The 61,907-nt window shown below is 42.2% G+C and overlaps 1 protein-coding gene across 1 annotated transcript; it reads right to left on the minus strand.

The window, feature by feature from the left end:
• Positions 1 to 36,865: 36,865 nt before the first annotated feature.
• Positions 36,866 to 60,009, minus strand: TNFSF11 (TNF superfamily member 11; the record flags this gene model as incomplete). Its single annotated transcript, XM_082305167.1, has 5 exons — positions 36,866 to 37,451; positions 45,081 to 45,179; positions 45,263 to 45,308; positions 52,000 to 52,167; positions 59,788 to 60,009. 5 exons carry the CDS (start codon positions 60,007 to 60,009, stop codon positions 37,030 to 37,032), a joined length of 957 nt encoding a protein of 318 aa, XP_082161293.1. The 3' UTR covers positions 36,866 to 37,029.
• Between the last annotated feature and the right edge of the window lie 1,898 nt (positions 60,010 to 61,907).

Here is a 61,907-nt window from a genome sequence, read left to right on the forward strand (position 1 = left end):
GAAGATTCCCTGATCGGCAGAGGGGTTTAAGTTCTCCACCCATGGGTACTTACAATGCATGCAAATGCTCCATTCACTGATAGCCTGATGTTTCCAGACTTTACTCATTCTGCCTGCCTCGGCTTTGTGCATTACCCTTTTGACTTTCTGAACAGCATTTGAATAGAATGAAACAACCTTATTCCCAGCGTGATCACAGTTCTTCTGATGAACACACCATTTCATCTGGTGGTAAGCTTCGGGCATCTTTTAAAAGACACACACCAAAAAACAAACAAACAAACAAAAACCCCAAACAACAACAAAAAGAGAACAATGGCTTAAAACATGGGAATAGGAAATTTTATTGTTTCCCTCTCTGCCATGATTCAGCAAATGACTTCATAGCTCTTACTCTAACCTCTTCTGTATCTTAATCGAAGCTAGATGACAATTAAGACTGGAACAACACATCCAGTGGTTCATTCAGGATTTGCATATGCCAAAAAAAAAAATATTTATAGAAAAATTGCTAAATATTTGCAATCTGCTTTCTGTCTGTATTGCTGAAAGTATTTTCAAAAATTGCTTCCTAAAAATACATATTTAACTACAGTTTTATTGACTGGGAAGGAGTATGCTTTGGTTTCTGAAAGTTTGTTTTCCAGTTGTTCATAGTTTCTCTATCTTATCTCAGTCACTTCCAAGGATCTGAACATTTTTCTGTGCCAACCTTCCACTGAAAGGCTCTGAGTGGAATGACAGAAAGAGAAGGAACATGATGAAGTATTCTTGAAATGCTTACAAGCATTGCCCCTGCAAGCGATTTCCCAGGTGACTTCAGCAAATTATATGTTATAAACAATTACTTTTATTACAGTAACATACAAAGGCACTAAGCAAAGTTGAGAGTCTGATGGCATAAAATACTGGTAAAAATAACAGAGCAAAATCCTTTTTTGACCCCAAGAGCTATAGTCTTGCTGGGAAAGGGAGTGAACTCTCTAATTCAAGGAAACAGTTGGCTTTTAACCGTTCTGCATAAAAAGCGGGCGGGAATTGCTTTCTAGAGAAGAAAAGATTTCGGTTATGGTCCAAATCCTGAAGTAAGAAGAACAGAGCAGCCTCTTTAGGAGAAAAGATTTATCCAAATCTTGCTACATTATTGTAAATTCATTAATAAAACAAATGCCTCATACTCACTCTTACCAAGGCTTGACTTTCTTTCTCTGAGTCTGATAGTCTCCAAGCCATTTGTATTACTTTATCTCAGCTGTCATTATTGAGGACAGCACTCCTTGTATTTAATCTTCTAAATAACAGCCTTGTGTTTGATGCTGTTGATTATATTATATTGTAATGCTCTGTTTGGGCCTTTGATTGTAGAATCACATCTGTGTCTTCTTATTGTGTTTAGAACGGAGAAAAACTGTTGTAAAAGTAAGTGCAGGAATTGAAACGTGCAGTTCAATGAACAAACAAATTAATGAAAGCACCTTTATGGAAAAAAAGAATAACTTTGTTAGTTCCCATAAATAAGTATCAGGCATCATTAGGAACATTAATGCAAAAACATAGGCAACCTGAAAATATGTGTAAATTTTGGGATGGATCAAAACTGTGGATAAGTAGAACAGTCCTATCCACTGAGATTTAAACCTCTTCCTCTCCCATTTACTCAATAGTTAAAGATTTATTTAGTATGTAAGACTGGGTTTGGATTGCTCCAGAGTCCTTGGATCTTGCTAAGTGAATGCTCTGCTCTCTTGTATTCCAGTTGAGCTTTTTCCTACTTTCTCCTATGAAAATTGCTGAGTCTTGGCTCAAGTACTTTATTCACCAGGTTGAAGGGAAAAAAAAAAAAAAAAAAAGAAAAAAAACTCTGTACATGCATGAATGAACCTATAACCTGCTGCACAAACTGCCAAAGAAATAAATAGAGTTTCAAGCCTGGTCTCCAAGAAAGCGTTCTTGCTTATGCAAACAATACCTGCCCCAATGTGTCTGTCATGTAATGTTTAAGGCACTGTTCTTGGAGATGGGATGCTCCGATTTAAACCTCTCAGACAGCAAAAGTATTTCTATTCAGGCATCCCACAGCCTGGGTGAGCGCCCTGACCATTGACCAAGGAGCGTAGTGATAGCTACCTCTGTGCTGCTTTTGTAGATTACGCTTTGAATTGCTTTGCCTTTATTAAAAACGAAACGAAACCATTTTGTCTGTACCAAACAAAGCTTTCCTTTTCCCTTTTTTCTTTTTTTTTTTTCTTTTCATTCTGTTTAACAACAAAAACTGACTGTTTTCTTTTTAACATTATCTAAATCAGCTAGCTCTCTTGATTTGGGTTCTGAAACAAAACCCAATTATCCACTCAGACTTCATTCATACTGGATCAAACCTCCCGCCTGCAGTGGAGCTTGTGCACAATGCCACCCCTGTGGAACAGGGATCTGCTCTGGGAATTCTGGAATAGAGACAGACTTCCTCCCCCCATCCTACCCATCTATTTACATATTCTGTCATTGTTTGCTATTTATAAATAAGCATCTTTCCATTGCATGATAAAGACCCAAATGAAAAACACTTCACAATGCTGATGGAAAACTATTTGAAGCAGGAGCCATGTGGGCTCTCAACACCGGAACAAAGGAGGATTTGAAGTGTTTGCTAATCCTTGTGGACCTTTTTATAGGACCAACTTCGTTCACTGACTAGGACAAAATACAACAGATGAAGATTGTTAATATATGTTAAATTCTCAGGCAGCATTTTGCAGTACAGTTTGGTGAAATCTTGCCATTCTGCCCAATAGACATGAAGTTCTTCAAAAACGGGACAGGAAAAGCTGACCTCACTATAGTAAGCAGAATAAACCAGTTATACTTAGTCTCGTTGGTGTTTATAAGAGGTTTTAGCTGGCTTCCTTCCTGACTGGCTATAATTGGCACAAACAATTTCCTTCTTTGAGAGCAGCTGTCACTGGTGTAGTTTCGCTTAGGGCCAGGAATGGAATAAAGAATTTCTCCTCTCGAAACATCCTCCTTCGTGTGGAGGCCTATAAACAAAGGGTAATGATAACCAGACATTCATCAAATTGTGGGAAGGCGATTAGTGGGCTGCCACAAGAATTAGTGTTAAGCCTAGGTATAATTAACATCTTTAGTCTCTTCCACAATCTAATAAAATCTAGCTGCTGGAAAAACTTTTTTAATATTCATGCAATTTTCTCATTTCCTTGACTTACTTGCATAGTGTCAAGGTAAAGATTGTTAGACTACCTTTAGCAATTCTTTTTTACTGTGGATTTTTCCATGGTTGTAAATGACTAATTTCATAGACATATCTGTCCGTACTAGAAAGCAAAATAAAGTAGTTTAGAAGTAACATGACAGTGAAAGAAGATGTTGCTATTTAGCATAATTTATAACCTGTAAGTCCAGAGGGGCCACTGTGTGTGAGCCTCACTTTTACAGAACTGAACCAAATGGATTTTTCTGAATTAGGAACAGAGAATGTAGAACCAGGTGAGATATGTTGAGCTGAAGAGTCTGTCTTGGTTTTGTGGACAACAACCTTGTCTCTCCTCACCATTTCTTCTGGAAATCTGTTCCAGAACCCCATAGCTCTGTCATTAAGAAAATGTCCAACTCAAATTTATTCGTGTCCAATTTATGACCATACATTTGGAGACTGACTGTAAGTTTCTGAATTAGGAAAGAGGGCTTATTGTGAGAGCTTCCTTAGAGGTCAGGCTCTACTTGCAGTTCAGACGCTCAAAAGCTTGGGGCCAAGCCACAAAAACTTACATTGCATCTTTCACAGGTCTGATTTCGCTAACTTTGCTATATTCCCATATTCCCATAGCTGAAAGTGGGAAAAGCTATGTCCCTTATTAAAGTATTCCAAAATTTTGTATAGGAAACCTTAAAATATGTGTTTGGTCAATGAAAACAACATAGTATTGGTTTGTGCAATTTCATGCAGAACTAAACCTGCAATTAAAAGTTAACATTAGGACGTAAATGTTTTAGACCATCTAAATGAAAGAGCACACAAAAGCAGGGGTGCAACTTGTGTTGATGACAAATTAAGATTTCATAGTTTAATTATGTATTAAATAGTCCATCATCTTAATGAAATATAAATTCAGGTTAATGAATTAATAAGGATAACAATTAGCAAATACATATATATATATCCATAAAAAGAGAGTGATAATTAAACACATACCATTATAACAAAAACATTTTGAAGAACATTTTGGGTTTTGGGAACTCTAATACCCCGTCCCAACAATGACTGTTGTTGTTTGAACTAAAAAGCCCTATATGCGTCATCCATGATGTCTTTACCAATGTTTGGCCCGAATACAGGTATTTTTACGTAACTGGCAACTGTCTATTTAGTGGTCTCGCTAAAAACAGAACCTACATAAAATGTGTACAAGTGCAGTGCCACCTTTAATGTATCATGAAGATGTAAACATCTTAAGTCCAACACATGATTTGCAAGACTTAACTTGGACCTCAAATGTTTGTAGATATGGACATAATTTACAATTGAGGAACAGTATTTACCAACGGTTAAGAGCAAGGAAATGACCAGAGAAACAAATGGGAAGAATTTTGGTTAATTATCCATGATGAATGAGAAGAACAGCCAAAAAGAACATTCCAGTGCAGAGCAAAACCAACATAGGAATAACCAGGAAGCTGTGGTTATTAATTGTAAAAAAACACGAAAGTGCCTAGATTGGAAGAATGCTACAGCTACCACATTTTACTTTATTTTTTTGTCACAGAAGATGCCATTTATTTTTTTTTTATTCATAATAAAGGGTTAAAAAAATTATTCCTGAAATGCATTAATTCTTTGTACTTGAATGACTTTAGAAGCTGAGGAGGTAGGTTGATGGTAAGTTTCTATTAAGGTATTTATGAGATTGGAAATAATAGCACAAAGGATTTTTTTAAGATACCAGTAAGGTCACTATCCTCTAACTATGCTGAAAAGATGGAAATTATTTTTGACGGACAAGAGGATATCCAAATATAATCTGATATGTATGTAATTAATATCAGTTGGGGCATTAAGTGATCTACCTAAAAACACTTTGGAGCTTTTCTCAGAATGATACCTTTGAAATCTGTTGATTTTCTTGCTTTGCCAGGCCCAGAAACATGTGAGTATAAGAACATTAGCAAATTACAGCCAAGATTTTGTTTTCTAAGGGTGTCTTTTTTATATTAGTGGTAAAGAATTTTAACTCTTCATCTCTGCTTACATAAGCAGAGTTTGTAATGATTTTTGTGAGCCTGGGCAGGGTTGACTCTAGCGAAAATATTGAGTGATAATTAAGTTTTATGTAATCCCAAACAAATCTGATGGTTAAATCATTTCATGTCAGCACTGTTCCCTTGATGTTCATCATGGTTTTAACTCCTGAAGTATTTAGAGAGAGACACTACATTCCTCATTTTGCTATAATAAACAAGTCAAACGGAGCCTCAAATCCTTACAGACAGTAAGATTTTTGTGAGATTCCACTGATTATTTCAGTAGCCCTTATCTCTTCTTCCATTTATCTTGAATATGGTTAACTGCAATTAAAACAGAAATGGACACAAGATCTTGTAAATTAACACTAGCACTTTACCTCTACAAAGAACATTTTGTGCAACTTACTCAAGCGTGCATTCGTCTTTTTCATAGCCATATCATAATTCTGACTGGTAGGATGCAGCTCCAGAACTGGACTCCAAAATTTAGGTGTCTGTATGTGTGTGCGTCTATATTATAGTCAATAGCACCTAGACAGCTATTCATCTTGTCCTTAAACGAGCCTCTGCAGGCTCCATTTTCTGTAACAACTTGATCTTTGTTGACTATATTGGGACCTCAGGAATCCAGCTCACGTTAAGGCACATATATTGTAGATGCTTAGATTTGGGTGTTTGAATCCACACCCCCATTTTACACCACATAACTGGCTAATAAATTAAAGTCTTTTCTTTCATAGAATCATAGAATTGTACAAATTAGAGAATAATTCAGGCTGGAAGGGACCTTGGGAGATACTTTGTCCAGCCTTCTGTTCAAAGTAGGGTCTACTTCGTACTATTTGCACTATTACAACAGTCCAGGCTGTCCAGGGATTTATCCAGCCAGATTTTTTTCATTTCTAACCTATATGAGCTTTATTTTACACCAGAAATTCTTGCTAATAGTACTGAAGCAGTGACCTTCATTTTTGTACTGTCAAAACCCATTCCATTTCTATTTCTCCATTCCTATCTCCTTGTATTCATTTTGGAAGGCATCCCAGTCTTTCCCTCTGTTGTGCATGCCCAGCTTCCATTTCTCTTTGAACTAAAATATAATTTTTAAAATAAAAATACTATCATCTTCAACTCTGAAAAATCCAATGATGAATTCACCACATGCCTTGGTAAGTTGCTCGTTACTTTCTTAAGTTTGCTGAGTTTAACTTCCAACCCTGTATCTTACCATTTCTTCAACTGATTGACAGAGGAGCCTTCAAGAAGCAACTTCCCATTCCCTTTTTGAAAACATATGTGAATATAGTATACTATGTTATGTTTTGCAAACAGAAATTCAGTTCACCATTATATCGCCACTCACTGGGAAGCAACTTCATTGGGTAGGAGTGGAGGGCAAGGCACATCCATCAGGCTATAGCTGAAGAGTGGTCACTCAGCACAGCATTTCTGGAGCTCTCATTAACACTTAATGAACTTCTCTAGTGAAGACAAATTCCCTGGAACACAAATGTCATTGCTGTGTGTATCACTGACAAGAATGTCAACAACAGGTAAGCATCCAGGCAAAAAGTACCACAATGATCAATGGTCTGAAGAGAAAGATTCGTAGGAGAAGTCAGAAGGACTAAATGCAGATATATAGTTTAGTTAAGTGACATCTAGGAGAGGCTGATCGACAGCTTCATCTGGCTTCTTCCAGTTGTATGGATTGAACAGCCTTTCTGTGTCAGGCTTGGACCAAAATAGCCTTTAATATAATGACATTTCTGCTTCTCTGGCAAATGTTTGCATACATGAGAGTAAAGTATGTATGTGGGTAGTGACTGGGAGAAGTACAAGAATAACTACATTTTCCTATTACTGCTGTTTCTTCCAGCCTGCTTTAAATCTGGGCCTGTCTGTCCCTGCCCACACCCCCGGGGCTCTCCCCACCCTGCCCACAGCCCAGGACCCCATCTCAGACCCCCAGGGCCGTCAGCCCCTGCCCCAGCGATGCGACAGCAGGGACAGTCTACAGCTCCCCACAGCCCTGCCCAGCCCAGCCATGAGTCCCACTGAGCCAGGCCCACCCATGGGCACACATCCCAGACTTTGGCCTGTCCCTGTCCCCAGGGAGGTACCCGATGCCCAGGGCGGAGCTGCCCCAGTGCCCCCCCAGCTGCCCTGCTCCCGGCTGGGGCAGTGGGACAGGACAGGCTTCCAGGCCCTGCCCTGATGGGGAAGCCCGCATGGTGCTCAGCCCCAGGGAGCCACCAGCCTCCACTGCACCTGGCAATTATACTTCTATAACAGCCAAAATAGCCTCATGGAATAAGATAAGGACCTTGTTATTCCATATACTCATTTGAATTTTATTTATCAAACTAATTGTTATCAACAATAGTTATGCTATATTTTGCTGGTATAATCATCCTGGTTCAGCTGTTTCAACTTTCAGGGTGTCACAATAATTTAACAGAGCAATACCTTGCTTAGTTGTTCTTAACTGACCTGTGATTCCCTTCAAAACCTTTCTCATGCACTTTTCTTACTTTTTTTTTTTTTTTTTAACTAATTCTGCTGGAATCTGCTCTCCCAGGTTGGGTGAGGGGGCACTAAACCATACCCAGATGACAATACTACACAGCAGTGGTGCGGTCACTAGTCCCAAATGACATGTGGACATGATGTGTTCTTCTTACATGGTGTTGCATATTCACCCCAGGGGATTCACTCCACAGCAGAGTCATTGCAAGGCATACGCTCCAAGGACATCCTATGTAGGTCCCATCAGTTTGAAGACTTTGTCTCACACAGTCCTTGAAACGGTTCTTTCATGACAAGGAAAATCTTGTCTCTTTGGAATAAACTGTGATCAACTGCACAGCAGGGCTTAACCACCCAGTCACTGATCTGTATTTTGACGCTTCAGATAAATATGACAAGGCGTTTTGCCTTCCATCTGAAGCATCTCGTTTCTCATCTAATAAGCAATTTGCTGCCAAATTTTTAACTAGGGCTCCATCAGAAAACATTCTCCTTTGTCAGCAAATCATGCAACATCTGCCTGGTAATATACTTTCCCCTGCTCCCTGATCCAGATCAACAAATGAAACAATTTTTTAAAAAATCATCAATTTCCTGCCTACTCAGAAAAAAATACGACCCTTCTTCAGTCCTGTACAGTCTGACTCCCAGATGCATCAATCTGCTGGCGGGTGAGCCAGCCCCATACAGCACAGGGAGTGCAGAGGGCAGCATTGCTCCGTGAGGGCACCCACTATTCCCAGTGGACAGGATCCTATCCAACTGCACTGCTCTCCCCTGTGACCCCAAGAGGCAGACATGACTCCATTTGTATGATCGGTATGGGTCCCATCATGGGGAAAGAAGACGCCAAAACCGCAGTTGCCCTCTTGTATGCGCTTGAAGCAGCTGGACTAGCAGGGGGATTCAAGGATTCTGCAATAGTCTCATTTTCTCTCCCTAAAAACATGCTGTTGGGAACATAACTACGGAAATTCCCGCACATGAGTTCTTGTTGGTATGTATGGAGATCACAGTGTATCCACAGACGGATTTATACACATTAAGAAGACTTGTAGCAGCTTCTAAACATGTAATCCTTTCCTGTCTATGACTGTGAAACCTCAGAGAGGAACAGACCGCCTGGGCTATCAGGCCACCCTGCTGTAAGAGGCAGCTCTACCTTTACACTGCGCTATGCACAAAGCTGGCCAACGATTCATGTGAGGGAGAAGTTTTACCCAGAGGATTCATCAGGAGCCTCACATCCTAAGCTCTTCTGATTTATCCTGCATGAGAAGCGTGGGTGTTTGGAGGAATCCTTTGGTCCTTTCTTGTCTCTGCCTGCAGAAACAGAGCGCAGCTGTGCATCCATCTTAATTACAGCATTTGCCTTGCAGTGGTTTGTATTTCCAAAGCTGTCTTCCCAAGACAAAGGTGATAGTCTTCTCTATTTTCTTCTAATCAAGAGCTGAGTCACTCCATTGCAAAGCCCATAGGCCAGATATGTTCCTAACACTGTTGCCGAAGTCCCTACAGGTTCACCAGCTCCAGTTCTGAGAAACAGCTGTGCCTGTTGCATGCCTCTATTTAAATTAACTTGAAAATCTTGACGATAACACTGAAAGAAGCTGAATTGTTTTCTTTCTTCTTTGCTTTCCTTGTTGTTGCTTTAATATCCAATATTACCTCCCTGTGACTTCAATGAGTTTTTATTGATCCTAGGAATTGGGCTGCTGGAGTCATATTCAGATAGTTTCCTTATACCTGCCTACTTTAGATATTGCAACCTCTTTTCTCCCCTTGGGATGGCCCTTGACAACAGGCAGATATTGCTCCCTTGGTTCAGATGCCACAATATTTGTGATGCATCATTTACATGTGCAGATAAGTACGTCCAGTCCAGATCCTCAGAAATATGCAGGTGATTAGGGAGAATTACATTCCCACACACCTTAAAAAACCTGAATTTCCATCCCTGAAAAGAGGTATGTGCAAGCGAATTCAACATTGCAAAAGTGTTACCATTAAGACAATGATGTTCAGTAAAAGCAAAGGCATTGACTTCAGTGGAAACCGGTAGAGCCAGAAAATGTCCATTTGAAAACTGAACCCCAAATACACAAACAGTTAATGTTCACTCGCCCAGAGAATCCTGCCTTCTAACTTTGCCTGGAAAATAGGCTGAGACAGAGAATAATATCTGAATTTCTTTTTATTGCATCAATAATTTTCATTTGGGTATTTCTTTTCCCTAGCACCAATCCCAAACACTACTTAAAAGCAATCTATTCCTTGTCCTGATTTCAGAAAAAGCCAGTTTACTACTGTTTATATAGCAGTGAAATCAAGTTTATATCCCAATGCTATCAGTGTTTCTTTTATATCACACACGTATGTAGAACAAACTTTCTGGTGAACTACCATTTCTAAAAGGTTCATTACTGAAATTTCAGTCTTGAGTATTACTTCTCCTCACAATCACCGAGTCCATTCCACTTGGGTAGCATTAATCTGCTACATAGACGGAGGCAAGATGTTTCCATTATTCACTAAGATAACTAGTTCCTCAATTTCTGCTGACAAGGTTGTTTTCCAGCTACTCCAACCCAAAAAGATGGCAAGAGTTTATTAGGAACATAAAGACACAACCCTCAGGATTAGTCACTGCATCTATGCAAAATGTGAAGTCTTTTTATTTCTGTTCTTATAGACCTGGAAGTATGGTAGATGGTGAAACTGCAGCTTCTGTATTTTATACTTGATATAACAAAGCAGTATGTTCTTAAGTTGTGTAAGTTCAGTTTTCTCCTGCAGGTTGCATGTTCACAAACTGAGAAAGCTCAACCAGTTTTTTGCCCAGGGGATACGTGCTTTGTACCAAATTTTCAGGCAGTTTTAAGATAGTCTCTATAATTAGTGGTCTAATTTTGTCATGCACAAATGACTTTACCCACCCAAGTAGGAACACAAAACTCATATTTGTGAACTCAAATTGGCTGAATGTGTGTCCTCAAACAAATGTACTGTGAGTCTGCTGCATACATAATATTAAGTATGGCAGGCTCTGAAACTACAGTCAACAAACTAATATGAAACACTTCAGAATTATTTTGGTGCAAAATAGGTGAGGCTAGGAAACAGGCCAGAATGAAAACTTTGACTTTCCTAAACTGGCTCCTGTCCAGATCCCCCAAACACGAGCAAGTTCTCCCAAGAGACTTGGGAGCACTCAGAAAATTTTGCAATGTCGATGTGTTGCCCTATAAGGGTGTTAACATTTGGTATCATGATCTCATCGTTGCCTCAGCCTAGCAGGACCTCGGACTCTGTTGCTGGACCTCTTCCCTCAGGAGCACCTTGAGGCTATGCATGAAGGAGGTCTATAAACCCCTGCGAACCAGGGACTCTATCAAACACCAGGCAGAATAGGCTACTGACAATTCCATTCACAATCCCAAAATATACTTACACTACACGTGTTCTGCACTGGCATTTATAGTCTTGGTTTTCATACCATGTCTGCTTCTGTGTTTTAGAAGCTGCCTACCAGTACAGCTCAAATGCTGCACTCTTAGCCTGATCATTCTTTAACAATTGTCCATTCCTGTTTCAAAGCTTCTCTGTTCTGTTGGATTATCCAAATACAACTAAAGGAATGAATAGTGGCAAAAGCACCAGTTAGTGCAGACAGTGGTCCCAATCTCCAGGAAAAACTATGAGAAAACGTTCTGGCAAATAATGTGTGAACTACCAGGGCTTGATTCTATATATGTTTCTTGCAATATTCCATAGGGAAGCATAGTGCAGTAGGAACAATTAATCTTATTCACCTACCAAATGTGGGGGGGTTATACACCCTTCTGTGTAAATAGCTTGATTTTATTCTTGTCTGCACCCTTTAGTGCTATCTTCTCTATATAAGTAGAAATTGTAATAGCAATTATTATTATTATTATAACTAATAGCATATTTCTTAAATTGAGGCTATTTTGAGTTATAAGAACACAAAAAGCTTCAAACAGGTGGAATGGCTTTCTTTAAAAATCACAAAATACAAACCAAATGAATCTTTTTTTTAAGTTTTCTTTTGAGCTAAAAACATTGTCGAGTTTCACCCCAGAGCAAATTTCTATGGATGAGTTATAAATCTCTAAATAATGAGGTTTTTAATGAAAACAAGACTAACTACTCAGTGTGAACTGTAGCAGAGCAAATCATGTCACTATAACTGTAACTTAATGGAAAACTACAGAATATTGAAAATGTTTTCTGATTATTGCTTAATTTATCAAAATCATATAATCTACAGCACACTCTAAATGAGGCAAAAGCATATTCAAGGATGTGACAGAGAGAGTTATAAAAAGCACCAAGCAGCCAAGTAATGAGTAGGTAGAAAAGTAAGTCACATGACAGGAGAAAGTATTATTAGGCTCAATGTAAATCTGGGATTTCAATGGTTATATCAGTTATATATTTGGGAGATGGTGGGAAGAATTGAGGACAGGGGGTGGCTAAGTGGAGGGAGGGATACAGAACACAAGTGGAAATGGATTTGTGACCGATGAGTTAGTAACAACATCTGTAATGTTTTCTTCCTGGGGTATGGTATAACTGCTGTATATGTAGGCGTTTTTAACTGGAAGGTTGAGATGCAATTAAGCAAATGAACAGCTAAATCCAAAGGGTCCCAAAAATAAAGGAAACGTTAGCAAATTAGCTCTGAAGTAAATAGAACTCATCATTTGGGCAGCATTTTACATTTTCAAGGCATTGTACAAACATTGACTAATGAAGGGCCTTTTTTTGTTGTTGTCCCTAGAGTTCACAGGAATTAAGGCATCTACAAATGAGCAGGAACAGGCCCAAAATGAAGTAGTGCATCAACCAAAGATAACAGAGGAGGGGATACCAAGCAATGGCTGACTACTAGGTAGACACATGGAAGATACAAACCTAAAACAGCCATTAATGGTGTACTGCAGAGCTGCTACAGAGCTAGCTGGTCCATTACCTGCTGCATTAACTTTGTGCACCTGAGCCGAGAAGTCCTCCCTCTCAGCCAGGCACAGCACTGTGCTGGGACCAGCTATTGCTCCATCAGCCCTGCCTCTGTGCCTCTGCACCTCTGAGCCTCTGTGCTTCTGTGCCGCACTTCATCGCACATGAAAGATGTGCCTGAAGCATCACATAGTGCACCAAGAGAATTACAGGCCAAGGAATTGCATCCAACAGGAGCTCAAACAGACGGCAGGGAGAGCCCATAACCGCCATGCTGACAGCGTTGCTCTTTCCTCTCTTGAAACTCGCCCACCATCCAAGCATGAATGGCAGATCCATGGAATGGAAAACACTCTAAAGCTTATGGAGTTCGCTTCCTAAGAGAACAGCCAGGTTCCTGGGCATTAATTTTATGTTGCAAACTCTTACAATAAAAATACATAAACTATTGTGGGAACAGAAGAAACACTTGCCAGTGAATGCCCTTATCATAAAACGATTTTGCAAGGGCTCCCTCCAGTCTCACAAATCTTTCAGTTTCAGCTGTAAAATGATCCAGTTTTCATCCTTCTCCTCTTTTCCTCCCAACCAGAAACCTCCCAGAGTGCCCTGGATTGTGGAAGAAGAAATTACAATCCCTTTTCAGCTGAGGACACCAGAAACTTGGTTTTACCACCTCAGCCAATATTCCAGCCACCGACTATTTTACAGAAGGTGAGTGTCTCCTTCTCTTTCTTCTGAACAAAACCAGCTTTGATGGCTCACCATCCTGTGAGTTCAATGAACGAAAATGTAGCAGTGGTTTCTCTGCTTCAAACTGATACCAATCCACCAGTGTGAATTAGGTGTGCTGAGAACAAACCAACTGAACCTGACTGCTCAGGGGTTTAGGCCTAGGCAGGCTTTGTGGATCCTACAGGGACTTCAGACTAATCCCACACTCAGCTGAGAAGATAGCAGCTCTGAAAATGGACACTAGCAGGGCTGTCAAGGCCAGGCAAAAGTGCAAGCACTTGAGTATTCACTTCTACTGAGGGGCTAGGCACGTTACTTGTGCCTCATTTCCACCTATGTAGCATCTGAAGTGCCCAAGTGTCTTTTTGGATGTGGGCATGAGTGTTAGAGATGACATTAAATGCACATAAGTGGAGCCCTACATGTCCTGGATGGTCAAACTTTTGAGTCCTTAGTAGCAAATCTCTTCTGAGCCTTGAAGGCTGGATCACAGAAAGAGATGTTGAGAGCGTACAAGTCATTTCATGACTTGTAATGGCTGCTGGTGCAAAGCATACATTTTCAAGTGTTTCCAGGACTACAGAAGCTTTGCAGCTGGTTCTGAGTCATTCTGAGCACCAGCAAAGGTGATGAACATTATAGGAAATGATCTCCAGTTACTTGAAAATATTTTTCTGGAATGGAAACTTCTGTGAGCTATTTGCTCCGGGAGGTATTTTGTGGTTATTAGGCTCATTTCTGTTCTGTTTTTACAGAAATGCACTGCCTACTCCTGCCCAGGACTTTGCAATGATAGGCACAGCTGCATCCCATGAAGACTATCCAAAGCATCATTTAAAGAAAGCTAGTAAACAAAACAACAAATTATAGCTCACCCAGCAGATGTTGAAGATAGTGTCTCATGCTGGCACACAGTGGGGTTCTTACTCCTTACGCCACTAGAGTGAGTATTCACCAAAGCTCTCACAAATCAGAGACTGCATCACCTAAGAGGACCAGCCCCAATTATTATGAACCGAGCCAGCAGATGCATTTAGCAGCATCACCACCATTCTGCTGGCTGCTGTCAGTTTTCCTCTCTGTCTCCATGCTTCCAGGACGATGGTCTGTTCCTTCCTGATGTAATTTGTCATCTCGGCTCTTCAGCCAAGGGACGATATAACACTGACGCATGAGGTCTTACTGGAGATGAGGATTGCTCGCAGGTCTAGGATCTGAGGCACACAGGCCAGTAGCTGGGACTACCTGCTAATAGTAAATGCAGTGAAGATACAAAACACCAGCCTTGCAAATGTTCAGAGAAAATTTTCCTGACACTGACTTCTATTCTATTGTGGTCTAATATCTCAAAGGAAATGGTAGAAGCTTCCTGACTTTAGGCATTTAAGCCTCAACTGCTGAATAAAACTTAACAAAATAGACTGTGGTGAGAAGCTTTTCTTTGGCAAGAAGACAGCCTCATCATAAGGGCTTGCCCTCTCGCGCATCTATGATTTCTGACAGATTAGTTAGCCAAGTAATTAAGGTAAAGAGCGTAGCTTAAATGGGAATGTAAAACTGTGAGAAAGGAGAATGATTATAAACAGTGCAGACTATATTAAGGGATTATAGTAAAAAGAAAAAAAAATGCCTCAGGATGTTTCAAGTGTTAAATAGTAGTTAAATAGCAAAGAGAGAGAGAGAACACAGTCTAATGCCTCTTTTTTTTCTTTTTTTTTTTTTCTTTTTCTTTGTAATCCAGATTTAGCAGCAATTTTTGGATGCATGATGCCTTGGTGTGTGAAAATTGGATGCATTTTCATGAGATTTATTTCCTCAACAGGAATGGAGTCAGGCAAGGGAGTTTTGTAACTTCTTACTGCCAGGCAGCCGCTGGGACATTGGTGGAGGTCTTTATGCAGGTCTTACACCTTGCTCTTCCCTTCGCTGAGAGGGAATGCTTGCAGGAGGGAATGCTTGTGCTATCTGGCTCAAGCTGAGCAGCACTGTGAGTACCGCTGTTTACTTGGAGGGGTAGATGTGGCATGAAACAATCTTTTTAGTATCTGGTATCAACAGAGAAAGATAGTCTTAAAAGAAAGAAATGGAGAAGACTTGTCTGAAAGTGAAGCATAGATTTAACAGAGGGCACCTTATATGCCCCTATGGCGTGGTAACCCAAAAAAAGATGCATTTCATCGGAAAGCAGTTTATGACCACAGCTGATTTACAAGGTGAGTCACTGAAGCACATACTCTAAAAGAAGGCAGTGCCCAGTAAAAATTGACTACATGTGGCAAACCACACGCCAGCCCTGCCTCAAATTCATCCATGCTGGCCATGCTCCTGTGTCCAGCCTATGTACCAAACCTATCCCGGAGCAAGCCAATGCTCCTCTCAGGCTTGGCAATGCCTTCGACAAGATTTTAGCTTAGATTCAGCTAATATATATCAAGCTATTTGCACTCTGTGCCTTTGTCAGTTGAGTGAGGAAAAGAGACCAGCTGAGAATCTGTGTTTAAATATAATTTAGCCTGTCAAGCAAGAGTGCTTCTCAGTTGGGGGTGTTTAAACGGGAATCGAGGTGCTTGTCATGAAACAGCAAGGTCAAAGACACCCCGCCGCTGCTCTTTGAGCCCTGCTTCCAGCTCCAGGCCCTGGGGCGACAAGAAAGCAGCCTCAGAGAGGAGAAGGCAGCAGCTGGGAGAGCCGAGGAAGCCCTGCTGCAGGGGCGGGAGCAGGCAGATGCCAGCTCCTGGGGCTTGCATTTCCTGAGGCCAACATCCCTTCTTGTTTTTCCTCTGCTGCTACCCACCACCAGCGAGCTGATCTGCCCATGCATGTATGTGGCTCCAAAATCATCCGCCTCCAGAGGTTTTCCTCATACGGAGCTCCCAGGTCTGCCTTGGGGAGGCTGCCACTGAGAAGGGAGACTTATCCCCTTGCAGGCATGGGGATGGGAGCAGTGCCAGAGCACTCACCACCTTTGTACATCCTGCTCTGTACGCAGCCAGCTCACAGCAACTGAGCTACGCTAACCCCTAAAAAAATCATTCCAAGCAAAACACCTCCTTAAATAGCAGTGATTTGGGTGATTTTAAAATGCCATCATACTTCTGCACAGATCTGCTCTCTGTGGCTGAAGTTTTCAGTACTGTCATTCACTTCCCGTTAGTACTGAATCTTGAGGCTCCTGCTCCGTGTATTACTTCGAAAATTTGCCCGTATGTATCTTCCAAGATCTATCAGCTCAGTTTACTGACACAATCAAATGTTTACTGCCTTCAGCACTGCAGACTCAATATAGCTGAACAGCAAGCTATATCTACTTCTTGCAGCATCATCAAAATTGCCAGCTAAATTTTGATTTCTGATGCCTTATTATTGCAATGGAGAGGTATGGAGGGGAAAAAAAAAAAAAAAGAGTTCTCATTTCCAGATACTCATCTGATTCTTGAAACTGTCATTGAAATAAAAAATATCCACCCCCTAGCACCCCCAAAAAAGGAACAGATTTTTCCTGAACAGTAAATGAACATCTATACGCAAGAATAAATTAAATAAGGAAGAACCAATGGGTCATTTTTTACTTTAACTCTACATGGAACTAAATTCTCAAAAACAGCTGTCAGCATTGTGAGCACAAATTTTGGCACCCATGATCATAGGCATTAATAACTGAGTGTCCTGATGTAACCCATACTTCATCTCTTTAGGCATCTTCTATGTATTTAATTGAAAGCACAAATAAACATGACCACAACTGTTCTTTGCAAAAGCCAGGCACTTCCACAATGAATGTAAGCAATGTGGGACAGCCTAGAGAATATGTGGTTAAAAAAGACCTGGTTAAAACAAACAAACAAAACAAAACAAAACAGTTTTTCAAAACCAAATGCATGCAATACCAGGACCCTAGGAACTAAGAGCCTGATTTGTATGTCCCGGTTCCTGACATGGCATCTAGGACCCAGAGTTTGGTGTTCTGGAACTCACTGAGCTATGAGCTGCCAAAGTGAGTTCACAGTTCCCAGGGGATGACAGCTAAAAGCCTGGGACTTGAGTGTATCATCTATCTTCTTTTTTTAAAGCCTTTTCGGCAAGGTGGTTCTCTCCAACCCCTTGCCTGGTGGTTAGGACTCTTCCTGAGGAAGGACAGCCTTGAACTTCTTCATGCTGAGGATGGACCCAGAAGCCAGTGTCCCTCAGGCAGTCAAACTGATTCCCCATTTCCCTCGTCTCAGAGCTGCTAACCAGTACCCACAGTCAGAAGGAAGTTGGGGTTTGAGTCACCCGTCTCTGTTGCCTGCCTGCTTGGTTGGCTTCTCTATCCTCTTCTCCTTCACACACAGCCTCATGGGCACCTCGTGTTGAAAAGCAAGACCCATCCCAATGAAGCAATCATCAGGGCACAATCCAGCAGCGTGTTCACACACTGCTTCAGAGGTGTCTGAAAGCAGCAGAGTGTCTTAGTCCTGCATATCTGAGCCCAACACACTTCTTTTGGATCCACATCCAGGTAGCGCTGAGCAAGAGTGGAGTCAGGAGGGAAAGCAAGCAGGAAATATTACAGACAGGAGGAAGGCAGAAGAGGATACAGATAAAGGAGAAATATATTTAGGACAAGGAGGTTGCTGCTAGCAATGAAATCCCATGGAGGTCTGAGGGACCAGAAGGATGTCTGTGCAATTGTAGCTATTACCCACTTAGACCTGTCAAGTCTCAAGCTTTACGTCTGAGGGGTATTTGTTCAGCTGCCACCTGGACTGGTGCTGTGCAGCCTGAAGAGCAACAGCAACACAGATTTTCTCTGCCTTTACCTTCATTGACCAACTATATCCAGTGCAGGAGGTACCAGGCCTAGGGAAGGCTCTGGCGAGGTATAGAGGCAATGGAGTTTGTCTTCCCATCAGGTCCTCACTGGTTGGTACTCTCTGGTTTCAGGTAGCAGCCACGAGTAACATAATGTAGAGCTGGATGAGGAAAATGTGGAGTCAAAAGCCACCACAGCCATCTGCCAGGTATTCTGATACCTTAAGTTTGTTACCTCAGAAATGACTGGATGTCAGTGCTAGGTGAAGTGATTCCTATGTTGAGATTGTGAAGAGCTTTTATTTAAGAAAATAAGGCATTATCATTGTTGTTGTTATTATTATTATTATTGTTATTATTATTATTGCTTGCTTGGCACACCTTCTAGTTTTAAAGGCCTGGAGAAACCTGACAGCTGATATGGGGATTAATGTTGTCATTTGCTATGGTTACCAGCAAACCTTTCATTAAATTCATTGCTGCAAGGTAAACCGTATTTCCACATTCACTCTTTTTCTATGGCTGCAGCAAGCTGTTAAGGTAGGACTTGGGATTTGGCTGTTCAAACAGAAATGTGGGCAACTGATTCATTGTAATTTGGCTGTCATGCTATTTGGCATTTGTTGGGTTTTTTCATCACATGGGGATAATGATTCACAGGCAGAGGTGTTTATGCTAATTTTCAGGGACCCTCAAGGCAAAACTATGGTTCTGATCCATCTCTTGTCAATAATTCTTTCTCCTTTTAAATAACTGAAGCACATTCTTCAGTCACCAGGCATTAAATGGAATATATGAGATTGAAACATCTATGGTGAAAATACTAGATGGAAATAAAAGGGCAACTACTTTGTAGTTATAATATTAAGCAGCATCAATATGCCCATTTCCATTAAAATATTGCACGTTAAAGGTTACAGGAAAGGCCATGCTGCAGCAATAGTTTGATTTGTACTGCTTTTCTCTATAGAGTATATAAGTCCTGTCTTAATTTTGTCAGATGATATGCCAGCCTAGAAAAGGGTATGCAATTAAGAATGAAAAAAGCACAAATAAACAGTGCCATCTTTTGGGCATCGCTTAAACTCCACATTTATTAAATTCCAGATACATGTAATGTATGAAGGCTATACGGGAATGCTACACACTTACCTGTGCGGCAAGTGACTTTAGGGTATTAGCTTTACTGTCTGTTGAATGGTAGTGATAGGAACTCAAAGCCTGAAAGTCTCCATCCAGGTCTCTGCAGCTGACCACTTTTCTGTTGTGGCATCCCAGGCTCCTGCAGCGTGGGGTGCAGAGTGATGCCTGTTTCTGAGGCTGCCCGTGGCACCTCCCTGGTGGATCTAAGTCCTATCAAGAAGCAGATGGATGACTGAGTATCCCTTGAGAATTTTTGTGTATTGAAACACGAGGAATATGAAAGTAAGGTGGAAATGCAGTGTTTTATTTTCTGTATAGGGGAAGAACAGCTTCATGTTTTGCCAACATGAAGTCCAAGTGGACTACATGTAATATCAGACTGTTAACCTCTGAGACAGGTTTGCCAACTGAAGCTGTGTGGGTAACTGTCCCCCTGACTGATATAGGCTTTCCCACTGTGACCCCCACTTCCACCACTGCTGGGATTGACTACTACAACACATTGCAACCATGAGAGGAAGGTGGGCCTTGAACAAGGCCCATCAAAATGAGTCTCCCAAACCATAAAAGTCACCATCCCTGTGCCCCAGGCCCTGCCATAACACTTTCTGAATGCCACAACAGATTCCACTAGTTAGGAACAGCCTGTACACATAATGCTAAAGGCAAACACAGGTTTTCAGGTGTATTTGTATGTCCAATGCTCATTTGAATAGGAGCTGGGTAATGAAAAAATCCTCCAAGAATCTGATCCTACCTTGAAAGGGAAGTGGATGTTCAGCCACACTTAGGCACCCATAGAAAGAGTTCATAGAAGATTAGAGGGCTAATTACAGGATGTTGGAAAAGTGTTGCAACACCATCACTGGTGTTGCACTTACCAGTGATAAGTGCATTGCAGCAGTCATCACCACCGTGGTGGACAGCATCATGGCTGGTGATAAGCAAGCAATCAACCCCCTGCACCATAACAAGGGATTAAGCAGTTCTTGAAACATCCAGGAGCACTCTGGCCAAGAAGGGAGAGTATAAAAGGACATGACACCAGTCAATCTGCTCCCAGGTAAATGCAAAATAATAATTTGTACCTGACTTAGGTAGTGTGTGCATCCCCTCTCTTCTCCAGCTTTGATCAAGGTTGTGTTTAGTCCTCAATAACATAACCTTTCATATTCAGTGATTCTGCATGAATAGAGCACACTATGAAGACCAGAAGGTAAAGCCCTGGCAGCTCCTTCCCTGGCCTCACCCCCTGGAGAGATGGCACTAAATCCCACAGTGTTGTGCGGGCGCTGGCATGCATTGGAGTCCTGGCCCTGGCTCCACCAGGGTAAATGTGGACAGTAAGGCAGAATATTCAGAGACAGAAGTCTTGACACTTGAAAGAGTAAATGTTGCAGTTAGGAACTGCAGAAATACAGAGAGGCAGACAAAGCCTGAGTTCAAGATGCAGGGGGAAACAAAGTAATTTCTGAGGCACAGATTTTTAAAAAGATGTTTAGGCTCCTAAATCTTGAGAAATCAGTGGGGGTTGGCTGTCTCTGAGGTTCAGATGTACAACACCCAGGTTTCTTTGACAGATGCATTCCTGTTCATCTCCTGTCTCTGTGCTCACTCTCCTTTCTTTCTCCTGCACAGCTCTGTGGTGGAAAGGCAGTTGTACTCCATTACATTTCCAGATAAAGATACAATTCCTTAACATCTCTCTCAGGAAGGCCTACACAGAAAGTGATATTTTGGGGAAAGGAGAATTAGACTATAAAGCACCATGACTTGGACAGGATTCCAAAACTAACCCATTGAATTTTGACATCTCCAGACTCCCACTGCAACTCTTTGCCTGAGCTGTGATCTGGGTGATATTTCTCTCTTCAGGTTAGCTGTCTCCAACTAACACTGTTCTGCTCTGGCTTTTACTTCTTACCATCCCCAGATGCTGAATTTGTTAATATTTTCCTGAGAACACAGAGAAGTTTGAAGTCTGATGTGCTTGCTTTACTTCTGTAAATTGATATGCTCAGAGGAGTTTGGCAGCAGTAGCCACAGCCCAGTTGTGCATGGCACACATATTGCACATTGCAGAGAGATCAGCGTACAGATATGTCTACTCTGCTTAGCAAGCATATCGTTTGCTGCTTTGCAAGCAGTGAAAGGCTTGATTAAACTCAGGTTTTGTGTGTTTGCCAACCTGGCTTGAGGTCATAGTCAGTGGAATCAAAATCTCATTAGAACTGAAGTGTACACTCAAGAATAAATCATTATCTTTTTCATCTGCACACTCTTCACTGTCTTACATGCATTGTTTCTGTGTGCAGAGTCTTATTCATAGAATCATAGAACTTGAATTGGTCCTCAGTAATAAATGCTGTATCCAGTTACTTTCTGGTGACAAGACATTGCTTGACACCGTATTGCTTGGACACATTTTCAGGTTGTTCTTGTCTATATTACTGTTATGTTGAAGGTGCAGGATCAGCAAGAGGGGTGCCACAATAGCTATCTGCTACAGATTTGCCTGATCAAGAAGAGGGAGTGGGTGATGCCTTCTTTAAACAACTGGATGAAGTCTCCTGATCTCAGGCCCTGGTTCTCAAGGTGGGGATTTACCCATTCCAGCATCTGCTGGAAGGGCAGCATGTGGGGCTCAGGCAAGTCAGGAGATTTCTGGGATGTGTCAAGGGCAATTCTTTACACAGGTACTGGACAGGACAACTAGGGAGGTGCTCGGCCAATTCAGCTGCTCACGGATAATGAAAGACTAATCAAGGACATGATAGCAGATAGCAGCCTTGGCAGTGGGGACCATGAGATGGTAGAGCCTAAGATCCTGAGGCAAGTGAGGAAGGCAACTAGTGCAAAAATTATTATGAATTTCAGGAGGGTGGACTTCATTTCTTTTCAGGACGGTAGTAGGCAGGATCCCATGGGAGGCTATGTAAAAAGCCCAGGAAAGCTGGCTGAGCAACTGCCTCAATGCACAGGAATAGTCCACCACAATGTGCAAGACAGAGCAGGAGATATAGCAAGAGGCCAGACTGGTTGAATATGGAAATCCTGAGTGAATGCACATGACAAAAGGGCATATAGGGAAGGAGGGACCAGAGGCAGGCTATCAGGAAAGAATATAAAGACATTGCCAGAGCATGCCGGAGGGAAGTACAGTTGAAACTGGTGAGGGATGTGAAAGGCAAAAAGGAGTGAAACAGTTTGGACAGTCATGATTCTCTGGACTTCCACATCCTTGAGAGATTCACCCAGAGTTGTTGCTTCACAGTTTATTATGTCAGCCTTGCACCAATAACACAGAGATAGCTGGAATTATTTTACTGGGGAAATGACACCGTCCTCACGAAAAGGCAGTTTTCCATGAGAAAATTTTCCATTTTGCTCAAAAATGTTTTGATTTTCTGTCAAGCAAATCAAGGAGAGCAGCCCAGCTGCTGACTTGGAAAGCTCTTTCAGCTGTATTTCATAGTGGCAAAAGGTCAAATTGACCAAAGCCTGCTAAGGGGAAAACTAAAGGACACGTTCATCCTCTTTGGTTTTCAGTCTGCTCATCTCCCTCATTTAAGAGCGTCCAGCAGGGAGGGGTGAGTTCCTCAGCCCTCTGCCTCGCCGGTTCCTGCTCAGCACATCTCCAACCAGCAGGGCAGGAGGGGAAGGTGGGCAGCCCCTGCTGTGGCTGCTGGAGCTGTGGGGATCAAGTCCTTGCTCCCTCCTCCACCCAAGCCCTGTGGAAAACGCCAGCTGATTTCACATGGCACCCACTACCAAGAACCTTCAGGTGAGCAGCCAGAAACCTTTCACCTGAGGTTGCTTTGGTTCTTGACATCCCTTTTGCAATTTTCACCTCTACTTAGCATGTTTTGTTGGGTTTTTTTAGAATGCAGAGGCTTTCCTTCTAAGGAACCACCAATCTCCAGGCCAGAATGACCACAAGTTGCTTTTGTTGAGTCCTTCAGGCCACATCTACGCTGCTACAGAAAAGAGGCCTATGGACTAGTCTGAGGCCAAGCCCACAGATGGGCTCCTGGCCATCCTGCAGAGAGCCATGCCCTGTGCAGAGCAAGGCTGTTTGGTGGGAGGTAGTAGCTGCAGCAGACAAAACAGAGCCACAGCTACACAACACACAAAACGAGGGAGCCTGTGCTCAAACTTGCTCTTTGCTCCTCTTTCATTTAACAGCACAGCCATACCCTTTGGCACAGACCAGGACCTTGCTGCAGACCACTCCAAGATATGGGCAGCTGACTGACCAGGGGGATCTTACAGCATCTTCTGAGCCCTCCTTACTCCTTTTGCCACTGGCAGAGGTGATCTCTCCCTCAGGGCTCTTATCTTCTGGGGGGCTCAGCAGTAGCCTCTTTTCCCCCACCCTCAGCAACTCATCCACCTGCTCAGGGAACCATTTGGTTGTGCAGGAAGGCTTCTGTGGGATGGCCCCGAAATCTGGGCTTTGCCAATGATACCAAAAGCTGTGCTCAACAGGAGTAAACAAACAGGTCCATCTGTATAGCTCTGGTGGGGTATTCAGGTCTCTTGGAATTGTTTAAAAATTTCGTATATAACAGTTAATGCCAAACTAAACATGGAGCCTCCACGAGCCATTGAGATGGATACCTCCACAAGGGGCATCCTCCCAGCTTTCCCACCTCCTCTTTTACAGCAGATTTGGTCCCCATTTAGGGCATCTGCTGTCTCCACTGACTGTTTGGAGAGCCTGGATACAGGCCTCATTTAGATGGCTGAAACTGAGGTGGCTTTAATACTAAGTTGGCATCATAGAATGCTCTTTACTCTGATTTGAGTTAAAATTCACCACCTTTTAGAGGGACAAGCCAAGGCCTATTTACCTCTGCAATCTCATCCACACCTTCTCTTACATCTTCTCGTCTTGTTTATGCCTTTACATGGGATTTAAACAATGTCTCAGAAACCTAATCTTCTTATGAAGATTGAAAGACCAAAGACCATTGTGCCCTATTGATGGCAGTCCATTTTATCTAGTCAGTTAATGGCAGTGTTTCTCTGACATTTATGATGTTTAAACATTTATTAAGGGATGTGTTTTATCAGACAGCAGAAGAACTTTCTTGGACCCATTCATGCTGCTGTGGTTCCAGGGAAAACAAAACAAACATTTAGTTCAGAAGTGAAAATTTTCATTTGTGAGTGTATATCTAGAAAATATGTAAGGACATACATGTATATATGTGTATTTCATCATAACCCTACTGCTTAATTTATGTTGACACCTGTGAATTTCAGCTTCTAGATGAAAGCTGAAAGTGGCATTCTGGAGAAATAACCCACGAATAATAAAGTAGAGCAGAGCGTGCATGTCTACACCTTTACTAAGAGAATTTAAATGAATAACAGCTCATCACAATTGAGCTGATTTCAAGGACTGGAATGCAGGTGATGAATTCTAGCATGCACTGAGGTTATACCAGATAACAGCATCATTTGAATTTTTACCAGATAACCCGTTTCCTGCTTTAGATTTTTATTGTGTATATTTCAAACGAAGAGGAAATTCTAGGTAGTGCAGCTGCCTTGCTGTGTTATATGACTCCAGCCTGCGAATGGCTGATTTCTGGTGCCGTTTTAGCGCTGTGGATGCTGGCTTGGTGTTTGATAAGCGGCATAGGTCCTGGTTAATGCAGATACTTCCTTTACTTCTGCAACCGGGGCCAGATCAGATACTGCAAATATCTCAATATCTACCCATTGCTTGCTAAGAAGCAGCTGCCAATGCACTACACAAAAGAAGGTCCCTAAACCTGGGCCCTTTATGGCACATCACTTTTTGGGGTGAGGAAGAGCTTGGTAGGAAATAGGAATCTGCTTGGATCTTGGAGGTATTTAGATTTTGGACACAAACCAACAGAAGGAGGCAGGGTCTTCCCAGGGACAGTTACTGGAGGAGTGAGGCTAACATCTCCCTAACCACAGGAGACAGAAGGACCCTGGGAGGACACATGTTCTTTCTTAGTTATCATCTAAGCCAGTGCACTAATGCTGGGGGAGAAGAGTGGAGGATGAGTACCCCCCACCTCCCTTGGAGGGATGTGTGCTGTCCTGTCTGTGCTGCAAAGAGGGAAAGCTTTCCAGTGCATAGATATAGGAGTCAAAAAAAACCCCACTTGTCTCATCTACTGACCCACTGGGGAAAGTTACTTCAGCTCCATGTAAAACATATAGTTTAGCTTTAATCACAATTATTACAGTGATGCCTAAAGGATTAACCAAAGACCCCATCAGACTAAGGGCTGCACAGACACAAGGAAGCAGTCTCTGTCCTTAAAGCCTGTACTCAAAATGGGAGTTGGTGGGGGCAGGTAGGACTCACAGCAGATGCAAAACAAGTCATCGTGGCAAAGACCATATTAGTGCCAAATGGATGCAGGGCTTCAGCAGGGTGTGAAAGGGGTTGCTGCGGGACAGGCAAGCTGAGAAAGAGTGCGGGAAAGGGACAGGGTAAAGAGGAGAAGAGGACCCGAGCTGAGCAGAGGTGAAGCGATGGGGCGGCAGAGATGCCGCAAGGAGCAGGATGTGAGCAAGCAGACTGTCAGTGCAGGGAGAGAAAATGAAGGCGGCAAAAGTCCCTGGCGTGCTTTCTCAAGTCTGCTGGCCACAGGTTTCCCCAGGACCCTGAGCGGAGGCAAGATGTGTGTTGCCATGCAACTCAGAGAGGATTTCCAGTCAAGAGAGGTCCGCACACCACCAGTCTGGGGCCAGAGGGAAAGTACTATTTTGGGAAAATGTGGCCCTGTTTTATCTCTCCCAGCAGCCATCCCAGCATTGCTCGTTCTCCCTCACAGACATTAGTCTGGACACTTCTCTTTCCACACAGCAGGCAGGTGGATTCAGAGGAGAAAAGCTTAGCCTGGGTTCTTCTGAGCCAGTGAAAGAATTCCAGTGCTCAGCTCTCAGCAAAATTAGCAGCTAAACCCTTGAGTTCAGCTTCAAAAATCTCAGCCAGATTATTCCTTGCTGTTGTTATTCTGTATTCAGACACTTTTGGCCAGGCATGTTATTTATGATCCTAAACAATGTCCCAGTTACTGTTTGCTATCACACTGAGTTAGGACACAATGGGAATGTTTAGAAGAACCTGCAGATACCAACCCTTTCTTGCACAGAAATCAATGCTCACAGGAATCAGCACCGACATGTCAACATGTCAGAAGAGTTAGTTTTGGTCAATTGATTCCACGGTGGTGGGCATCTCAGCCTGCTTTTGCCATTAGTGAGTCTAAAGAACCTATTGAGTGTTCTGGTTTTTGATGTATAATTTCCAAGAGCTACCTACTTTACGTGGTATCATGAGGATTATTAATGTTAAAATGATTTGTTGATGATTTTAGGAAGTGGAATTCTAAACTTCTTCTCTGACCCCTGCAAACCCAAGTGACTTTTGAGTTTGGCAGAGCAAACCTCCCCTTTCTTTATGCAATTTATAGGAATGGACCCAGAAAAGTCTGTGTCGAGTGTTCCTGCTCACAAAACTTTAAATGACTCAGTAGCAGCTTAAACCACAAGCAGAATCAATGTTTGCACGACCAGTTATTTTGAAAGGGAAATACATTTCCATTTTCATGAAGCGGAGGAAGATAAAGTGATGTTTTGTGAACTTCCTCTTATGTGTCAAGCTGCCTTGGTTGATTTTTTTGGATAGCACTTAATCATGTTGCGTCTTTTCCAGGAAATGATAATTTACAAGCTTTTGAACCTCATACTCCCCCTCTTCACTAGTCAGAAAGTATGACCTAGTTTAAATTACAGCTTGAAGATGTGACCTAGTTTTACAGGTAGCCTGCACCCATTGTGCTCAGCTCAGCATTGTAAAATTTGGAAATCTTCTCTTCATGAAAAGTGAGCTGGACTATCACTTCAAATCATTGCTCCTTTTTATCTGGCCCCTGAAAAGTTAACAGTATTGCCTAACTTAGAAAGCTTAGGACAAAGCATTTTTAGAGGTGCTTGATCTCCTAGATTCAGGTCCTTAGAAATACTTTGCCGCCCAGCCCCAATGATCAAAACTGGCCTGGGGGCTCTGTTGTAAATCCCTGCAAAGGATGGCTATCTGGGGACCACAGTTTAAGAGCACTTTGGCACTGAAGACACGGCTGGGCTGCCCAGTGGTTGAAAAGCTCAGGCACAATGAATGGCTGGCACTGCCGACAAGGGAACAACCTGGGAGAAACACGGAGGAGCGTGGAGAGGGCACAGCTGCCATTTCTTTCCTTCTCACACAAAGAGTATGCAATTATGGAGGAGAATGCTCCTTGCTTGTCTGCTCTCCCTATATCATGGCTGAGTGTTCAAGCACCTCCAAACACTGAGCAAATGCAATGTTTTATAAAGACCCTGGGCTTATTCATGGCTTTGATGTCATCTTAGTACAGCAGTGGGCTTATTTCCTCTGGGGCAGAGAGAACCAGCATGCTTTCTCTCTACAGCTCTACCTGGATTAGGCAGGAGCTGCTCAGAGGGGGGCAGTTCTGACCATGTGCAAAATGAGAAAAATTTGCATCCTTAAAAGCAAAGACAGATGGGGATGGTAGGTCCTTCTACACGGAAATGGTCCGGCGGGTTTTCTGGAAATGGTTTTCTTCTTAAATGCTTTGATTCTAGCAGAGCACGTCACAGCTCTAGCAATGGCTTCAAAACCTTAATGAGTATGTCCTAGCTGCTAACTACTGTTTGCAGAGATCTCCATGTGGTCTCCTACTACTTTTCCAAACTTTGCACTCCATTAAATAAGGTTCTGCCTTAAACACTGGAAATAACTGAGAGCACTGTTCATTGTCACATCCAAACAGATGAACGAGAAGAGGAATAATATTAGAGAGAAAAGTTTGTATTGATTAACCAAGGAAGCGCTGCTGTAATTGAAGTGTAGGCTCCTCTGGGTGGAAAGATATACATGATCACATCCGTCAGTGATCAGTGGCTTTGGAGCAACGAGCCAGGCATCTAATGAACATCTCACTTCCATAGCAGAAGAAACACCAAAGTGTGTGGCACTGAAATGTAGGAGTGATGCAGAACTTGAGCCTTCAGAGACATATACTGGGTAAATTTTCCTCTTCACAAAAAATAATTGCCCCACAGACACGAGTATGGGGAAGTCACGGTTATGGTTATATGTCATCTCTTTTGCACATATATCGGAATGAGTTAGGTGAACATGATATTTCAAGGGTTATTTGCACCACCTAAATCTAGGTCACATCGAGAAATTCAAAGAAAACTTCTGAGTTTACCGATACATTTTTAGCAAGTACCACATTTCCAAGTACGCAGGAGTTGATCATATGAGAAATACCAGTATTTCGTTTAGCCTGGCCTTTTCTCACTTTAAAATTAGTGCTGTGGTGAACTTTTGGGTAAAGGTTATATAATGTGAAACAAACACATAGGAAGGGCTTTGGTCTAGCCCAAACTCAGCTGCCTGTTTTCATGGCTGAAGCAGCACGATGCTCAGTCACCTTCAGTCCTATTTTACTCTCCATGAGAAGCCGACTGGCGTGTGCTGGTCTTGATGTTCAACCCAAACTACTGACTCCAAACAAAAGACCGCGATGAAAGATAGTTCATCGGTAACCATTGGGCAACATCAGCTATAATTACTTCGAGAGGAGGAGCTGGTATTAAACCCATGGTACATTCTTGGTGTTGGTCCTTATTTTAGTGGCTCTTATAGTCTGTTATTTTTTCCTCCCTCTAATGGCCAAGAGGGAGAGGAGATCCTGCCCTGGCAGCGGGAACTTGCTCCAGCAGACTCTTTGGTAACCGGCCCATTCCCATTGTTGATTCAGACTGTCTCGTGTTGGGAGCAAACCCACATTCATATACTTTTTTTTTTTTTTTTTTTTCTGTAAGAACTTAAATTACTTTTCATTGAATGTGTCTCCAGCCCATAATGGTCATAAAGGCCATCTGTGCTCCCGGGCGTTTGGCTTCCAAGCAGAGGACAGCGGATGCTGACTGGAGCCTCCTCTGCTGTCTGCCTTTCAGTTTCATGAGTGTCATTGATACCTGGGCAAAACCGACAAAAATTAAACCAAAAAAAGCCTCCCTACCACTAAGGCAGAATTTCTGCTTGGGTCATATTTCACGCACATTGCACAAGCACATTTGACAAGGCAATGTGAAAGTCTCTGGCAAGTCAGGTGTGTCATGTCTCTTCTCCCTCACTAGATTATGGCCCCAAGAGTTAGGACGGAGCAGCTATGAGCCCTTGTTCCTGTTCCTGGCCTGTTCCTGGCTGGGATGCTGACAAGAGATGGGTCATTCTGGGCATTTGGTGAGCAAAACCAGCATTTCCATCACCTGTTCATTTGTTGTTGATGCTGCCAAAGTCATTCGGTATCATCTTTTTAATATAGGCACAGAAATGCCAAAACGAGTTATAATCTTCCTTCATGGCAGATCTCACAAGAGATACAAAGATAGGATCTGTCACCAATGAGCAAATACTATTCCCAGGGCTATATTATTCTCATTTACACGTAGACTACATATGCTATATTTGAAATAGATAAAACTAACGGATCTTACGTAGAAGAAATATTACTTGTCTTGTTGCTCTGCTTTAAAGCAGTTTATACTGCACAGAGTGACAAATACCAGCATACATTAAAATAGCCACCTCCAAAAAAAGGCTTAAAAAGAAACTGCCTCATATAAAACTATTTATAATACTAATCTTATTCACGTCAACAGGAAAACATTCACTGATTTCGAAGTGAGAAGCTAAGCCCTTTCTTACCAGTACAATATTAACCAAGATTAATAAAACTGAATGAATTGTAACAAGCAATTTATGTATTTGGGGGGAATTTTTCGCATTCAGCAAGTCTCACAGCACAGCTGGGCCAATAGAGTTCTCAATTATCGTTTTTATGTGAGCTGCTTTGTTTCACAATCTCACAGATCAGCAAAATTCTGCAAGTGTACAGATGGCATATACCAGAGAATAAAAGCAAACTTGAGGAAATTTGTTTGGATGTTTTCAAATAAATCATGGGAGCATTTCTATTTGGCTTGTATTTATTTTTTAAAAATGTTTTTTAAATGTCATTTTCAGCCAAACTGAAAAAAAAAGAAAAATAGCCAGATAATAAAGCAGAAATAGAATAAAGTGCTACTAATCCACAGGCAGCAGAATGCTGCACTGCAGTCCAACACACTTGACACTAATTTACAATATTACTTTTTATATTTGTAGTAAGACTAATGAGGTTTAAATAAAATTCTCTCTTCTTATTCATAGTGGTATAATAGGACTGTTAGATTAGAGAGACAATGCAGATTCACATAAGTAGTAATTCAACTATCCACTTACAGGTGACAATAGATGGTAAAATAGACAGCTGCTTTCAGGAAATAGTAAACAAATTAGAAATGTTTTGTGCTGCCAGATTATTCTCTAATTTATTACGCCCTGTCGACAGTGACAGATCAAAGAGGAAAAAGGCAGAAGCTCAGGCCTGGACCTCTGTTGCCCACTTGGGTTTATTTTAGCTCTCTTGCTGGCTCTGTTTTGAGCGGCTTGGAGGAGCCCTCTCTGTCGAGCCCCAGGGCGTGCAGCACATACGCTCAGTTTCATGCGATAAAAGCACAACTTAGTGGGTTGCAACTTGGTAGTATCTTCTGCTTAAGAGGGAGGCTGGCTTAAGCTGCAAGGCTGTATGCCACTCGGTGCCTCGTAACTCCAGCCCTCTTCCAGTTAGCAGGACAGAAATAACCTAACTATCTATTTCCAGAACTGCAGTTGTTTTTCCAGAGCAAAGATCTGGAGCCGTGATGAGTGATAAACCATTAAACCAGATGGACCTTGTTTTGTTTAAGCTGTGTTACTGCATGTGATATTATACTGCAGAAAAAATAATCAGTGAAGCTCACACTGCAAAATGCTGCAGGTAACCAGGGAGCTGGTCAAACTTCTGTGTAACACAGAAAGCATTATATTTGGGAGATGTTTATACAAAAAAGAGTAGACAATCTGCAAATGGTTGCTAACTAAAGCAGCGCCATTAGTTATTAGTTCTCAGAGGGCAAAATAAGTATGTACAGGTTATGCCATTTGCCGTCTATCAGTTCCCCGGGATGTCAGCAGTGTGGAGAACCCACGCTGGGGTCAAAGCAGGCACGTGAACCTGTACCAGGCCAGCAATAAACTATGGACCAGCAATGAAGATCTGCTCTGCTCTATGCATTCATAGCCAACGGCTGTGGTGTACTGATTTTATCTGTGCCCACGGAAAGTTGCGATTCTGGTATCTGGTGGTTTTTTTGTGACACGGTAAGGAAAAAGTCATTCCAAGCATTTCAGTCAGTCAGTCTAATTAATAGTGAAGAGTAAGCTAAAATCCTTCAAACTGGTGGGGCATGAGATAAAAACATTGTGCACAAGAGAGTACCCGAACTTCCCAAACAGTTACCTTCCATGTGGTCATGTTTCAGTGCTCCAAAATCCCTGACCTGCCGGGAAGGGGACAGGGGGAGGAGATCCTGGTTGTGAATCTTTCCCTTACGGAGTCGGGGTCCCCAAAACCACCCACCAGGCAGCCTTACTCACACCTGGTAGTACAGACTTAGGGACTGAGGGAGTTTGGGACCTACAGGACGAGGCAGCAGCTACATCATGAAGACATGATAGCACCTAAAACGTGAGCTCAGTGGTCAAAGAAGGCTTCTGGCATCCTCTGCTAAAACAACAACCAGGGATGTCTCATGCGGTGAATGAATCAAGAATCAGAAGGCTGGAAAAATGAATCTATCATTTTGTGACTTGCAGCATGTAAGGAGCTGAAAGCAATTGTAGTTCCTGCTTGTCTTCTGTCATAGCCAAACATAAATTGATTGGAATTTGGTCATGTGTGGTCTGGGGAACAGCAATGTGTCTCACGCAAGAGGGCAGGCGGTAGAGAGGACATGGCTCAAATGATGAACGAATGGCAGGAAAATATCCCCTCCGTAAACTTAATAAAATGGATTGTGAACAGACAGCAGTAAATCAAAGATACCCAGCCCCTCACCTCCACCCCAGCACGAACACTTCCTTAGAAACACCGCTAGAAACCCCAGCACATTCAGACTTAAGGCTAAAAAAAGTAGAAAAATAAAACATCCGAAGTTGCCTAGAAATCTGATTTCAATAACCTCAAGCTGACACAGGTTTCTCAGCTTTTCATGACAAAGCTTTGCTTTGGAGCTAGTCACAAATGATAACCTTAGGCAAAGGTGCGGGATCTACAGGGTCAGACCCCGGTGAGTTAAAAAAAGAACCACCACGGTTGGCAAAGTCCCCAGGTTGTGACCCCAAATACCAGCAACCAAGAAATACTGGACAAGAAACCAATACAGAGAGGGAGAAAGAACAAGAAATCGCCTGCCTATACGCGTAAGAACACTTTCTGCTTTAGATGTGAGTTTTCTCAAATCACGGCAGCAAAATGCTGCCGATGGTCATGTTTGTGAAGTTTTGCTGGAGACTAGTTTTGTAACAGCGAAAGTATAAGCGTGTGATAATTGTTTGGAGCCCTCCAGAGCTGGTACATCAACCCAAAGGGCAGTATGGAGTGCTTCGTGTGTCCGATCTCCTGGTTCCTTATTCCCCAGCTACTTTTCTTCGTTCCTATCTACCTCAGCCCTTGCATCAACGCTTCAGAAATCTTTTTGACAAACATAATTCTTGTTTTCTATCCGAAGAGATGGCAAAGCCACCTGAAAGCGGGCCAAATAAGGGGAGGTGTGCCTAGATCTGACCCAAGGCTGCTGCTGCCACCAGGAACAAGAGCTGTAAGTCAGTGGGAGCGGGGTGAGCAGGAGACACTGGCAGCTGGAAGGAGCCAGAGAAAAGGAAGTGGGATAGACAGAAAAAGAAACACTCACTGGCTGGAAAGAGCTTGGGAAGGCGGGGGGGAGGAGTACCCAGGTGCCAAAATATGCAATCGTAACCCCATGTATGAAAATGTAGTTTTTTAGCAAGAACACGGTAAGAATATATGGATGTTTACATGCACGCAAATACACTGAATTCCAAAGAAACTGATCCCAAGTAAGATTTTTTTAACTTCAAATTCCAGCAAATAATCATCCTCTATCCACAGACCGAAATTATCTTTTGAAGATTATAAAATAAGAGCCACATGTGCCTTTCTTAGCCAAGAAAGCATTAACTTCTTCTCAAGGTAACTCTCTTCATTAATTGATTAGTGTGCTCTTTTCATTAATTGCATCCCGATGAAGAAATCAAATAAACGAAGCAGACAGAAAAGAATGGACGCTTCTGAGGGAAGACGTGGTTTTAAGCAGGTCAGTGCTAGAGCAGGTGGTTTTACTTTATCATCTTGGCATACATGCCCAGGCTGCCTCAAATGACACTCCTGAAGCTTTTCAGCCTGTGGCTGCTCGGACATAAAGAGCGAAATCAAGCTGTACTAACAGCTCTACGTGGAGTTGCCTGCGTCCTTTTGAATATATGTAAGGGTAAGGAGGGATAAGGGCCAGGGCAAGGCAGGCAGAATAGGATCTCCTATTCGCTTTCTGTTTTGTAGAGAAAATAGCCAGAGCATGGCTTCTATTTATAACCCCCAGAGTAGCCTATATAGCCCCATGAGGGCTATTTTATCACATCCCTCCCACCTAGCTAATCACATAGCCGGACAGCTTGCATCCAGAGGACATCAAGGCAAAAAAAAAAACAAAAAAAAAACCAACAAAAAACCCACAAACCAAAAAACCCAACAAAAACCCCCACCCAAATCATTTAGTCCCCCAAGTCATCACACGAGGGAGATTTAAAGCCCTCTATTCCCTTGTGAAATTCAGATGCCTACAGTGTTCCTCACGAGCACAGGTGTACTACCAAGCTGAGCCTCAGAAGCCACGTTGTAGCCTCTGGTGGCTTAGGATGCCGAGGTCACCAACAAGTGTCTTCCCAGGGGCTCAACACACGCTACGGGTGCCGTGACCTTCTCCAGCACACGCTCAGAGCCCACAGCCACCCTCAGTCAGATGACATTTAGTGCTGGTGGTTCCCCTCCTTCCTATACTACCATACGTAGGCAGAGCATTTGCTAAGGTCAGCTACTATGTGCTAAGTCTAACTCGCAAATCGTTTGAACCCCCATCTCTGCCTCCCCAGAGGACGACTTAATCCCTAGAGCAGACACAACCAGCAGGCATTTTTCTCCCAGCCTGCCGATGGACATCTCTACAGTGGAAAAAATACGATTCTTTCAGTGTGACCTCCTGAAATTTTGAAAGAAAAGCCCCAGATTCTTCAGTCATTTCTGGTTTTGAACTGACAACTGTTTGGTGTAAAACATAAATGGGAAGGCCTCATTTCCAGCTAAATTTCCAACCCCTTATGATGTAACCCTACTTGAAAGTGGTGGATGCATGTTTGGAGCCATATCAAAACTCCATAAAATTCATTGTAATTGTCTCAAAACAGTCGATTTGCACCTCAGTTTTCTTGAGTGAGTTATACCATACCCAGCCTGCATGTTCTGAAATCTGAACAAAATGGTCAAAGGTGCACAAGAAATACAGGGCCAAATGGATAAAAAAAGAAATCACAAAGTTCATTTTTTTTCTTAGAAATATATTTTGTAAGAAAACAATATTAACATTAAAAAGAAATGTTTATTATACAGTATAAAATAATTGCTTGAATTCAACTCAGTTCCTTATAAAAAAAAGCCTGAGGATTTGTATGAAGCCTCAATTCCTACAGATTTGAGTCTTTTGCCGTCTATGATTCCTACCGCATTAAAAAGCAGGTTCCCCCCACCTCATCCTTAGAGCACCCAGACCAACACTCCTGAAACCTCCCTCATCCCTTCCCCAGCAAGTTGCTGTTCCCTGCCCAGGTGTGCTCTAAACGTCGCCCACAGCGTTTGCAGCTCTCTCCTACGTCCCCCGTACCCACCCTCCCATTCCATCCACCCACCTCTTTTGGCCAAGCAACTACACAAGCGACAACACGTGTTGCAGCTAGCTAGGAGTCTCCCCGTGTTATTTCGTTGGCTAATACGAGCAGTGGCCAGCCACTGACAAATAACATATAATGGCTGAGTTGTTCTCAGCTGTCTGTTCTCATAAAACCTGTAAGAATATCTCTTAACGCTGCCATTCATCTGCCAAATCTGGCAGAAGCCTGCAGAGTTTTAAAAGCTAGAAGGGGAGACGAGGACAGGCAATGCAATGACCTAAGCTTCACTTTTTCAGGAAACTAAGCTAAAAAAGTCATTACTCAATTGCAGGATTTACAACTTGCAGATTTTGTTGTAGGAAAATACGCCTGTTCGGTAACTATAAATACCCCTAATACTTTTCTGTGGCTTATTAGGTCTTATTTATTCATTTATTTAGGTAATGCCAGCTTTGTAATGTCAATTACCCTCCAGGTTTGAAAGGCACCCAGTGACCAGCATTCTGGTGTAATTATTCATGACATTGGTGTGATTCTCCCACTCCCAAATAATACTGACAAGTTTAACAGAAATCTATTAAGTTAAAAAGAACAAAGATATATATTACATTTGCTAATTGCAAACAACCTCTTTTAGCTGCAATTTTTCCCATTGGGATTAAAAAAGTGCACCAGTTTAACATGTCTGTACATTAAGAACAGTTTAAAACATTAAATATACAAACAGCAAGAGATTTTAAATATTTTGTATCAAATACTATAGGACAATATAATTTACATTTTTTTTTTCTTTACACAAAACATTACACCTGAAATATAACTTTAGATATTACAGAATATAAAAATACATACTTTTTGTCTAAAAAACGTCTTTGCAGATTCTGGCACAATGTAATACTTTAAAGGCACACTGTATTTTGGCAGTCTATATTTGCAATTAACTGTGCAACAATAATAAAAATGACCTGTAATTAACCTCTCAGAACTGCAAGGCCAGATCTCCCTTCTTCCTGGAACAGCCCTTTTAATCAGGTAAAAACTTAAGTTGAACCATTTAGGTGTTCTGCAACTCATTTCTGCCACGGCCTGAGCTCTCCAACACTAATCCAGCAAAGCAAGAACAGGCTTAACTAAGCATGTGAAAAGCCACATCAAATGCAATGAGATTAGTCATACTTTCACAATCTGCCATCTCAGGGTCAGAACGCTCAACCCCAAGGAAAACTGAGCCCTAAATGCAAGTTGGGGGCCAAGTTCTGTCCTGCCCTATGTTTGCGCCAAAACTAGTAAGAGTAGCACAGGTTAAAGTCAGGGCAGAACTTGGAAACAGAAGTTCAATAACATTAATTGCTCTGATTTCAACTACACCAATGTAAAAGTCATAATGACTCTACTGAAGCCAGTGGAGACATACAAAGTAAAACTGCTATAAGACTGAATCACGAGAACTATGAATTTTGCCCTTCGGTGCATTTGTGGGACTCCCACTGGAGTCAGCACAGGGCAAAAACGTGTCTTTAGAGATATATGGCTTATACAGATGCAATTGGGTCGCAAAAGATTTTCAGTTCTGTCTTCAAGTTGTTTCTGGACCACTAAAAACCCAAACAATTTCCAGCACACTAAAGAAAGATTCAGTCTAAATCCCTTACTTTAAACGCCCCAAAATAAGTTGCTTCTTGTGATGAATCCAGTAGCAATGGGTTTGATACCTGGATACTTATCATTTCACCCGATTTTAATTTAAAAAACCCTCCTACATTGACAGAATAAAAATGAAATTCTGAATTCCCTGACCAGTATTTGGTGCTTCCTCCCTTCATCAACACATCAGAGCGCCTTATTTTAACGTTTGTCTTAGTCATATACACCATCAGCTGAAGCCCTCTTTTAGTCAGGTTTCCTGAAGTTTCATGATGTCTAAAACAAATGTTGGCATAAAGGTAGTAAAATCCATCTTGATTAACAATTAGCTTTCCATCCTTGAATGTCATATTTGATAAGTTTGCCTGGCCTTTGTCATGATGCCAGGATGTGAGGTTCACTTTGCGAGTTCCTGAAGAGAGGGAAGGAAAAAAAAATATTTATAAATATTTAACAAAACTCAATATTTAGAAAGCAATCCCCAGGTTTTTAGAATCAATAGCAACTACAGTTATATAGGCTAAAGTGAATATTAGACAATTATGATAAAAATTCATGAGAAATTTCCTTTTTTCATCATGTACTGCCATGTTTGGCTTGCTATTTATACCTGGCTGCCCTGCCACCAGAACAGCTGCTGGACCATGGAACAAAACATTTACTTGGCCAATAGTTTGATTATGCTAAGCAATCATGCAACAAACTCTGTATAGAAATTGCGGTCCACCTAAAACTCTATTCAAGTAACAGACATTTGAGAGGAATTTGAAAAGAAAAGTTACTAATGAAAAGATAGCAAATCTTGTTATCAGTCTTGAACCTGCAAGTGTTTGCAAGGAATAACTAAACAAAATCTGAAAACAAGTTAAACTGATCATTCCCCAAAGAGAAAGCTTATGAAACTCTCCCATATGTTATGTTCTTGTGGCTGTAGTGGTACAAAGGTAAACATTTTCACTTGAGAACACCAAAAAAATGGGGGTAAAAAAAAATTGGTGCAATTGTGCATCTTTAGTACTACACAATAAGTTGCCTAGACTTTGGAGCGCACTTCAAGTATTTATGACATAACAAACCTTTTTATGCAAAAACAATGTTTAGACTTAACCCAGTGCTTGCATATACCAGAATAAGGCTCCACAATCTGGTTTAGTCATATCCTAGATATCTAGGATAGTGGCCTACAGCACAATCCTAATTCTTTGATAATTGTACAAATACTTATAGCTGGGCAATTCTAGCTATTCAGAAGGTAAAATCAGATTCTTTGTCTAATATCTAGTGGAAGGTCTTAGAAAAAGACCTTTAGGAAGACAGATGTGATTCTGGATGCATTACTTTTTTTTTCTTTTTCCCCTTTTCTTTTCTGATTTTTATTTATTTATTTATTTAAAGTTTATCTTAAGTTTCAAACTAGAAACAATGAGCTGATATTCCATACTTGGAGGAGAACAGTCCCCTTCAAGTTGTCTTAAGCTGGAGATCTACAAATTAGAAAACTGATAATATTCTCTCTGCCTCTCCATAGAACATCATGCATGTGGGAATCAATATACAGGTAAAACACGTAACAAGTCTGACTACCAAAAAGGACAGATTAATAGAATTAATACATGTAAACAAGCATTATTGAATTCCTTCTAAGAGGTACACATAAGCATTTTCAGCTCTGCCTGCATGGTGGTGGCGTGGTAAACAGGAAGCTGTCCCTTATCAGTTAAGGTGACTGAATGCTCTGTGAAGAGAACAAAAAGGAGCTGAGAGACTGGAGATGTTTTGATTAGTTTGTCAGCTCAGCACTGGCACTGAAAGCTAACTTCACATATACAGGTGTATATGTATATATGTATACGTAACTTCACATATACAGGTTCCTCCAGAACCTCTGGCCCAAAAGGCATCTCCTGGGTGCTGTCATCAAGTATCCACATTGTATCATCTCTTGGAGGTTTCAGGCTGGTCAAATCTCAGATGTCGCTTCATGTAGATTCTGGACATTAGGGAAAGGTTCTTTGGACATTAGGAAAAGGTTCTTCATTGAGAGAGTGGTTGGTCACTGGAACAGGCTCCCCAGGGAAGCCGTCATGCTACCGAGCCTGTCAGAGTTCAAGGAGCAACTGGACAACGCTCTTAGTCATGTGGTTTAGTTTTAGGTAGTCCTTTGCGGAGCAGGGAGTTGGACTCGATGATCCTGATGGGTCCTTTCCAACTCAAGATATTCTATATTTCTACTATTGAGGCTGTGCTAAGAGATGGCCTGGCCGGAGGTCAGATAGGCACTGAGAGAAAGCATTTGAGACTTCCTTCCAAACCTGGTCACATTTGACACTTCAGGTTGTTTTTGGTGGCACAGTGTTAAGCAGCAGCCTGCAACACCAGCCCAGATAGCATTGCTACTGCAGCACGTGTATTATGTAGAGGTTTATCACAGTATTTTCTGTTGAGGAGCATGCCCTGCAGCACACATCCCACAGTCCCTTTCACCCCTCTAGCTTCACCACCATCGCATTATAGCACCCACCTCTCATCTCACAGCCTCTGCCTGCAAAAACACGAGGAACAGGCAACAGTGGGAGAAGATCATCCAGCCAAGGCCCACGGGCATGCCCACAGAGGGAACAGCACTGTCCTGAGAAAGCCACACAGGCCCTGATACACACAAGCCACTAACACTCTACCATTTATTCAGTGTAATACACAAGGCATAACACAACAGATGAGAGTTGGCCAACTTGTCCTCCTAATCACTAGCACTGGGACACAATACTAACTCCATTTGCTCCCTCCAAGGCACCCACAGCAGTAGGTCCACACGGGCACCAGAAGACCTTACATCTTAGGCTCCCAGTGCATCTAAATGCCTGCTTGGAATATTCAGTACCTTATTCTCCCAACATCAAACCAAAACAACCTATTCCCACCAAAATTTCCATGGCATATGGCAGGGGCCAGTGCCCTCTCCTCCAAGCATGTATCAAGGCATGCCCCAGAACTACCAGTGCTCACAAGCATGCTGGGGAAAAGCCACAGGTATATTTGATTAGTTAAAAAGATGCCTCCTGGATTTGTTTGTGCAGAAAGATGTGAAGGAGAAGTAGGGACAGGGGAATTTGAGAGCTATGAGTCTTCTCTAACTGCCAAGGGCAAGCAACTTCTGCATGTGAGAGGAATACTTTAATAGTAGCCCAGAACAAAACGCTTCTGGCATTCTTCCACAAAGACTTGAGCAAAGCACAGGCTGTCAAAGGCAGATCATAAATAGTTGCTCCCCTATGGCTTCAGTACAGCCAGGTAGAAATTATACAAGCAAAATCATACAGAGAAGCCATCTTCTGTGCAGTGCCTCAAAAAAACTTTTGAAAACCATCAATTAATTGGAAGCAGCACTAAGATCTTAAGTCTCTTAGACTGGACTTATTCAGCTGCAAGAGGTGCTGAGACAGGGGTACCAGAGTACAGCTCTGAAGCACTGGGGATAGCTGAGGAATTGCAGAACTTCTTGTGCACAGTGTTAAGTCTGCCAGAAATACTGCCCCAAGGAGGCTGGGCTACCTTCAAGATGAGGAGGATAGGCCAGAGATCACTGCTTGGATCAGAGGAGAGGCACAACAGAGATATGGGACAGGAACATATACACATGATGGAACAGAACGGCATGCTGGCATGATGTGACTGACTGGTGGCACCCTGGGTAGTTGCTAGGCAGATTTTCTTTACCTGGCAAGTAAACTTTTAGGTTGCCAGTCTTAATCAAGTAGCAATTTTGAAGAAATCCTTAGTGGGAATGCATGACTCTGCTGAAGAAGGGGGAAGAGAGAAAATAGGTGCCACAGTCACTTGTAATTAAGATGTTGAGAAGGGCTTTGGGTGAAATTTGTTCACACTGTTTTGGTGTTGAGGGGAATATGCATCATTCATCCATGGTCAGGTGGAGGGACAGGCCAAGAGATGACGGAAGATGACTATCTGTTTTGAGCACAGGATTAGCCTAGATAACTTCTGGAGGTCCCTTCCAACCTAAATTATAATGCTATGATTGTATTAACTGAGGCCAACGGGCATTTTGCCACAATTCAGAGCTTCAGAAGAGGCATGCCACAGCCAGCAGCACAGCACAAAGATGCATTGGTAGGAGTCATGCCATGCAACCTTTAATGGAAGGAGTGAGCAGGCTCTCAGCACTTCTGGTTGTAATACACCCAAATTTGGAGAAACCAAAACAATCAGTACCCCAAAACACAGGCAGAGGAGAAAACTGGAACATGCAAGTGTCAAATCAGCTGTCCATATATCAGAAACTCTGAAACATAACCCAAGCCATGGGACAGTCAGAAATGCTGCAATACAGTGTCTTCTGTGACAAAATTTACTATGGAGCCATGAAAAAAATAGCACAAGGTAAGTCGTGTTGACAGAGAAGGAAGAGGTCAGAGAGATAATGAGTAAGATAACCTCCAGATATGGTAAAAAGCATTAAAAAAAAAGTCAATACACAGTTTTTCTGGTAACTGAAGACAAACCAAAACAATGTCTTGGATATTTGTGAGCATGAACTAAGACTGATAGAAATTAGTTTGAATAAAATTAATTAGTAAGAAGGAAGATGATGGGAGGGAAACAGAGGAGAAAGTATTGATAATTTGTTTGCATCCTAGCAGCTTTCAGGTATAAATAAAGCCTGAGGGAAGGACCAAAGCACTGCTTGCTCTGAAAAACTGTTTTGGAGGCAAAGGGCAGCTAAGCCAAATCTGTAGCTGTAAATAGCTCAGAATACTACAGTGTTTCTTTAGACAGCTAAAGGTATCAATTCACATCCCAAATGATACATTTAACATTCACATTTATTTCTGTTTGTGATTTTCTCCTTTAAGCTGTGACTAATTTCTGTAATCAATTTATGAAACAAAATTCACTGTTTTCATTTAAAACCTAGGTAGCATTTATAGTGAGCTCTGGTAATAAGCAACCAGCAAGCATCCAGCTTTAACCTAAGACAGCAAACCTAAAAAATACACACAGCAAGCCAAACCACTACAGCTTCTGCAGCCAAATGACGGGTGAGGACACCAAGACCTGGGAAGGGTTGTTTTCCCCCTCCCTTGCGCTCCCGCCAGCTGTAAAAGTCCATTTGGGGCTTGATATTATTGTGAACCAGGCAAAAGGAAAATGTTCCCTCACAGACACTGCTCAGTGCCCCTTCATGAAGGGTGCTCAGTGGCAAACTAAAAATCCTCTTTGACAGTCATGAAGACTGATTTTTTTTTTTTTTTCCCCTGACATTGTTTATTTTAGGTCAGAGTAATGACAGTAGAGAACCTTAAAATACTAAGAACAGATCTGTCCAGACTCACAGATGGCATAAAACAATTTAGAAGGATTTCAGACATGTAGGGTAAGGAATCAGGGAAAGAAAATAGAAATTGCCATTTGCAGTCAGAGGAAACAGGATGGAAGAGAAAAATTCCTGGTGACCTTCAGGTAAATTCTTCATCCTTTATGCCTGTCATTAACTTGTATGCCACCCAGCCAAGCAGGTGCTGCCTCATACCAATGAGCATGATACTAAAGTGCCTCACAACCAGTAGGTTCAGGGTTCCAGCTATCCGTAAGGATGCAGACCCTCACTGCTGCGATGCCCACAAGGACCGCTGAAGCTGTGTATGTGCCAGATCAGGAGGGAGTATGTCCAACTCATCACATTGGTAAGGGGTTGATCTGCTCCAAGGAGAAAGAAAGCAGCTTGTTGTCACAGACACTGTATTTCTGAGAGTTCCTGCAGCCTGTGCTATTAAAAAAAAAAAGTCAAGAGAGCAAGCAAGAGCAATGCCTCCCTTGTCATTATCCACAGGTGTGCTACATCACTCCCTAGGTTAATGCAGTGATGCACAAGAGTAAAAATTACCAGCTGCTAGCCCTGACAAAAATAGTTTACAGCAACATCCAAGCAGACAGCAAATAAATTCTCCACAGGAAAAGGTGGATTTCACAAAGTGTGACACTGACAGACTCCAATTCTGTAGATATAAGTGATCTGTCTCTATGATTAGCAAATTAAGTGAATCCTTCCTAAGACAAAATGCTAAGACAAGTTTCCTGATCCTGCATCTTCTACTATTGACCTATGTCAAAAGCCAAAATCTGACTGAAATAGAAGCTTGTCAGGAGGCATTTCAGCTAATAAGAAAGCTTGTAGAAGTTCTGACTGCCATCTGACAAGCTGCTTAAGCTCTCTGCTTATACAGCTCTGCATCTTGGCAATGCCAATGCACTTAAAGGGAGAAAGAATCCCATCCCTCCAGGCAAGAAGCTAACTCCCTGTGTACACAAGTGCTTTGTCTTTAAATAGAGCAAAAGCAAGGTATTACTATGCAGGCTGCTGAAACCTCAGATTTCAAGCCTCAACACAGCATTCCCCTTTGGTTTGGTTATATAAAGCAGAAAAGCAATGCACATAGCTTAATTAACAACAAGTTCAGCATTGCAGAATGTATACATCTTCAGAGCAAGGTGACAGTGGTGATCAATGCCCCCTCCTGTTTTGAGATCCTCTGTCTGATAGCTTCAGGATAAACTCTGGTTTAGTTCTACCACACCAATGATGATTGTTGTGTTAAGAATACAGATAGAAAAATCTCAAGTGACAGTGCCCCAGGGCAAAAAAGGAAACAGTACTAAGATATCTAAAAATTGTAGGAATGAGTCTTTTCCTCTGGAGAGTGTTCCAAGGCAGACTCCTGTCTTGTTCCCTCATATTGTACTAACGAGGATACTCCCAAAGCCATCCAAAGATATGTGTGGGTAGAGAATAAGAGCTCTGGCAAGATAAAAGAATGCCATCCTCTTACCAGAGGGGCAGATAAAACCCACAGGAACATATTTTTCCATTACTCAATATCTCAGAAACATACTGCATCCAAGTCAACACACTGACCAGAAACTCTGTTGCTCAGAATACAATGCTATGATCTTTGATCTTCCTGCTACTGGACTAGATGGATGCAGATAAACCCTTGAGAAGCTTTGGCATGTCTGAACATCAGGAAGGCCCTGGGAGTCTTGATGTGAAAAAGTCTATACCAGCCCTGCAACATAATAATGAGTGGAATATGACAAAACCTTTGCAACATGCCATTAGCGGAAGGAAACACTTGCTATAAATTCAGCCCTATGCTATGAGTGTGCAGCGTACCCACAGAGGGCAGGGAACTAGCAGGCAAGTTATAATAATGACATTGGGACTGCCGTTCTAGGTTTTCAACACCTCAAAATGAAAGATGTGCTTCCTTTATGGCAAGTTCTTACACTGATGGGCACCTGATGTGTGTGTGTTGTATATTCATGTAAGATTCTCAGCTTCCAGACCCACCCTGAAGACAAATGCTGTGCCACCCAGTACAGACCCAATTATACTTCAGCACAAAAAAAAAAAAGCATTGCTGTGAAGGGCTGAACAGGTGGACATAAGACATTCTTGAATTTTACAACAGAAAACAACACATTTCTTCATCTGACAACAGGACAAAAAAAAAAATCTTAGACTCAATGGAAGGAAAACATCTTCCAACCAGCAAGATCTGGATTCTGGCCAATCTTTGTGCTGGTATATCCTTGTATGTATGCATACATCTGTGTGTATGTATACCTATAGCTGACGTCCAGTGTGACTGAGGAACTAGCCAAAGAAAATAAGAAACTTCAGAGGAGAGCATTCAATGCATATCTTCATTCCTCACCTGAAGACAGCACAGAGAGGCATGTCAAGGCCTCAGAGCTTGATCATGAAGACTGGTCATTTGAAATGGAAGCCATTCAGCACATAACAGACTGATATAAAGATACCTGCGGCAATGGGAAGCTGTCCTCTTTTTAACATTACTCCTGCTGCCTCTGAAATCCTTTAACACATCCAATTTATTCTGGTTATCAAAAGCCATTTCTGAAATTCCAATCTGTTGCCGGTATTGCTGAACTATTTTCATACACTTCACTGCTTAATACATTTATAGTAGCATTGGAACTATTCACTTAAGACTGAACTTACCAGATGGAATATTCTTGTCATCAATAATGAGATGGGCAAAAGGCTGCTTCTCAGGTTTGTTTCTCTTGTACAGGTCCATTCCTAATGCCTCCATTGCAGCTAGAAATAAAAGAATTGCATTACCTCAGAAAGACAAGTTTAGTAGAACTAAAATATTTTTTATTTATAGACCCAGCACCTACCTTTTTCTGGTCTTGGTGGTGCTCTTCCCACGACACGCTGGACTTCCTAAAATGAGAAAGAGCCATTGCTTTGATGTTGTCTTGGTTTTGTAATACTGTGTATTGCAGGTAGTTTGCACAATTACAACACTCTGTGTGTATGTGTATGTGGGGGTTGTTCTACTTAGAGTATATTCAGATGCCTGGGATATACATCATGTAAATACAAGAATATGTAATATGAACACACAGTTTAGCTGCCACAATAAAATTACTTCCTCTGTCCAATACATCTGATAAAGGTGGATAGGAATGATGGTGTGTATCATCACTGCACTATTTATTGAAGTAGTGGTGACAAGACATTTACTACCTTTCCTACTTATTGCACTTGGAATTTTTCGCTAAGTACAATGGAACACTGACTGCTAAGAATGCATCACATAGAACAATGGAGTTTATGAACTGATTGAATTACTTGGGGTCAAAAGATAACAAAAGAGGCAGTTCTACATAGGGACTAGTGTGTAATCACACTAACAACTAAGGAAAGCTAAGCTCTGAATTCCATTTGCGATGAAGTAAATGAAAACCTCCACCCCTCACACTTGACCACTTACAGGGAAGGTTGCAAGACTACAAGGCTTTATAATCAAGGCTCACTTCTAACACGGTATGCAAGAACGGAAGGATTAAGGATCTTCCACATCTGTACTCGGTGCCAGAGTTTGGAAGTATGCATTCTCCAAAACTGCAGATGAATTTTAACATGAATGAAACCCATGTTACCCAAACCCAAGAACAGCACAAGTTACAGACATTAGGCACCACAAAAATCCACACCTGTTTTCCTCTTGAGAAAACATACAAACAGCAGTTTTCAAAAATCTAAGCAGCCTGTTCTTGTTACAAGCCTGGACTGAGTCTTGGTAATGTTAGGTTCAATCCTCGGTTCTGTCCCGTGTTCCCCCATGACTCTCTTCATGTGTTTGCTAAAAACAGAGGTAATATTCTCCTTGTTATTCAGAATACCTGATACCATGGAGCCATCAAGATGATGTTCAGTAAAAGGAAACATTTTGCTGACAATAGCTAATCATATCTCATCTTCAAAACCTAAGAGCAGTGCTTTGTTTTGTCTTTGTCACACATATTGCTGTTCGTCTGATTCAATACCATGTACATGCAATACGCCTCAGATTTGGCCAGATCAGCAATATTCCACTGTGCTCTCAATCGCTGCGGTATTTTAGAATTTGAAATCCTGCTTTGAAAACACCTAAAGTCCTGCTTTTATGTAATTTTGCAGCCACAGTGAAATCTGTAACGCCTTAGCTGGTGCATTTATTACTCTCACTTTCCCCTTTCAGTAGGTGTTTAAATGTTAACCCAAAATGAAAAGCCACAGCAGTATGGAAGTTGTAGTATGACTATCAAAGCATAATAGTTCAGCAGAGATATGCTGATTTTGTAGATAAGAATCATTAAGATGCTTTCTGCTGTAGAGACGAGAAGAAAAGCAGGAAGAATCGCAACTTCAAAAGAAGCAAAACTCATGTCCACCTCCCCCATTTAGATTCACTTCCCCTCTCTGATCTTCCTACTTCAATGTCAGTTCCAGGAGCATGAAAATGAAGCTCAGTTCTAGGAGCTGCACACCAGCATCAGCCTCTAGCCACACTTGAGCTCTTTAACTTCACCAGAAGTAGGAAGACAACAAAAAAATTCCAAGTACTAGATACTGCGAAAATTGGCAAAAGCCTCTGAAGAAAACAGGACTTAAGGTAAAAGAGACTAGGAGATGGACCACACTCTCAGAGATTACTGCGCCACACCTATTCCCAACCCTTTCCCTAGAAAGGTAAGACTCCTTCCTTTTCTTGCTTTCTTAATGGAAACTTCTCAGATGTGGAGTCTGCTTTCGTACCCATTCCTTCTGGGGTATGTGATAACATCCTTGCCTGGAGAGCCTACTGGGCAAATCCAAAAAGAGCTACGTACATTTTAATCTCCTATTACCTAAACTGGTACTAAAAAAAAAATCCCATGGTTGGTAACTGCACAGCCCTTGAAGTCCCAGAACTGGCCAATTGCTATCCTCCTCTTAACCTACATTTTTCTTAGGAGTAAAGAGTTCTGCTTCTGCATATTTCCAAAGATGCTCTAGCTTGAGCAGCTGGGTACCTCACCTTCTGAGATCTAGCAGCCTGACTCAGCTCATCTTCCCTGCAGTGGTCCTCATGAAATGCAGTCAGAGTGGCTTTCTTTCTAACTGTTGGTGGTGCTGTTCATCTGCAACATCACCACTTGGTAAGCAGAACAGCTACCCAGGAAGACTTGGGTCCACAACTCTCCTTGTCCTGATAGTCTTGTTTCCTGCTTCCTAGGAGCATCTCTCTCTGACAGGAACACTCTCCTGTACTCCTCTTGAAGCTATGCTACAATGCAATTAGGAATGCAAGTGTCATTACAACAAAAGGGAGATTATAAGCGTGAGCCCAACACTAACACACTGAGAAGAGCTGAAGACTGGCTCATGTTCATTCAATCTTCTGTGTGCTTGTCATTGGATTAGAAGTGGGTAGCCTGTGGCTAGAAAACAGAAATCCTCCATCAGCTGAGTTCTCCAAACACTGCACAAGTGTCAAGTTCTTTACTTGATTCTGACCAGCCCCACAAAATTTTGATATTCCTTTCTGCTCCACTGCTCGGATTTCCAAAAGGAAGCTGAAATACATTAACTAGTCCCTAGATAACAGAGATGGAGCTGTGGGTTTCCTCCTGAAGAATAAGTAGTTCAACACTTCTCTTGATTTTTTTATTTCATATTTCTCCAGTTCCAAGGTGCTGATACACAACCTAGGAAAATATTTTAGTATATACTTGCTTCTGACCCTGAAGGACTCAAGGACCACATTTTTCAGTGGATGTCTGAAGATATCCAGATGTCTAAAAGACAGCCTCTTAGTGGGATTTATAAAAATCCCCTGGTATCCTTACAGCAAGGAATTAAGAGCTAGGATTTTCCAAATCTTTAAAGTATCAACTGCATTCTTTAGCACCTGAATGTCTCTAAGCATCCCATACCTAATCACAAGGTACACTACCATTAAGAAAGCAGAAACAGCTCAACAGAACCTATCACTAAACACTGCTATAATGGCGTGAGAACTGCTGAGAAAATATTACCAGTGACTTCTCTTAAGACTGCCACCCACAGAACCATGTGTGCTACCAAGCTGTTAAGTTATTTTTAGAAAAACTGTACACGAAAATCACACCATTCTGTTAGTCTTACAATAAGTTGCACTTGTACACCTTTGTGTCATTTGCTCACTGCCCACCAAGTCAACTCTGCTGGCCTGCTTCCCACATTCCAACCTCCTTCATACAATCACTGTTTAAACAACAGAGAAGCAGCCCATCGCAAAAATGAAAAATGTGTCTTCCTTCATCCAAAAAATTTCAGAGGCCATTGTGAAGCTGCAAAACTTTCACATTTTAAAAGCTAAAATCATGCTTTAAGTGCCTAGAAAGTTGGGAACTGCTCTTTCCTCATCCACAGCAGGCTGCAGGTTTTAATCCTTAGCATCTCAGCATCTTCAAAACAAAAAGAACACTTGCTCTTCAAGTTATGTCCAATGCTGAGGATGCAGACACAAGGCTACATTTGAACAAGTGACATTTGTTAACGGTTTTTCCTCTCCTTTGTTTTTTACAATATCTCAGTATCTACTTTGAGCAGCTTTTGAGACCAATCAGAAGCCTTTTGAGACCAATCAGAAGAGAACCCCTCTGGATATTCATGTATTGCTTCAGCTGTGATCTTAAAGTTCCTTTATGCAGTTGTTTCTTCTACTACCTGAGTGCTTTAAGTCCAGCTAACACCAGGAAGAAGTATCTGATTATCTTGCCAGAAATTCAGCAATTTGAAAAATGCTAATCAGGAAGGAAGTGAAATAGAAAGTATATGAATCAATATTCATCAGAAGATAGTTTAGAGATCAGCACTACAACCTTTATCCAAATTAGTAGTCTATTGGCTGCAGAAAAAAAAAGGCATATAAGGTTGTAGGATGGAAACTGTGAAATTTTAACAATTTACAGCAACCACTCGTGAAACCTTGACTTTGTCCATAACTACATGCACTTTAAATGTGTGCTAAGTATATAGATCTCTCTATAAGTGCTGCCCTGGAGGTCTAGCAAAGTACTCTGTTGCCATGTGGGAGACTAGTTTACGCCTGAACTCGCCAAGCTGCTAGAAGCTGGGAGTATTGCCAAGAAAAGTTACTTATGAATTGACCCAAGATATGTTTGTAGTCCTTTACTTCAGGCTCATAACAGACTTCATAAGAACTGTGGTTAGAGCATCTGGACTGCCAAAAGGTTTTTAGGGTTACATGCAAAAAAAAATTAAGCAAACAGACTGGCTAGGAAAGTATATTATTTGTCTGCTTGGAAGTTTATATGCAATATTGAAAATGTGCTTTCTACTCAGTAAGCTGCTCCCTAAGCAGTGTTTTTATCCTGGAATATGTTAAGGAATTCAACATTAGATTTTGATCAAAAGAAGATCTTTAATTATTATTTTTTCAGGAGACAAATGTTTCTAGACCCAATCTTGCAGCCTACTACATTGGTTTTCATAAGAGCACTTTCATTTTCAATGTCAATCCCTGCTTTAGATTTAAGCACTAGGTCTACAGGTGTGCAAAGAAAACAGATGAGAACCAGTGCAGTAAGCTAAAAGCCTTAACCAGACTATAAACCTAAGCAAAAGAAAGTTGTCTATTTTCATTTCCTGAACAGCTTGAATTGCAGAAGACAAAATATTGAAAAAAATCACAAAACTTAAACGGCATTTTAAAGTGTTCCATTTCAGTCACTTAATGTGCTACCAATTGAAATAAGGATACTGGTTCTTAAAACACACAAAGGTTAAATTCTCCTTCAGGAAAGTGAAGAAAGCACAGATGACAGGAAACCTCTTTCAAGTCACATTAGCTGCATTCCCACGCATAAAAGACCAGCACAACTGGAAGTAAGATTCAGCTGCACCTCTGGCCTTCATTGTAGCAGGGCCCATGAAAGGCAGAGTTTACAGAACGTGATAAAGTATAATTTTGCCTTAACACTGTTTCTTTCACTTCTCTGATGTACCGAAAAGATGCAAATGTAGCCCCAGGCAAGCATTTTCCTATTTTTCTCTGACATCAGTATACGATGACAAAGCATCCAGAACACTCACCCAGCTGCTTAACACATTCTGTTGCACTCAAAGGAAATTCAGAGCCTGATTACTTTGGCAGGGGAAATTTTATTGTTCTTAAATTAATGGCCATCAGCCAACGAAGTTATCCCTACTCACTACTTATCTTGGCCACGGACATTGCAGCATTTAACCTCCATCCAGAATGGCAGGATATGCAGCCTCAACTAAAGCCAATGCCTTTGTTGAGTAATCAGCAGCAAATGACCAGAATACAGGGCTTCCCATTCACTTACTGTAACAGGCTCCTTACTCTGTCATGGGAGCTGCATGAACGAGCAGTCTTGTACCAGCACACAGAACACAGAAGTAGGTGTAGTGTGAGACAGTCTATAAAATGCTGGAAGATTGGACTAATCCTACAGAATTAACCTTTTTTTTTCCTTAAGTTTTTCAAGGAGGTGGCTAGCAAATGGAACAAACCATGAACTCCTAGGTTTCTTTAAGTTTTGTTCACAAAAAGATCTGTCACTCAGGGTACTCCATTAAAAGCAAGCATTAGCAGAATTAAAGTACCACATAATTAACTCAAGTACAATTCACTCTGTAAAGTGTACATGAGATCAGCCCAAATCTAATGTAGTATCCTTTATGAAAAACTGACAGTCTTATGCAGATGTGAAGTAGTAATGGACATGGTAAGCCAGGAAAACCAAATACCATATCAGACATTCAGCTTTTAAATAGCCCATAATTAGCACTAAACACTATCATGAACATGCAAAGAGATCAAAGGCAGTAACTGCAGTAAGAGGCGATTGTGACATATATCCAACTTGCCTAGGCTTCTTCATTAGGGCTGACTTCTTTAGCTGACTACTTTTGTTACTTGTGTTTGGGAACAAACTGTCATTCTCAAGCACTGGGCAAAGACTGCCTGCTTGTTGTGCTACAGCAAAGTAGCTCTTCTGCCAGTGTGGGAACGGTCTGCACAGAACAGAGAACTGGCAAAGTGCGCAAAAAAAGAAAAAGGAAATACTATCCCTCATTTTGGGTTGCAGAAAGAGTAAGAAACAAGAGCAAATGTTATCTCCTCTGACTTTCAGGCAATATTTTGCTCGTTGATGATGTTGACTTGAGAGAATCTTGTCAGAAACAGAGACAGGAATATTGCTTTGAAAAAAATGTGGACCTGTCCTTTCTTATGAACACCCAAAGTGTTGGCAAACCTATACAAATATTAGGATGAATGACTACCATTCAGGTCCATCCAAATGTCAGAATGGCCAATCAATTAACTGCAATCGTAGTCTTCTCAGTGCAACTTCAAGTCTTCCTTTCTTAAAAAAAGGTGTCTGTATTCAAAATTTGTTAACCACTACCAGGTTCATGAGCCAACACAATATGATCTTGGATGCAACTTCAGGTATTATTTGAACACCAGAAAATACTTTCTAGAACTTACCTCCAAATACAGATGTTGGAAAAATTGTTTTAACTTCAAGAGGAGCACAAAATAAAGGAAAACAGTCTGTCTGCCACTTACCTTCTGCACAGCTCTTTGGAGAGCCTGTTTAATGCTTCTACATGATTCTGGCATTAACTTCGCTTCTTGATTTTCAAAGGACGCATCATGCAAATCTGTATTTTCTTGATGTCCAAAAAGAGTTCTGACACAGTGTGCGTGTTCTTTTGAAACTCTGGTAGGGTCCATCTGAAACAAGAATATAAGCACAACCACAGTTTTAAGTGTCTGTCCAAGAGACATTAAGAGCTTTTAAGTCAGGGAGAATTTTCAATCATCTAAAAGTTTGGCACCTAGATAAGTTTATTATCCAAATTTTCATTGTAAACAGTTAAGAGAGAAAAAGTTCCCCGCATGGAGGTTTATTTCATCCAACAAGTATGAGAGAGAGGAGAATTAATTATCTTCTGGAGCTGCCTAGTTCGTTAGCTTAGACTGGATGTCTGACTTTCAAAAGTTAAAGTTAAGTCCCACTCTTACAGTAAAATCAATAATCCGGAATTCCATTTTTTGACCACTCAGTGCAATATCACATTTATTTTAGCAGGCAACATACACAGCCAGCCTATCTGTAAAAACTATATTTTGCAAGATGATACACAAATGCCAAGTAGAAGAACTTGGGGAAAGTATGTACAACATCTAGCACATCATGTGCAAGAGGAGAAACAGAAGGACAGAAGCCGGTTATCACTGAAACTATTTTGTGGGCAAGAGATGTTGCTGCATGAAGCAGTCACCAAGTAAGACAGCACAAATTGAGAAAGACCAAAAGACGATAAAACTGAACCACAAAACACCTCTGCTTCATGGGACAAAGAGTGGTAAATCTAGAATATCTGCAGGATATTTTTAGCAATCGGTCTTTGTGATTGAATCAAATATACTTTGTAAGTTTAAAATACTCCTGAATTCTATCAGCTAGATAAACTGGAAAGATATTCCAAGGATTAGGATTGTGCCTTGGCAGAGCTTAATTGCATAAACGCTACTTAAACCATTTCACCCTCTCTTCCCACACTCCATATACTTTACACTCAAGAGATATTAACCACTGTCTTTCAGAGATGGCCTAAGACTCTCAGCAATTGTTCTCAACTAGGATTTATTCCGCCTTTACTTCAGGCTTGAAGAAGGGTTTGTGCACGCAAAACCTCGTCTAAGTTCTCTAACTGTATCAGCTGGTCTAATAAAGAACATTTATTTCTATCTTTCTGCATAAAGTAGAAGGAATGATTTTATCTGAGAATTACAAAACGTTACATTATTTGTAATCACGATGAGGGAATGCCAAGACATTATGGGTAGTGCCTGACCAGTATTCAGTTTCCTTTATCATAGCACTGAACAAAACAGATCAAAGGAAGTTTTGCAGAATACAAAACAGTCAGAGTGAATTGAACATGCTATATCATTTGTTCACACAAACATAAATTCAACTCCCTAACCCCAAAAAAGAACAGAGTTAACTTAAAAGCATAAGGTTAGGATTACAGAGGTGAATTTAAGTCTACACCAGCCAGGCAGCCATCCAACAGGCACACACTGCAGAGAAACATTTGTTGCACAGATGGCAACACCAAATGCTGCCTCATCCATCACTATCCTTCTGCTGAAGCCCCCAGATGAGAGCTGTTTGCCTGATTCTTTCAGACCAATGTCAGCCCCTGTGACCTTGTTTGTCTGTCTCAGTTATCCCTGCAGATCTGGAATGAAACAGGTCAGAAAAGGTTCACCTGGATATCAGAAGATGCCACAGTTTTGAGCAGAGGGGTAGAGAGGAGTTACAGAATGGCTTGGAGACAGTAACAGCTTCCTGGGGTGGCCTGACACAGCTGAATCCAAAAGAAAAATCGGTGTATAGCCATTACACCTCTATGAATTAAGCACTAAAAACTACCCTAATGACTTCTGAAGTCAGCTGGTGCAGTGCAGCCCCATTAACTGTTTAAGCTGATCTAAACCAGCACCTCTGCTCTCACCTTGTTCACCACAAAATTTCATTCCTGGTTCTCAGTCTCCTCTTCTAAATCAATAACCTGTAAGGAATTTTTGCTGATCTAATTTCCTAAAGGATTAGCATCCCAAAACCAACTCACTTCAGGTATCAGACAAGCATTAGAGCCAGTACAGGGACAGGCATAGGAATGAAAGAGCAGGAAGGTGGCACTAGCTTTAATGACTGTAAAACTGTACCCTAAAAGCATCTCTCCCACTATGTTCCACTAGTATCCAGAACTCAGAAAACCACCTGTAAACTGAAAGGAAAAAATGAAGCACAAAATGTTTACCAACAGCTGCTAAAAGGCAGTTAATACAGAATGACATGGGTTAGAAGGTACCTCTGCAGGTCTCTAGTCCAGACGCCTGCTTGAAGCAGGGCCAACGTATAACTTAGGTCGGCTTGGTCAAGGCCTTGTCTAGACAAGCTTTGTGGAATTTCCATCGACGGAGACTTTCAGCCCCTCTGAGCAAACTGTTCTACAATTTAACCACTTTTATTGTGTAAAAACACTGGGTTTAATGTCCAGCTACAGTTGCTCTTGCTGCAATTTATGACTGTGCCTCTTGTTTTTGCTGGGCACTTCTGAAGAGCCTGGGTCCATCTTTAGGCAGCTAAAAATGCTGATTAGCTTCCCTCACCTTAGTCTGTTCTTTAGGTTCAAAGAAAGCAGTTCTCCATTTCTGATACACTATGGTCCCTACCTATTACAGTGGACTTCTACTGGACTCTCTTCTGTTTGTTGATATGCCTCTGGTAGTGAGGGACCCAAAACATGACCCAATACTCCAGATGTAGCCCCTTCTGTTGGGATCATAAGAGACCTGAGGGAATTAGGGTCTTCAACGGGATCTGGATGTCTCTTCCCCTCTCCACACACACCACAGGATAGAAGACAGAAAGCCACGGCAAATAACTGTCAGTAGATACTAATTTTTATCAGTAATTCTACTAGTGAGACACTATTACCCCAGTTTTGGATTTATGTAAACACATCTTCTGAAAAGTAGACAAGAAAACTAGGTTCTACAACACAAAGATCATGAAATTTGTAAAGGCCCGAGTGTCCAGCGTGACAAATCACACGTAGTGTAGACTTACAGCTATCACCCATCAGCAATCAGTCAAATGGGTCACACAACACTGTGCTAGAACAGTAACAGCAGATTGTACAGAAGCACTTACTCAGATTATAGTTTATCTGCTGAAGGCTTAAGACAGAAAACCAGCGTCTCTGCACCTACAGTTAAAAGATTGAAAGCTTAATGGAAACACTGTAACTGATAGCTTCAGCAACGTAAAGCTGTGCAGCCCATCCTGACAAACTGCAATGCAGTCTCTAGAGATCTAGTGTTTGATAAGGTGAAGTTCTGATCTTGGGACTAGCTAACCTACCTGATTGCCCTTACCTTTTTCAAAGAATACCTAGTCTTCACCACATTTAACCATGGAAATTAGCTCACTTGTCTGAAAAGGCATTCTCAGAAATCCCGCATCTTACATCTTTATAAAGAACACGTACTGAACTGCCATGGCTGTAAACCGGTATTACTGAGACTGAAACTGTGGGCAAAAAGTGATGCGCGGAAAAACTTTCCAGTGTTTTGAGAAGAACTTCTCAAGAATCAGACAAAATACCAGAATGGTCTATGGAAATCAGCTTGCTACCTTGCAAGGCACAGAAGGCGAGCCTTTGAATAAACGGAGTCCTTCAGCATGAAGTCCTAAATATTTTATACCTGGAAGAAACATCAAGATGCAACCAAAAATATTGGAGAAAGCTTTATAACTCGTTAAGTAAGCTACATACCCTAGAGGAATTAACCTATTTAAATAGAGGAGTGTCTAGCTTATCTTGCCTATGTTACTGTTGTCTCTACATCCCTTGCGTCTGACCTTGGAATCAGATCAAATCCTTCAATGCCCCTTGATTTTCAGCATCTCTAATTATTTAGCTGCATCTCTGGACTCCTTTCACCTAAATCAGGGCAGCCAAAATGAACTCCAGCATTGTGGGTGAGACCAGATGAATTTACAGAATTAAGAACCAATTTTCTGATGTTAAAAAGATTCATTTTGATTTTAAAAGATACAATACATTCCAGACAACTTTACCTATTAAACGTTGCCTCAATTATGCAATGTTACAGTATTATGTTCTGTACTTACTCCTTACAATAAATGTTCACCATTTCTACTTGTACTTATTTTCAAACTTAAACCAACTTCCAGATTATCAAATATCACTTTGCACTCCATGATCTTTCTTAACCACCAAGAAGGGCTTCTTCCAGGCTTCCAGAAAGTGCTAATGACCCCCAGCAAGCTGTTTTCGGTTAGCCACTGCTCTAGCATGCTCACGGAACTTTAGATGAAGTCTGAAAGGCGATTGTTTAAAAACATACTTTCATTTAAGTCAGAGTTACACAGATGCATGAGATGACAATGAAAATCTGCCTTCCAGGTCTCCATTTATCCAAGTCTGAATTCTTCAGCATGGCAGAACACTTAACATTTGTACAGACTTTTTTTTAATGGATAAGCTTGGAGTTCCAGGTTAAACTGTGGGAGTTAGACATCCAGCCACCACACGTGGATCTGAGCACTTCCAGCTTGTTCCACTGCCCTCCAGTTCAGTCAGTGTTAGACCAAATTCCTACTCTTTTATGATCTAAGTACACGAAGGAAATGGGCCAGAAAGAAAAGTTTAAAAGCAAAGCTTTTGGAGACTATACTTTAACATTTACCAGTGAAAGTTAAATAAAATACTTCGCGCTCTCACCTTGTGCTGTGCATGAGTCTCTATTACACGATGATCTCCAGCTGCTCCGAGTATCTGACTAAATTTTCATGGCATTTTCATTGATCATGAGCAAATATTCCTCATGAAGTATAATCAAACTTTTAGGACCAATACATTTTGTTAGTGTTTAATTTCTTGGATTCAATACGTTGCATAAGATGGTCCAAAAAGAAAAGCCAGAATATCTTAATGTTTTTACATTTCAGAACACTGTTACCAGAATATTGGTAAAATTCAATCCTTAGCTTTTTCTTTCTTTTTAGATATACCAGCTCATTGTCTCATTCGCATTGCGCTGCATTATTTGTTGGCCACAAACATGTGTTTACCCGTGAAAATCTAGTGTCAGTCTTAGTTATGTGTCTTGTGAAATTCCAAATGCTCAAGCCACAAAGTAAACAAAACTAAGGAAAAACCAAAACCTCAACTATTGTCTCAGCTCATATTGTATCATGATCCAGCCCAGTATTATGCAAATACAGATAAAATGTGTATGGTAAAACTGAGTCAGAGTTTACTCAGCCTCTTAGGCAGACTTTTAAAGAGCTTGTAAAACATATAATTTCTTAATATCAACCTATACAGTCAAATCTTGCTAATTCACATTTGGTTAACTCACCAACTAAACAATTCAAATCTTTTGATGCATAGCTTTTACTATTAACTTCTCATTATTTTAATGAAATACACCGCAATACTTAAATTCTGTTATTAAAGTACAAATTTAGATAGCTGAAATTTGTACTGAAAAGTACAAACTGAGATAGCTTAATACAACTAAATTTGACAGCAGTCTTTTGAAAAGAAAGAGGTCAGATCGTGTCCCATATAAATAAAGCAATCTGCAAGACAGTTAAATAAGACTTAACTTCTGCAGGACCTACTATAGTTTTCCCATCTAATTTCACAATAAGAAATTGGCGAACAAATATGGATTACCATCTCTTATTATTGTGAATTATGTACTTACTTCAAAAGTATACTTATTCTATTTTTCAGTGATGGCAAAGACGACATTTTTTCCATTAGAAATTTTTCAAGCAATGACTTCAGTCAAGTCTACATTTAGCTACATCAACTCTTTTAGATGTTTCAGAAGTTCAAGTTTACAAAGGACTCCATCCAACAGCATTACTCCAAATCTACAGCAACAAGAAACTGGCAAGAGAATTAAGCTGCCAAATGCAGAATTACACCCGGACTATGTAATTTTTTAAATCAAGGAAGCAGAAGAAAAATAGTCATTATGGTAAGAAAGCTCTTTTTACCCTTAGTTAGGCATGTGTGAAGCACTGACATGAACCTACCAGAGAGAGTCCTTAATAAGGGGTGGGGGGAAGGTAAAGATAATGGAAACACAGGGTTTTCAAAAAGTATACTTTGATTAGTTGTTTTGATTGCAATGGCTCTCTAGCCTACTAATCAATGGATAGCTGTGCATTTCTATGAGCTATGTTTTGACAAAGACGTCTTTTCAAGTTCATGCAGATCTGGAGTAAAAAACATTTCTCTGCCACAAGCTGAAGTAGGCATTAATTTATTTCACTGTGAAGCAAACAAGTAGCCTTAAGCTACTTTACAATGAGTCCCAGAAATTAAATGTCACTCTTCTGAAGCATACAGGATATGATTAACTAAGTACTGGATTGCTGTTCCATTTTATTTTTGTAAAAATGGCAAACGCAAAGCCATTGTTGTAAGACAACATGAATTGGTCTGCATAATAAATGATCAGCAGTGTTACTGTATATTTGATAGTCATTCATCTGTTTAAGTGGCTATACACTTGTGCAGTGTCTGGTTTCGGTGTGCACTTTGTTAAGAAATCCAGTCGCTACATCAAGATCAAGCGCATCTACCTAGAAAGTAAACCGAAAGAAACTGGTTTCCACTCCCCACTGACTTCAAATGAAAAGTAAACACAACAGAAGTACCACTTCCATGAAGGCAGCGAGACCCATATTAACAGAATTAATTAGCATCCGATGAAAGAGCCAAGCAGAAAGCTAACACCTAGCCCCAAGAAGCAACCAGCCGGCAGCCCCCACTTCCTCTGAGAGGGCTCAGCCGTGTGGGGTAAGAGATGCAGCAGCGAGTGAATCCAGCCAGCCAGCCAGCCGAGCCGTTTCCAAGAAGCGGGCTCCTCTTCTCTCCGAAAGCCTAACCGCTCGTCACCTCATCTCCCCCACAGCGATACCTCCCTGCGCTCCTTTCCGCGCGCACCGCTGCCTGTTGTGAAGCATCCCCGGGCAGGCTTGCGGCCTGGCGGGCGAGGGGCGGCTCGCTCTCTCAGAAACGAGCTCCTGAGCTACCGCGGGCAGCTCCGGCCGATGCCCGCTAACGCACAGACCCCGCTCTGCAGTGACCCTGCGCAGTCTGAAGGACAAACGATCCCAAGCAGTGTTGTGTGGTGGCTTCCCCCCCCCCCCCCAAAGACATTTCTGTTGCTGGTGAAACGTTTATGGCAGCCCAAGACCTCAGCCACGTCAAACCGCTCTCCGATGAATAACTGAAAGCTGATCATAAAACACCCAAAGCCCCGCAAGACTTCAGGTGAAGGATCATTAAGCTGCTTCCCGAGTCGGGGACCCCTAACACCCGACCTCGCTGAGAAACCCTGTACCTCCACACGCACCCTTAGGCCACAGCACCACCTGGGACGCCTCAGGCTGAGCAGCTCCAGCGACCAGGGGACAGCGCAGGCCGGGCAGGGTCCCGGGAGCCCTCCAGCCTGACCCCCTCTCAAAGCTGGGCCAGCTTCAGGGCCAAAGCTGTTCTCTGCCCTTTTTGTTAATTAACCTCCTCAATCCCACCGACGCGAGCACGTTCGCCTCTTCCGAAAGGGGTGGGGGAGAGAGGCGGCCGCTCCCGCCCTGCCCGGCCGCTCCCTCACAGCGCGGCTGCAGGCGCCCAACGCCCGCCGCGAAGGCGGGAAAGGGCCGCGCCGACCCCCCGCACCCTCACCCCGCCGCCGTCTCCGGGCGGCGGCAGAGGCGCCGCTTACCTGAGCTCGGAAGTAGAGAAAGAGGGCGACGCTGCAGACCACCTGCCCCAGCCCCAGGAGGACGAGGGCGGCGAGGAGGGAGCGGGAGGCGGGCGGCGGGTGCGGATGGGCCGGCAGCGGCGGCGGTGGCGGCGGCGGCGGGGCGCTCTCGTGGGCGGCGCCGCTGCCCAGCTCCTCGGAGCCGCGCAAGTACTTGGTGTAGTCTCGGCTGGCGCGCCGCATCGCGCCGCGGGCAGCTCCGCTCCGCTCGGACGGCTCCACAGGCTGCCAGCGGCTCCGCGGAGCTCCCCGGCCTCGGCAAACAACCCCGCCGCTCCGGCCGGGCACCTCTTATAAACTGGGCGGCCAATCAGCCCCAGGCGGCGTGCCTCTGCTCCCCCCTCCCCGCCGCGCCACACACATCACCACCGCCCCCTCCTCGCCTTCCCGCCCCGAGCAGAGACCGGCCCCCGCCGGCCCGCGGCGGGAGGGTCGGGTCGGGTCGGGCCCGCCCCCGGAGCCCCGGCCTCCACCGCCGGGCCGGTCGCCCAGCGATCGCGGTCGGCGCTGCTCCTCCTCGCGGAGCGAAACTCTTCGCCTCCCCTCCACCATGAGTGAACAAAGTACAGGCGGCCCTGCCTCGGCAGCCCTCTGCCCCCTCCTCACCCTCGCCCCGCTCGGGTTTGTGACGCGCCGGCAGCCGAGGCCTCTCTCGGCCCGTGGGCGCGTCCGGAGGGTCCCTGTCCCCCCAATGCCGGGGTGCCGGGAAGGGGTGCGCACCCCAGGTGGGCCCTCTCGGTCATCCCCTGGCCCCTTTGGCGGGTCCAGGTCCTCAGGGGACCAAAGGCCTGTCAGCCCCTCCGTGTCTTAACTCACTCCTCTCCCAGGCCAGCCTAAAATAAGCACAAACAGTGTTGACTTGCGCTGTCCAAAATAGGCAACAGAGTTCAGAGTCCTTTTAAAGGACTGAGGTAAAGAAATGGCAGAAAGCTGTGCTGGCAACTGGCTGACACTGAAACCAGATCAGAGCCTCCCCACCGCGCCTCACACGGCCGGTCTGCTACAGAGGTGTTTCCAAAGGCTTGCTTAGGAACAACATCTTCCTGCGCTTGCCACGCTTCGGCTTGCATTCAGTACCGAAACCTCTTCCCTGTAAAGTCATGCTACACTTTGTAGGCACTTTCTTTCTCATGGTCCTCTGGGCGTCCCGTTTAGGTCAAGTCTCCCCTTTACATACTTGCTCATTTAGAGTTTGTCTGTTTATAGGCTTTCCTGCCTCCCTCTGGACTTTCACTCGTCAGTTTATCTACAGTTTTGGAGATGTGACTATCTTTTTGGTAGATCCATCTTATGTGCCTGACTAGTCCGCTTTGTGGAAAGTGTTCTCCTAAATCCTATGAAAGTGCTTGTTGCAAAGGCAGTGCAGGTATATTAGGTCTGCAGCCCTGTAAAATTCAGTGGGGAAATGGCCCGGACATAAAAGCAAGTGAATTGAAGTCCGGCTCAGGCTTTGAAGAACATGGGAGAATGACACAGATCCATGTAGGTCATTTTGACCGTAGAAAAACAGTCTAATTTTCGACTCTTGATACATGACAGAATATCCTGTTTAGTTCTGCCTAAGCTAAGAAATTGAGAAACTTTACCTCCCAAAGAGGTTGACTGAACCAGACATGATTACGTGCTCCAACAAATTAAAGGAAACTGTCTGAAATACACCAAACCACCATGCAACAAATTACTATCAAAATAAGCTGATATCATTTAACACAGGACCCAAACAGTGCAATAACAATTGCTTCACCAACAATGAGACACATCTGAGAAATGATGGTGAGAGCACCTGCTTCCCAACATCACCCACCAGGAAGCCATGGAGCAATACCCCAACCTTGAATGGCTACCCCTGTCTCTTCTTTCCAAATGCTTACATTTATGCTCGGAAACATTGGTAACATTGTGGTCTGTAGAAAATTTGAGGAATTGTTTCTCTAAGTGTGTCTCGACTTTTCTGAAAACAAAATGAAGGTAAACTAGCCACCATCCCCTGTAAAATAACTGTGAAAATAAATAATTTCACATTATACTGAGCTGGACACCCCTGAATGAATTTTACTTTGGTCTACAATAACAATTTTTTT

Source organism: Platalea leucorodia, assembly GCF_965183815.1.
Source record: "Platalea leucorodia genome assembly, chromosome: 2".
Classification (NCBI taxonomy): domain Eukaryota; kingdom Metazoa; phylum Chordata; class Aves; order Pelecaniformes; family Threskiornithidae; genus Platalea; species Platalea leucorodia.